The following is a 72089-nucleotide window of genomic DNA, read 5'->3' on the forward strand; positions in this document are numbered from 1 at the left end:
AATCAAGAAACTTGGCACACAATAAGGAGGCAGCAATCTAATGATTTTATGAAGACAAAACAGCAAGAAAAAAGGAGGCAAAACAGTGGCACAAAATGAACAAGACAGCAGCAAACAAATTGACACAACTAAGAAGTAAATCACACCAACATGCTAGGCATACATGAAGAGTAAGATCAAATTAATGCTGGAAATAATTTGGCAAACCTCAAACCTATATATTCTGTAATTGAAGTAAACTAGAGGCTCAAAATGAAGCTAGCAAACACACCAACAATGAAGATAGCTCACGGCCAGACCAGCACAAACAATGCAAAACAATTTTGAATTTTTTTTGTGGTGCATGCAGTTTAGGAGATTGGCTAGTCTCGACCAAGTAAAATTGAGGTGCTTAGGTGTGTTTGCACAAAGTTAATATTTGATTGGTTTAAGACCTCTACTAATGCAGAATATATAAGCAAAGTTTACACACGTAAATCCTATGATGATCAAACTCATTTCAGCATACAAACATGGAGATGTAAAAAACTCTTAGCTAAGCAATTTCAGAAAAATACTCTAGAAAACTCCTAAAGAGGACAAACATATGACTCAATTCAAAGTTAACAAGCAAGAAAAGACACATACAATCCAGCCAAGACAAGAAATTAAAGTTGGAACAACAAGCAAAAAGGAATAAGGACACCTACTTGTTGAAGACTTCCAATAGCATTGTTGCTGTTTGAAGAAATGTCAGCATGGATAAGGCTCTGGACAGCCACGGGACTCACCTCCAAACTGTGATATGACGTGTTGATTCCTTGCTTAAGAGTGTTGAGAGGTCTTAGCACCGTCCAATTATCAAATCCAGCCACCACAAGTACCAAACAGCAAGCAAACAATGCAAACAGATTAGAAGTCACTCAAACAATAAGCACTGGACTGACATAGGGGAGTAAAAAATTTACTGGGAACAGCACAAAACGAATTTGAACAAAGTAAAAACTATAAGTGCAAATAGACATCCAGACGAAACTTTGAAACAAAATTGCACAAAAAACGGACTAGCAATGAAGCTAAACTAAATCATACAAGTTGATTGTATTTTCACGCAGAGCTGGGCGAGACAGAAAATGGCTCAGCGAAATTTGAACATATCTAAGCTATTCTACTCTAGCATGCAATTCCTAAGAGATCAAAAACCTAAGGCTCATGATACCACATGATGGGGAAGTGCATACCTAGAGAGAATATACTAAATGACATTTAAGAGAATGGGAAAGAAATTAAAAATGGAAGAGATTAAGGAAGAGGAAACTTATGATTTGAAGATGCGCCACTTGAAGGAAGCTCCAAGATAAGTATCAAAGAAGGACCGCCACTTGCTTGAGCAAGATAAGGTCTGCTCAAAATAGGGACTTTGGAAACAGAATACTATCTCAAAGAAGATTGCAAAAGTGCAAATCAACTCAAAATTCAATTGATTCAAGGTAAGGTACAAAAAGGAGACCCCTAAGCCTTCTTATATAACCTTTGGAGTGAGCTAGGATGCAAGATCTAAGAGATGTGGGACTTATGAGTGTGGAGGTCATCCAGCAGCTGCTGTAGTTCCTCTAGGGACTTTTGAGTCCCACATTGCTCAATTCTCTCCACTACAAAGGGTTTATAAGGCAACTAGTTCTCCTATAGTTCAAAACATGAAAACTACCTATGCTACCTAATGCTACATGCCTAGGATGCCCATTTCCTCTTCTTTTATTTTTAAGACCAAGCCATAGAGAGTCCCACATTGCTTGCTCTTAAAGAGAAAGAAGAGTTTATAAGCGTTTATTCACAAGAACTAAGAGAAAGAAATCAAAGAGGCAAATACACGCCTATGAAACCTCTTCTACTATTTTTTATGCTTGTTGTCACTTTGAAAGCTCTTCATTGTTGCCCCATTTATGATCATATCAGAGGCAAGTGACGATATGGACGCCCATATGGTTGATCCAGTCCCAGCTGCTACCTCTGCTAATTCTGGTCCTTCTCCCATGCCTTCTACTTCATCCCTGACTATGGAGGAGCATTTTGCAAACCTGTCCAAACAACTGGAGGATATGCGTCTCTTTCAACATACTCACTTTGACCAAATATATGAGTGGCAAAAAAATCATGAAGAATTTGTGATCCACCAGTTCAATGATCTTGATACTCACATTGGAAACATTGAAAATCACTTTAATCTCCAACCTCCAGAGAGACCACCAAGTCCTGAATTTTAGATTTAGGATTTTATGTTAGTGTGTTTCATGTTTGTTTGTTTTTGAATTCATAGGATGTTTTATCATGTTCATGTCCTTCTTTATGTGCCCTTGTAATCTTTCATTTTTTCATGAATAAAATGATCTATTATTTTAGTACATACACTGTTTAAATTGAGGGGGAGCTCATATTAAGGGGGAACATTATAACTCTTTTTGCATATGATCAAAAAGGGGGAGAAATATGTGCAGTTACTACTAACTCCTATACTCTTTTCTGTTTTATGCACATTAACTGTTTGATAAATTTTCTCTAAGAAAATTGTTTTTCTAAAACGGACCATCTTATTACAAGTTTGACAGAACACGCTTTCTGTTTTCTATATTTTATTCCGTTGTGTGACTCTATAGCGATACCGATTGTTCCGACAATTGGTATCAGAGCTTGCTTTGATATTCTTTCAAACTTTTGCGAAAATGGCCGATCATCAAAATCAAGTATATGTTGAGGGTTCATCCATCAACAGACCAACTCTTTTTACTGGTGATAATTATGCCTTCTGGAAAGTCAGAATGGAAATTTTTATGGGGTCTATTGACAGAGGCATCTGGGAAGCTGTGCTAAATTTCTTCCACCACTATTGCTGACGAGGTCGTTCTCCGCCTCACGTAAGCACTAGAGCAACGTGACCAGGAAATCACTAATTTCAGAGCAGAGTTTACAAACTTTAAGGCCCTAGTCATAAGAGTGTTGCCTGATACTTCACAGGATGAATTCAATATCGCTCCGACCTAGCCACGACCCTCCTCACCACCCGCTGTCCCTCAGCAGCCCACATCAGTCTAACCCTCATCAGTCCAACCCACACCAGTCCAGCCATCTATAGAGGAGCAGGATGATGAAGATCACTCTGATGATAACTATGTACATTATTAGTTTCATTTTGTTATTAGGTGTTATAGAAACATTTGGATATTACAACATTTGGAGTTTAGATCATTTGGATGTTAGATCAATTGGATGATTTGGATGTTAGAACATCATTATGTTACATTGTTTTATGTTTTAAATATAAATACATGTTCTATGGATTAATGGATGTTCTATGGATTTTGATCAATGATTGCATCATTGAGATGCACATTATGCAGGTCTATATGTGCTTGAAAACTGTTATGCAGGTCTATTTGTGTTGTGAACAGTTTGAAATACAATTGTGCCTTAGATTTGCCTCCAACTTACCGAAGGCTTTTTCCCTTCGGTAACTACCCACGTTAGGTAATTACCGAAGGCTTCCGCCCTTCAGTAATTACCGAAGGCTTTCGCTCTTCGAAAATTACTGAAGGCTTTTGGCCCTCGGTAATTACCGAAGGGCAGAAGCCCTCTATAAATGTTAGCGACAAGGGATTTACCGAGGGCTCTTTGGTCGTCGATAAGCCGTTTGTAATTACCTTTTACCGACGGTTTTGGGCTGTTTTCTTGGCCTCGTGGCCTTCGGTAATGCCCTTCTTTTTTGTAGTGAGTGTAGAAGCCCAATGCTACAAGGTAAGACCTAAAAACATCTGCATTTGGACCAGATGCTACACCGATGACCACATCAACAATGATAAGTGTCCTCACACCTGCATTTCTTCAAAGTAAAAGTTGTCTCAACCTGGTCACTCCTTTGGTGGGTCTAGAAGTGGGATCTTCAATCCCCTGATAAATGTGGTGGCCTAGTCATATATCTGTCAAAAGAAATAACATCAAAGATTAGTAAAAGACTTATACAATAAAACATGTTATTTAACAAACAAAATCCATAAATTTTAAACACATATGAAATTCATACATAATGATATGGATATTTTTAAACAAATATGAAATTCATACATAATGATATGGATTAATAATATGTATATTCCCTCATGATCTATTTGAATTGCATGTAAATCGTCAACTAGAGTTTTAAATGGTTGGTTGTAATACGAAGATTAGTTAGATTCTTTGTTAACTTTAATTTGTTTTTTTCCTTGAATTAGTTAGATTGAAGATGTAGTTAATGTTATTGAGATTCTCCTTCGGATGTGACAATTAATATTGTATCACCGTGATGGTTCTACATTACAGTCTACGAAATTCTTAAAATAATTATACTAAATAAATGTTGGGAAATCTCACAATATACGCACTTTGATATTTTCCTAAAATTGAGTCTTGTTATTCATTATAATTGAAGGGCTTTAAATAGCCATAACACTTACAATATTACGAGAAATAAAAATAAAATATCAATTATCTTAAAAATAAAATCTGCTTAATCTATCATAAAATAATATTATACCTAGATAAACCGAAAATCAGAACTACGTGTCCCTATTTTATCTCTATCAAATCAAACTAAATATTACTATACCCAAAAACTAATAAAATAAGATTTAAACAAAATTATTAATAAAACCCTAAAAGTTAAGTTTATCCCAACAAACTCCCCCATAAACTTAAATTCTTCCTTCCTTCGTTCGATTTTCCATGTGCATCATCCTACTTCGGGTTTGCATCTTCTCTCCAAGATTTTTAGCTTTAATTCATACAACCGGTTCTTCTTCGCTTTTACCTGGGTTGTTAGACCATCATGCTTATCCTTTAAATATAGTACCTGATTTTTCATAAATATTGAATTACCTTTTTCAATTATTTGACCCATGCTTAAAATATTGCTCTTCAACTCCGAAACATAATAAACATCCCTAATCTCTCCAACTCGTCCATTAATCTGAATATGTCGAATTGTTCCACGCCCTTTCATGGCCACCTTGGAGTCATCTCCAAAAGACACAAATTTGGCCTCCACCTTGGTGAGTTCATAAAAAAAAAGTTCTTGTTCCCACACATATGATTGCTTGCTCCAGTATCTAGATACCATACTGAGTTGGTAGAAATCTCATCATCCTTCATCTCTTCTTCATCTTCTTCCCTATTTTTATCTAGTTCAATAACGCTAGATGCATTCTCTTCCTTTTTAGGAGCCATCTTCTTCAACTCCTCAAGCTCAACCCTCTATTTATTCATAATTTCATTAGCTTCATCCAGAAGCCTCCCCATCCGCTGAATCTCTTCATCTTTTTGTTTGAGTTCCTTTTCCACATTTGTCTTACCTTTTATCGAGATCACTTCATCCAATATTGAGACAGAATTTTCCATGTCCACTGTATCCGAGCTCTTTGTCAGCAATAATTCTTCTACATCTTCTTCTGCATCTTCAGTAACGAGATTCGTCTCCCCCTTTGTCTCGGTCTTGCAATACTTTGCAATATGACCAAACTTGCCACAGTTGTAGCACTTTGTTGACCTACACTCGTTTGCAAAGTGGTCGTACTTGCCACACTTAAAACACTCCACTCTTGACTGATCTTCTCGACCTTTTCCTTGTCCTCGATCATGCCAATTTTGCTGACCGATTTGATCTTCATTATCATTACCTCGGCCACGTCCACCTCGTCCTCTGCCACCAAGACCTCGGCTTTGAGTAATCCGAGTTTTATTCGAGTCAAACTGTACATGTAGTGCTTGGTCGTCGGGTTCAACTTGATCATCCCAACTCCTTCTCCTTTGTTCGTGGGCTTCTAATGACCCAACAAGTTCATCCACTGTGAGAAACGAAAAGTCCTTCGATTCTTCGATGGCGCACACAATACTTTCGAAATCTTTTGTAAGAGATCTCAAAATTTTTCCCATAACCCGGTTAGATGGCATTTGTTCTCCATTCCTACCGAGTTGGTTGGCCACCTTCTCCACCCGAGTTATGTACTCGGTTATATGCTCTTTGGGTTCCATCTTCAATTGTTCAAACTCTCCTTTGAGAGCTTATATTCGGACTTGTCTAACGCGGTTGTCACCTTTATATGCAACCTCCAATATCTCCCAAGCTTCCTTTGTTGATTTGGCATTCGCTATCTTTTCAAATCCCGACTCATCTACTGCATTGTAGATGAAATATAATGCTGACCCATCTCTTGCACGAGTTTTCTTCGATGTTGTCATCTGTGCCACCATCTGATGTTTGTCCGTATCAGGTTCAACGTACCCGTCTTCCACCTTATCCCAAATGTCTTGGGATCTCAATAATGCCTTCATCTGTAGGCACCAATTGTCATAATTGGTTTTTCTTGTCAATTGTGGCACACTCATACCATTAACAACCTTTGTCATGTCTCAAAAAATCAAGCACTCACTTTTTCTCTCACGATGTTTGACTCTTTCCTCTCTCTTTTTCTCTCTCTCTCGGTACTCAAAGCATAAAGCTCTGATACCACTGTTGGAAAAATCTCACAATATACGCACTCTGATATTTTCCTGAAATTGAGTATTGTTATTCATTATAATTGAAGGGCTTTAAATAGCCATAACACTTACAATATTACAAGGAATACAAATAAAATATCAACTATCTTAAAAATAAAATCTCTTTAATCTATCATAAAATAATATTGTATCTAGATAAACCCAAAATCATAACTACATGTCCCAATTTTATCTCTATCAAATCAAACTAAATATTACTATACCCAAAAACTAATAAAATAAAATTTAAACAAAATTATTAATAAAACCCTAAAATTTAAGTTATCCCAACAATAAATACTGTGTAATATAAACAACGAGTTTCAACTACGTTAATTCATCATTTGAGTATTGTTTGGAGATCAAATTAATATTACATTCATAATTGAAATCACACTTTCACACTTTTTCTGCTTACATCACATGAAATGTAGCATTACATTCAGAGGTTAAGAACACGTGTATTTACAAACCATCAATAAGCGTTTCTCTTATTCTCCTTTAATCTTTCCCATCATATAACACTCTTCAATTTTGTTTGGACCCGTGAAACAAAAATATTCATAAATTTCTATCTGAGGTTGGACCTCAAGAAATTTGGGAAATAATATAAAGAAATGGGAAAATCCCACGCTGACAACTTTGACAGAAAAATTGTCCCCATTTCCAAATAATGTCCCAAATCATCATCCTGTCATTCATAAACAAAAGGCTTCTGTTAGAAATTAGAATCAATTTCATGGCAAAGATTATCCAGCACTCATTCATATATATAAAGATAATCTCCGTTTTCATGTATGTTTTTTGACAGAAAAATTGTGAAACGGTACTCAATATGTGTATCACTAAAAAAATGAAAAAAGTGGAGGATCTAATTATATATACGATACCTTTGGTATACTTCCTTGATTTGATTTTGAGAATCTCATTTCAAAACTTTATGTCTGCATCTTCCTCGTCTTCACCGTTGTGTATGCTGCTGCCCATTTCTCCAAACTCTAAATATTCAGAGACAACTAAAACTATTATTTTCTTACTGATTAAAATTCCATAACTTTGATCAGAAACTCTATCAATCTCCGCTTTATATAGATGAAAAAAAAAAGGAGATGAGTAATTTAAGGAAAGAGGATTAATAATAATTTTTATAGTAATTCCTGTTTCAAAAATATTTAAAATAAGAAAAGTAATAAATAAATGCATTTGATTAATAAATAATGTCATTAATGTAATAAATTAATGTATGTGATATATTATTTATGTAATATCATTCAATACGTTACACGAAGTTAAAATATATAAATCAATGAAACATAAATAACCGTAATTTATTTATTTATTTATATGCGTAAAATATTAATATATGTATAAATTTTGTTTATTATATAATGGTCTATTAAAACATAAACAGTCTATTAATATTAAGTTTAGGAATAAGGACTGTCAGAACCATTAAAAACGCACCTAAAAATCCTCTGAACGAACGCCAGGTGTCAAGCGGAGGGGATCCTGAAATCAGATAATGGAATGCAGGTGTCAGCATATGAGCGGACATTCATTTTAAGCAAAATTGAGTTTTGGAAAGTTTACGTCACACTCTATGCATGCACCTTCTTCTCCAAACTCTGAAATTTTCATTTCTCCTTCTTCTCTCTAAAAAGCTCTCCCTTCTCTCTACGAAATGTCACTCTTTCTCTTCTCTGATCTTCGTTCAGGCACTGTAGAAGCACTTCCAGCGTCAAGAGCTTCAGTTTGAACCGATCGGTTTCGAGTTCTGAACTGGTAAGTTCTTTTTGTCCTTAGTCGTTCGTTATCTGGTACATCAAAACCAAGTTTTGGTTGCATGATTTCATCTTGTCTGAGCCATTGTTGGTCTTCTGTTATTTGGTTAGTTTGAAGAATTTTTGAACGTGAGGGTAGAAGGAATTGTAGTCAGGCGAGCCTTAATTTTGCCTTTAGGAACGTTCGTTCACGCTCAGAGGTAAGGGAAGCTTATTTAATTTAATTTGTATGTTTCCTGTGCTACATGAACGCTCGTTGAGTTGCTAAATTAAAGTGAAGCATGATTGTTGAGATATTTGACTATATGAAATATGATGGTTGCTATGTTCTGATGTATGAAGTAAATGAAATTTACTATGATATGAATGTATGAAATTATGAAGATATATGATGAGAATTGAAATGAGATAAATGATTTCTAAGTATAAAATTTCCCCTATAAAAGTGTATGTTCATCACTGAATGGTCCTTGACCGTTCGGTTTTCTAGTGAACTTGGTTAGAATTAGATTCCTTCATTTGGGAAGAATCCTAGTTGAGGACGAGCGCCTTCGTGTTGTAATACTATGTTTGAGTGTTCGGCCAAGCATAGTTGTATCTAAGTATTCTGTGATAAACTTAAATATATATATATATATATATATATATATATGTGTGTGTGTGTGTATTTGTATATTTTAGTTATTCTTAAACACTACTCAAATAATATCTGATTATATTTATCAAACCTATTCTCTATAATTTAATTAGTAGCACTTGGTCTTATACCAAGTGTTCGTTCTAAGCAAGTGTTTGGTCTTACACCATGCACTCGTTCTAGTTCCTTAAGCCAACTTCATAATAAGAGCGTTCGTTCAAGCCCAATAGGGTCGCTCACTATAGTGTTCAGTCTTTGACTGGCATTCAGATTGTTATTGGTGTTTAGCTACTTCAAAGGCTAAGTATATTTATTAACGTTCGGTTTCATCATGTAAATTTTATAAGTATTATTCTTTGAAGTGTCTGTATTCATTGGTTTCGGCCTAGAGTTTTAGCAATTGACATCATCTTTAAAGTATTCATTTTGATCTTCCAAGAGTCAGTTCATTTAATTGACTCACTTTGTAAGTAACACTCGTTCTAGTAGTTCTTGTCATATATGATCTTACTCGGTTTCTTTCTCAACCCGATGGTAATTCTCTTTGATATTAATCCGTTCTAGAACTAGAGACCTCTCGGTCTCGCTCCAAGTGTTGGTCTCGTTCTGAGTTTAGTGGTTGAACGTTCGGTATTTAGTACCCTTAGTGATCCTTGTACAACTGGTTAACTTGAGATGATTGATTATGAAAGATGAAGAGAATGTGATATGGATAAAATGTGTTGAGTTATGGACGAGCGTTCCGGGGAGGAATGACTCATGTTTGAATATTGGAATTGGTAAAGTATGAATGTGGTCATGCTAAGCTGGCGGTTCATCTTGATGTTCCGTGAGTACTCGTCCTCACGTAGAGGAGGGTATGTCATGTGTGGGAACGATAGGAGGTCCTAGTCCTTAGGGTTACTTTGGACAGATAAGACTAACCTCGGGTGGTAGCTGTTGAGGGTATCCCAGTTACTACATCACCTGGGTGCATGAACATCGTAGCTACACAGATTTCATATATTCCGAACAGTCAGTCTAGTATTAGGCTTTATATGAAAAGTATGATGAATTATATTTTGTCTGTGTTTGATTATGTGATATGTATGTTTATACATGAATTAAATTACATAAGCTTACCCTGTGTTTCCAGTCTTGTCTTGTTTTGTACGTTCGTCTTGTCATTGCAATGATCATCCGTGTGGATGTGAGCAGAAGGAGACGAGCATTCGGTGGAAGAAGAGAACCTGATCAAGGTAGAAGTGAAGACCGAACAGTAGGACGTTCGGTTAGTAGTCTAGTTATAGTAAGGTGGTCGTTCGATCACCTTCCCTTTTTGTTAAGTATGACCGTTCGGTATTTTCTTCTGTAAATCGTTCGGTCAGGTTTGCTTATCCTGTATAGTTTAAATTTTTAACTCTTTCTATAAAGTCGTTCGGCCATGAGCGTACGCTCTAACTTTAGTGTAAGACTGATCTGGATTATTATTTAATGTGATTATTCTATTATATAGTTTTAGACTGTATTTTTGGAATATTACAAGGACAAAATTGTTATAAAAGATTGTTAAGTAAATACTTAAAGTAATATTCTAGTTTAACAAGGGACTTTATAATTATTAAAATCTAGAATATGATTGTAAATAGTTATAAAATAGGGTATGCTTTCATTTGTAGAAAAGGAAAAAACTATATGTACTGCCTTAGAAATTTTGTTTTCTCGCTCTATCAAGACAGATTACAAAAGCATGCAGTTAGGCACCATTATTATATTTTAGAACTCTCTTCAATTTGGTATTAGAGTCGACCCATACTTATTCATATCTAATTTTGAAATTTAAGTTTTTTTTACTGATATCAAAATACGTATATAGTGAAACTTAAAATTGGTGTTTCCAAGTTCACGATGAAACTCATTTTAAAAAATTTCATTATTATTATTTTCTTTGGATTTGATATAGAAAGGTTCAAATTTTGGTAGTTTTTTCAAATGAGATAAATGAATAAGGAATTTACCAAAGTGAGCTCTCTTTAGTAGATTGTTCATGAGAAATTTAAAATGTTTTGTGTTTATGTTTATCATGCAAGTACTCATCGATCCTAAGGAAGATTAATTTTTGGTCGGATTACGTACATACATGTGATGGTAAACTATGAGATTTTTCATCCTCATGATAAATCAATCCAACGATTGTTAGACATGTTTTATTTTCAATGTTTGATCATTACAATAAGATACTCCTAATTAATGTTATTATCCCAAGACTTAATATTAGTGGTGCATTAGGTACTTTGAGATAGGTTATGCCATTATTTTAACATATATTAATTATTGAGTTTTGTTTATGATGTAAGCACTATTACATTTTTTATTTTATTCTCAATTTAGTTATTATGGTTTCAATCTCTGCTAATTTTTATTCAGTTTTGGTTCTTAAAAGAAAAAATATTACAGACTAGAAAGAAAACATGAAAATTGTTTTTGGCTACATGACTTTGACCTTACGTTAATGACTTAGAAATTCACTTCTATTACGAACTCTAGGACCTCTTAACGGTGTCTCCTCCACTCAGGATTTTTTCTCCAACATTGATCAATAACATTCATTTTCAAACCATTTATCCTTGATTGATTTGCAAAAGTAAGTTTTGGAAGGAGAAAGAAAATCAAAAGAGGCAAAAACAAGTATTGAGTTTTAAGAAAGGCCATTGTGAAGAATACTTGTTCTTAAGCAAAATCAAGATAAGATAGATAGAAGAAAAAGAGAAGGGTGGTTTTATAGTATCTCTTCTTTTTGTATGAAGTTGTGGTGTAAGAAAGTATTATATATGAGCAAAACTTGTTATTGTGTTAGTTTAAGTTATTTTTTCAAGCTATGATAAAGCGGGATACTTCACCAAAAGAAGCTATGAATAGAAATAAGTGAGTAGAAATGTTTAAGTAGTTTTACATATTAACCTCTTACCTAAATATATGCATTAACTATAAAAGCCAATCTACAAAATTTTAATAATATTGTTTTCCATGGCTGAAACACTACAAAAAAAAAGGGCATTACCGAAGGCCCAAATCCCTCGGAAACAGCCAAAAGCCGTCGGAAAAAGACATTTACAGACGGCCTACCGACGGCCATCGAGCCGTCGGTAAATCTCTTGTCGCTAACAATTACCGACGGCTTTTGGCCTTCGGTAATTACCGAGGGCCAAAAGCCTTCGGTAATTACCGAGGGCCACAAGCCTTCGGTAATTACCGAGGGTCAAAAGCCTTCGGTAATTACCGAGGGCCACAAGCCTTCGGTAATTACCGAGGGCCAAAAGCCTTCGGTAATGACATGAGATGGGTATTTACCGAGGGGCAAAAGCCTTCGGTAAGTGGCACGAAAAAATAACAATTTACTCTATTTTTTATGAAACCAACCATGCAAACAGACCAGAATAACAGTTTCAAGCACAAACAGACCTAGATAACAGTTTTCAAGTATATACAGATCTGCATAATGTGCATCTCAAAGATGCAATCAGTAATCAATATCCATAGAACATCCATTAAGAAATAGAACATGCATTAATCCATATAACATGTAATTTATAGTTAAAACATAAAACCATATTGACGTCCTAACATCCAAAGTCATCTAGTTTTATAACATCGAAATGATCTAAATTCCAATTGTTTGTAATATCCAACAGTTTCTATAAGAAGTAAAAACTAGGTCAAACTAATAATGTACATAGTCTTCATCAGAATGATCTTCATCATCCTGCTCTTGTATTGATGGCTGGACTGGTGTGGGTTGGACTGATGAGGGTTGGACTGATGAGGGTTGCTGGACTGATGTGGGCTGCTGAGGGGCAACGGGTGATGACGAGGAGGGTCGTGGCTGTGTCGAAGGGATATGTTGTACGTCCTGTGAGGTCTCAGGCAACACTCTCATGACCAGGGCCTTAAAGTTTGTAAACTCTGCTCTGAGATCAGTGAGCTCCTGGTCACGTTGCTCTAGTGCTTGTGTGAGGCGGACAACAACCTCCTCAGGAGCAGTGGTGGAAGAAGAAGGTTGGTGCTTCAGAGTACCTCCTCTCGATGCCCTTCCGAGATCTTTCATCAACGAACTGATTAGTGCCCTTCCGAACAGCTAATAATCTTATATTTCATGATCATTATTTCTACACGTACTCCAAAAGACCTATATTTGCAACATATAATAATCTTATACAACAGCTTAAGATTGTTTGCATAAATTTTTCTACACGTACTCAGCAAAATCAGAAAAATTAAATAAAATATGCTTCCTAATAAATTATAATTAATTGATACATGAAATTTATAACAAAGATTGAATTAGTTTCTCTAAAATAATATTTTTATTTTACACATAAACTTGTAATAACTTATGGCACTTATATTTATACACTCACTTGATAATAATGGATTGAACTCGATAATGCCCCCAAGAAGATAAATTGACCAACTTTAATTAACAGCCACACATTTTCCAAATGCACAAAACAATATACCCCACATATATATAGTTGACTTATATCATGCTATAATCGAACTTTTAAAACAGATTATTATTATTAATAATTTACTCATTGAAAACTGGAGCTTCCAAAACGTATAAGCATAAGTATTTATGCAAGGGAAAAGAGAGAATAATTTGTCCCATAAATAGTAAAATTTGAAAAAAATTATCAATACATAACTAATCAGTATTAGTTATAATTTAAGCAAAAGTATTAAACTATAAAATAAAATATAAAAAAAATCAACCAAGAACTCCAAAAAAAATTTAACTTGAAGGTTGCTAAAACATCATTTGCAAAATGTTTCCTCCTCTTCATCCAAATTCATAAAAACATGTAAAGGTTTTCAGTAACTCACATTCCCACCCTGTTCAATCGATTGAGTAATCAAATTATGATGGCAATTCAAATTTGGAGTTTAAATATTCCCCAAATTATATCATAAATTTGTATTCAATTTTCAAGTCTAGCACATGAACTCAAAACATTATATGAAAATATATATCACTCCTAGCCATATATTATTAAGGCAGACACTAATACAAAGCATCACGAGCATCTTCCAAAAGCTGTCTGCATTAAAGATGCAAATTTACTATGAAGTTTGTATATCAGCAGCCATAATAATCAAGAATGACCACTAAAATATTTCTATCCTGTGTCTGAAGCTGACTCAAAAGTAGTAGTTGTGGGCTAGACTTTTTTTGGTGCTCAAAAATTCAATTATATGCTATGTCCTTATTCATCGTTTGAATCAATGTCCCTTGTCCATGCCAGATGCACTCCCATAGCTTTCTCTCTGTCATGCAGAATATTGACAATTCTGTACTCCTCCAAGTATTGGCAATTGTATCACGAATCAGTATATTACCATAAACCCAGTAGAGAGATAAGGCCAGAAGCATCACAAAATGGACACAAAGTAGTATATGTAGTGAGAAAAATAATTGAACACCCCTAGTATAGCTACCAATATGTCTGTACGTACACTACATCTACATCGATCCCTGTTTGATTTTAGATCAATAATTGGTGAAGTAAGACATTATAAAAGCAACTGTCTAGAAGTTTTGGTAGTAAGACCAATAAATAAGGTCTCTGGTTGATTCTGGGCCATAATTTTTTACTGCCTTAACATGTTATTTATATAGAGGTGCTAGGTTAGATAATTAGGTTGTAGAATCACATGCAGAATGGCGATAAAGTAGGAAAGGAGGTTTGGCGTCCGGGATATATAGAAAAGGTGTTTGATTTTACATATTATAATTTTTGTTATGGGAACATCATGAACAAGTGGATCATATCAGACCCATCACATATTATACTCGTTTCAATTTCATGATCATTATTTCTTCCTTTCTGTTCTCTGATTGGGCTGAAACGTTTACTATAAACTAAACAAACACAGAATAACAGTTAGTAAAATCATATCAGAACACATAATGCAGTTAAAGGGTTCTCTTGGACCGAGAATTGAATAAGTGTTCAGTGGTCCTGGACTGACCCTAGATGATTGTGCTCTTCGTAGGCCCTTCTAACCAAACCTTATCCCGCCTCATCCTTTATTGGTTTTCAAAAATTTTATCATACTCATTCATTTTCTGGAACCTTTACTTTTTCCAAGAACAAGGTTTGTAAAGCTTTTCATTTCAATTTAAAGTCTGCAGTGGTTGATTGTTTTTGAAGAATAGAAGAGAAGCATTATTCAAAATGCTAACAAGATGTTTTTCGAGGTTTGAGTGTGGTAGAACTTAGCATGCATATACATGTGCTGGACCACATGAATTATAGCATTGAAAATGGATAGAGGGAAAAGAAAAGCAGTGTGTAACTGAGAAAAATGATTAGGAGATTATATATATGTATCTAGCTAGCATCAGAGCAGACCGTACCTCTTATCACAATTCGCAACCTTTGTATGGAAGAGGATTGGTAGCATCACGTGGGCTATCCAAGCCTAACTTATCTAAACCACGTTCTCCATTTATTCTTTTACCTAATTCTTTCATTTTGCATACCTCTCTTCTGTTCCAAACATTATTTGCTATAACTAACAATAATAACAGCATACATGAGGTTAAAACAAGTAAAATGGTGACTGTCAAAAGCATTTGGATTTTGTTTGATTGCTTGCTATACTTATAACTCCTTGCTTGTAATCTATATAGCAGTAAATAGGAGGCTATATAGATAATAGAGGGCACTCCAACAGAGGGCACTCCAACAGAGGAATGTAACTAGGAGGCTATATCTTTTAGTACTTATAACTTCTTTTACTACTTATAACTTCTTTTAGTAAATAGGAGGCTATATCTTTTAGTACTTATAACTTCTTGGAATGTAACTTCCTTAATAACCCTCCAACAGAGGCCACTCCAACATCTCTTGTATGAAAATTCTCTAGAGGGGGAAAAACAGACATAGAGATTCTGCTGCTCCAGACTTGTCTGTAAATCTCAACAAGTCATATTACATAACACTGAAGATAAAGCAGCAACAATGTTGGCACTACCTAAAGTAGACAGACATAGAGATTCTGCTACTCCAAACTTCCATCTCCATTATGAAAACAATAACTGTACTGATGACATGCACCAGTTGCCACCTGATCATGATGCTGAATCTGCAAAGAAATTGGCTACTGCTGCTACTCCACATTGTGGTTCATCAAATGTGGTAGAAGTGCTAGTTGAATGTAATGTTGGGAACCTCAGTATCAATAGAAGTGTTTCAGGAAGCAACAATGGAAGCAATGGCCAAAATGGGGGCAGCACAGCAGTTAATGCTGGAGGAACAAACATGGAAAGCAACAATGGACTCCCTGGGAATAGTGGCAGTGGCGATGCTAGTGGAAGTAGAAGTGCCAACAGAGTAGATCAAAACAAGACTTCTCAAAGGGAAGCAGCCTTAACTAAATTTCGCCAAAAGAGAAGAGAAAGAAAGGAGAGGTGCTTTCATAAAAAGGTAACAGTCTATAGAGTACATAAGTAAGTGATTTAATATATATTGCTATGATGTTGTAGAAACTGGAAATTATATGTTTTAGACTATATATACTTCTTTTTCCCAGTGGTTGACCTCTATAAACATAATTCTCGAGAAAATTTCAACAAAAGAAATTGAATATAACAATGGGAAAATTCCTAAAACCCCTTTTTGCCTAACTATTTCTCACCATCCCACCCCTCAAATATATCCAACCTTCTGGTGGTGATACTATAGTCTTTCCTATCTCTATTCTCTCTATCCAGCTGTTCTTGCCATAAACAATATTCTTGAGCGTTTCTGTGCTGTGACATGTAAAGACAGTGGCACTCCCTTCAAGTGACAGTCATGTCCAGAACTAGCAAGATGTTGTCATGAGTGGCACTCCCTTCAAGTGCCAATGTAAGTTTCTCATTTTCTCATTTCATCGTTACAACCATTTCACTGAATTAATCCTTCTTTTATTGAACTTTTGAGGAAAGTTCTGTCACTCACAGTTTAACTTTTACATTAATTGAAACTTAGGAATAATGTTTAATTGTATTCCTCGTTTTCTTTGATTTTCCTATACTACGGTTAAAGGTTATTTAAACTTTCTAACTGGAATGCCAATACCTTGCCCCTCATTCCAATTACAAATCAATCTTTCTCAATCAAACAAGCACATACACTGATGCCACAACAAAGTCATACAGATTTAAAACCATTCTAACTGATAACCAATTTATAAACGAACAACTTACCTCAACCGAGATAGCCTTGACAGCAACGCCCCACAACGACCACTCCAACGCAGCCCTCAACCAAGTTCCTTCAACCGTATACTAAGAAGTTAATGAAAAGTAGATGAAGGCAACAACACTATCTAAGCTTTACCAAAATGAACATGACAGTGTCAATGAAGTTCTATGGAACTTACCTCCGACAAAGTCCCTCAACCTCCACACCACCACCCCTCAACGAAAGAACTAACCTAGGACGAACCCTAGCCCCGGACTCCCGAAAACCACCACGCACCGTGAACCAACACCGATGGACGCACCACTGACCACCGTGACCAACCACCGCCGGTTACACACCGATAAAGTGACAGACCGTGAACCAACGAAGGCAACCGTGTGAAGAGAGGGAGGATACGCACAACACGACGAGGCTGATGAAAATGATTTTGGGGCACGACGAACCTAATTTCTGACTTAACTTAATGAGGTCCTTACCGACGGCTTATAAGCCTTCGGTAATTACCTCTGTACCGAGGGCCTTAAGGCCTTCGGTAAAATGCCGTCTGTAAATCCCAATTTTCCAGTAGTGAAATTTAATTTAAAATTTATTAAATACTGATTTAAATTTAATATCACAGTGTATTGAATATCAATGTCATAAATGGATATTGTAATTAGCATTAACTATTAGAGTTACAACTACAATAGAAACTATAAATTTTAAAAATAAAAGTTTTAGAGTCATCGTCATAATTTATTTTGCACAACTATAGAAACACCATAAAGATAAAGATTGGCCAATGCGTTCCTTGCAAAATTTCGAGCAACTTTCATACATAAAGTGTCTCAATCCGGGTTTCCTATCAAGTTATAAGCATTTCAAGTTTTATGGTATAAAAGTGTTACATGAAAATTTGTTTCAGTGATACACACTTTAACCATTTTAACCACAGATATATCATTATAAGATTTTAGATCAATGTACCTCTCACTAAATTCAAGCTTCTTGTTAGAACTGAAAGAGCTACAATAGTTCCAACAAAAAAAAATAACATTATAGTAGCATAAAGCTCATATTGGAAAATTCGAAACTTAAAAAAGGTTATTATACAAGTAAGCAATCAACACGGATGGGAAATGATGGCATACCTCCTAGCAATAGCCAAGCACAGTCAAGTTGTGGTCATCTGTAGAAGATGAGTCTGGACTTTCTCTCTCTCTTTCTCTCTCTCTTGGGTCATCTTGGGCCATCATGGAGCTTCTAGTAGAGTAGGAATAATTTAGGCCTTGTATTTTAGACAAAGTAGCTAGGATTAATTTGGACTTTGTATTAGGAGCCAAGTGTAGGATTTAATTTAGGCCTTATATTTTGGGCCAAGTAGTATAGGTTTTTTTGACCACTTGAGCCAATAAAGATCAAGGCCCAATGTTGACCAAAAGTGGATGTCTATGAGCTTAGGTTGACCATGTGGTCAAAGTTTTACCTATTTTTATGGACAAGGGTGAGTGGGATGTCCAAGTAAGAGTGGTCATGTGTCATGCTCACATTGGAGAGGTTTTCTCATACCACGTGGTCATATATGTCACTCTAAGACTGAACAGGATTCTTCATGGGTAATGACCACATGTCCTCCTCCTATTAGAAAAAAATTTTACTTTTGTCTCTGATGGAAGACCATCTAAGACGCACATTGGACCTCTTACTAGAGTCATGGCAAAGAGGATTCAAGAGGAAGAAAGATCACCTACCGTTTTGCTTTTATGGAAGGTAATTTACATTGATTCTTTTTCCCATAATTAAAAGCACATTTTTCCTTGCTTTGTAGGATTAATAAAAAGCAGCTGCCAATATAAAAACTTGGGGGAAAAGCTTGCTGCCCAAACTATCAAACAAAGGTGTTTTACATGTGTGCTGCTGGCCAAAACCACCAAAACAGAATTTGGCGCTTTCCATTTTCAAACTTGCTGCCCAAGAATTCACATGAGCTATGTGAGCTGCTGCCCAAACCAAAATTGGCGCCATTCATTTTAGTTTAATTGTCATTTCATTTTGAATGTCATTTCAGATCTGAGGCTCTTATTTCCCTATAAATAAGAGACCTCTTTCACCATGTAAAGGACTTTTGAGCTTAGTAAATTGCTGCTGAATTTAATTTCCAGCCCTATTGCTCTTGAGTCATTTGTTCTCTCTACTTTCTCTTCCCTTTCCTCTAGCTTCCTTCCATTTTAGGAAGGCCTTCTGAGCTGTGAGATTCCCCCACATACCATTCCACTCAAACACACCAACCATCAAACAATCTCACTCAATTTCCGCTGCATTCACACTGCTGATTTCAATCTGCTGCACCAATACTGTTCTGGATTTTTTTGAAGCTTTGTCTGCAAGGTCCAGGTCATTCTAAGCATGGCTAAGCTTCCATCAAGTGGTATCAGAGCCTTGGTTGTCCACGCAAACTAGAGCTAAGTTTCTCTTCCATTTTCTGCTTCCAATGGTGATCTAATTTTTGTTTCAGTTTTCCAAATCAGTGTGTTCTGTTTCCAGAGATGTTGTTTTTCATTTATGTTTTGTTGTGTATTACTTTTCCAGTAGTTCATTTTGAGTTTCCTTTATGTGTTGATGTTGTCCTTTCATTTTAAACGGTGAATTTTCTTTGTTTGAGTCATTTCCAGCTTTAATTTTCAATTTCAGTGTTGTCTTGGTCATGTGCAAGTGAATATTGCAGTTTTAATTTTTGTCACTGCTTTGGTATTCTTTTCTGCTGGTTTAATTCGTGTTGCTTGAGTTCAAGTGCTAGATAAACTATATATCAACCAATAAAGGCAATGAGAATTTTTTCTAGCCTTGGTGATACAAGCTAAAGCACTAGAAATCCATTTTGATTTCAAATCTGTGTTGAACTCTGCTGCAAAATTTCAATTCTGTTTTTAAATCATGAATCTGTTTTCCAATTGATTTTTTTTTATTCTAGTGCTTTATACAAATTTGGTTGATGATATTGAATGATGCTAAAAGTGTAGCAAACCATTACAAGCAATGAAATGCAATTTGCATAGCTTGGTTGCTCACAATTAATAACATTCCACTGTTGCAGTTTTTAATCCAAGCTTTTCACCGTGCTAAGTTTCTTTGAATTGTCTAATCTGAGTTTGGTCATGCTAAGCACATTAAATCTAGCTTAGATCTGTGTTTTTACACTTCTTAGAGTCATTTCCTTTGCTGTCCAGTTTTTGAATCCATGAAAAACTAAAGGTGGTTGGTTAATTGATGGCTTTTGTTGCATAATTTGGCCATAGCAAGGGTGATTTTCGAATCCTGCTATTTCTGTGCTTTTGGAAAGCTTGAGCAAGTCTAAATGGATGATTAAAAGTTGCTAATACTGTTCATTTGGATACTTGAACCATCAAAATTGAAGTTATATGCAGATTGGATACTTAAACCATCAATTTTGAGTTAAAATTGGAAGTGGACCAGTGAATTTGAGTAGTAAGCGTTAATTCAGTTGTTTAAGAGTTTAAACATGTTTAATATCATGAATAAAAGTTGTTTGAACATTCATCCAAGCTGCTGAAACACTGCTACTCATTTTGGGTTCCAAAACCACCATTTTAGTTCATATTTTTTTGTACAGATTTTGATTTTTTTCCAGCAACTGTTTTGGTAATTCTGGTTTAAATTACATTGCTGGATTGTGAAAAAGCTGGTTCAATGTTTAAAAATGAAAATACATGATCAAAAGAAGAAGAATCAAGTGTTAAAAAGTTGTTAGAACCAACCAATCCAGATTACAAGTCTTGAAAAACAAAGCTGAAACTCAGTGAGGCATTTTATCAAACACTTTTGAAAATTATCAAACAGTTTGTATTGGAAGAATTTCTGAACTGTGCTTGTGTTTTTCTTGATTTATTCATCCATTATAGTGCCTTTGATAAGTTCCTTTTGTGTACATTTCATTGGTGTGCTATTCCAAATTGCTGTGTCTATTTTTTTGGCATCCTAAGTTTCAGAACAGCAGCATAGTTTGGTGCAAACAGCAGCATAGTTTGGTGCAGATTTTTTAAACTGATTGGTGTGATTTAGCTGAGTTTTGGAGTGTATGTGCAAGCTGATTGGGGCATCCAGCACCAGAATCCTTCTCCTACTTTGGTAGCCTCCTAGGAAGTGGTTTGAGCATTGAAAGTGGAGTAAGAAGGAAGACTCAACAACAGCCAAACACCACTGTCCAGCAGCTGAAAAACTCTGTTACAACAGCATTTCAAACCTGGAAAAAGAGCAACTCACACCTTCATTTTGAGTAGTTTTCTACAGCAGCAAGAAGACAAAGCTCACATTACTTCTAGGCCTCATTTCAAGTTTATTTACACCAAATATCACGGAATTTGCTGTTTGAAATTGTATTTTTTTTCTTTGCTGTTTTTTAGCCAAGTGACTTGGAAAAATGCTCTTGAAGCAATTCCAAGTTCACAATTGAACATTGTAATAGTCCAATTTTTTTTTCTTAGTGTGGAAGTGTGTTAAGGGGCTCCAAGTGTCACTTGCACTTTCACTTAGGGCCGTCTAACATTTACATTCTTGCATCTTTATTGCTTTCTTTAATTTCTTGCTTAATCTTTTTGTTTGTTTTTTTTAAGTCTCCGTGGTATATAGGATTGCATAGCATTTAGTCAACCTTTCTTTGGTTTTAGGTTCATTTCATAACATTTGAAAAGAATTTGAAGAATTTCTACTTAGAAACTAAGGTAAAAGATAACTCTAAGGAAACTCTTGCTAAGGAAGAACTTGGTTTCTAAGCTTGTCCATTTGTGACTCACCTCTTCTTCCTGGGAGCTACTTAGAAACATCTTTTGCCTCTAGAATCTCTTTAGAAATTTTTCACCAAAAACAAAGAAAGCTTGTTTTCACACATTACTTGTCAAATATTTTGAAAACTTTGTGAAAACCTTATCCTTTGACAAGAATGAGTCAATCAAGTGTGCAAGGAAGTTTGAAACCCCATAGTGAGAGTTCTTTAAGGGAGGAATTTGAGCAAAAATTTGAACAAAGGGATAGAGAGATTAGTGAGCTCAAAGACATGATTAGTCAATTTTCGACTAATCAAGACAAAAAGAAAGAGAGATCTTCCCATAAGAGAAGAGAAGAATCATCATCTTCTCATAGTGAGCTTGAGCAATATAGTAGTCACCACAATGATGACCACTACCAAATGCCTCCTAGAAGACATCATAGAGTTAGAAAGCACCATCCAAGAGAGCCCAAAATTGATCTTCCTTCCTTTCATGGAAAGGATGATGTGGAAGAGTACCTAGAATGGGAAATGAAAGTTGAACAAATGTTTGAGTGCCACCAAATAGATGATGAAAGGAGAGTCACCATGGCTTCTCTAAGCTTTCAAGGCTATGCCTTAATTTGGTGGACAGCCTTGGTCAAGGATTATAGGCTAAGACACTTACCCCCCATCAGATATTGGAATGAGTTGAGAACCGCCTTGAGAAGAAGACATGTACCAGCCTATTATGATAGGGAATTAATGGATAAGCTCCACAAACTCCAACAAATAAACATGAGTGTTGAAGAGTATAGGTAGAAAATGGAGTTGCTTATGTTGAAAGCTGGAATAAGAGAGGAACCAAGGATAACAATTGCTAGGTTCCAAAGTGGACTCAACTATGACATAAGAGATAGGGTTGAACTTATACCCTACAATGATCTCAATGAATTAGTCCAACTTTGTGTGAGGGTGGAGCAACAACTCAAGAGGAAAAGCTCCACTAAGAAAGATTACCCTCATAGTTCCAACCATAAGAAAGATTACCCTCATAGTTCCAACCATAAGAAAGAATACAAGAGAGAGGGTAGTCTAATCAAGCCAAGATATGAAGAAGTTAGAGAGAGAGAGAGGGGAAAAGAAAAAGTCAAAGAACCTTCAAGAGATCATAAGAGTAAGGAGACTAAGTGCTTTACATGTGGGGAAAAAGGGCACTATGCATCTGAGTGCCGCAATAGAAGGTCAACTTACATCCTTGAGCATGAGAGTGAAAGTGAGGGTTCTTCATATAGTGAGTCTGAAACATCAACTTTTGAAGAAGAAGAAGCTTTACCTTGTGATGGTGACTTACTTATGGTAAGGAGACTCCTGGAAAGTAAACATGTAGAATTAGAACAATCACAAAGAGAGAACCTATTCCACACAAGATGCAAAGTTTTAGAAAAGACATGTTCAATGATTGTGGATAGTGGTTCTTGTTGTAACTGTTGTAGTTCTAGAATGGTAGAGAAGCTTGGCTTAACCATTATTCCTCATCCTAAACCTTACAAACTTCAATGGATCAAAGAGGATGATGGAATAGTAGTTAAAGAACAAGTAAGAGTATCCATTATCATTGGCAAATATGAAGATCAAATTGTTTGTGATATAGTACCAATGGAAGCTGGGCACATATTACTTGGAAGACCTTGGCAATATGATAAGCAAGCTTTACATGATGGAGTCACCAATAAAATCACCATTCAACACAAGGGAAAGAAAATTATCTTGTGTCCTCTTACACCTTCACAAGTAAGAGAGGATCAAATAATTCTTAAAAAGAAGTTGGATGGAGAAAAGAAAAGTAGGAAAGAAGGAAAGGAGAAAACCCTAAACCATGCCTCAAATAAGGAAGTTGTCCAACCTCAAACTTTTAACATTTCTAAAAATCTTTTTCTTGGACAACCTCATTTTCTTCTCTATTGCAAACAGGCACTTGTTTCAATAAATCATGAACTTGGTTCTCTACCAAAGGGGTTGCAAAAACTTTTAAAAGAATTTGATGATGTATTTCCTAAAGAGGTACCAAGTGGATTACCACCTTTAAGAGGAATAGAACATCAAATAGATTTAGTGCCTGGGGCCAGCCTTCCTAATAGGCCAGCCTATAGGACCAATCCCATGGAAACAAAAGAAATAGAAAAACAAGTCAATGAATTGTTGAATAAAGGGTGCATCCAAAAGAGTTTAAGTCCTTGTGTTGTGCCTGTGTTGTTGGTTCCTAAGAAGGATGGATCTTGGAGGATGTGTACAGATTGTAGGGCCATCAACAATATAACTGTCAAATATAGGTACCCCATTCCTAGATTAGATGACATGTTGGATGAATTACATGGAGCAAACATTTTTACCAAAATTGATCTCAAAAGCGGATATCATCAAATAAGAATTCAAGAGGGAGATGAATGGAAAACTGCTTTTAAGACCAAGTTTGGTTTGTATGAATGGTTAGTCATGTCCTTTGGCTTGACCCATGCTCCAAGTACATTCATTAGATTAATGAACCATGTTCTTAGAGAATGCATAGGGAGATTTGTAGTGGTCTACTTTGATGATATCCTAATCTATAGTCAAGGCCTTCAAGAACATCTTAACCATGTCAGAAAAGTCTTGCTTCTTCTTAGAGAATATCATCTCTTTGCCGACTTTGACAAATGTACTTTTTGTCAAGAAAGTGTGATTTTCCTTGGATTCAAAGTTGGAAAAGAAGGTGTACATGTTGATCCATAGAAGATCAAGGCTATACAAGAATGGCCAACTCCCAAAAATGTAGGAGAGGTGAGAAGTTTTCATGGATTAGCAAGTTTTTATAGAAGATTTGTGAAAGACTTCTCCACCATAGTCGCTCCTTTAAATGAGCTAGTCAAGAAAGACAAACCTTTTCTTTGGGGTGATAAGCAAGAGTTGTCTTTTGAGACTTTGAAGCACAAGTTAACACATGCACCTATTCTAGTTTTACCTGATTTTTCCAAAGCCTTTGAACAAGAATGTGATGCATCTGGGGTAGGTATAGGAGCTGTTCTAATACAAGGAGGACACCCCATAACTTATTTTAATGAAAAACTTAGAGGGGAAACTTTGAACTATCCTACCTATGACAAAGAATTGTATGCCCTCATTAGAGCTTTAAAAACTTGGGAGCATTATTTGGTAACTAGAGAATTCATAATACATACTGATCATGAATCTCTCAAGTACATTAAAGGGCAAGCAAAGCTAAACAAAAGGCATGCAAAGTGCGTGGAATATCTTGAGCAATTTCCCTATGTCATCAAACACAAAAAGGGGAGTACTAATGTTGTTGCGGATGCTTTATCTAGAAGACATGCATTGTTAATAACCCTAGGATCTCAAATATTAGGATTTGATGACATAAAAGATTTATATGAAAATGATGAAACATTTGCATCTACTTATTCATCATGTCTTAAGAAGCCTTTTAATGGATTCTATCTTTCTGAGGGGTATCTTTTTAATAAAGGAAAACTTTGTATACCCCAAGGATCCATTAGAAAACTTCTTATCAAAGAGAGTCATGGAGGAGGTCTCATGGGTCATCATGGAGTTGATAAAACTCTAAATATTTTGAAAAGTAAATTTTATTGGCCACACATGAGAATAGATGTTCAAAGGCATTGTTCTAAATGTATAGCTTGTTTACAAGCTAAGTCCAAAATTATGCCTCATGGACTCTATACACCTCTTCCTATAGCTAATACCCCTTAGGAAGACCTTGGCATGGACTTTGTCTTAGGATTGCCAAGAACTCAAAGGCGGTATGATTCTATATTTGTGGTAGTAGATCGTTTTAGTAAAATGGCTCATTTTATACCTTGCCACAAAGTAGATGATGCTAGCTATATCTCTAGACTCTTCTTTAAAGAAATAGTGAGATTGCATGGCTTACCCAAAACTATAGTGTCGGATAGAGATGTGAAGTTTCTAAGCCATTTTTGGAAAACTTTATGGGAAAAGCTTGGAACTAAACTTCTATTTTCTACTACATGTCACCCACAAACTGATGGGCAAACTGAAGTAGTAAATAGATCTTTATCTACACTATTAAGGGTAATATTAAGAGGTAATAACAAATCTTGGGATGAACATCTACCTCACATTGAATTTGCTTATAATATAGTAGTCCACAAAACTACTAATCTTTCTCCTTTTGAGGTTGTTTATGGCTTTAGCCCTATCACACCTCTTGATTTACTACCTCTTCAAGAATCATCTTCTTTTTTTCATAAAGAAGGTAATTCTAAAGTAGAGTTCATCAAGAAGTTACATGAGAAGGTCAAAATCCAAATTGAAAAACAAACTCAAAAATATGCAGAATACAACAACAAAGGGAGAAAGAAAATAGTTTTTGAAGAAGGAGACCTAGTTTGGCTTCATTTGAGAAAGGAAAGATTTCCCTCTCAAAGGAAATCTAAACTTAGTCCAAGAGGAGATGGTCCATTCAAGGTGGTCAAAAGAATAAATGATAATGCATACATCTTAGATCCCCCTGAAAGTTATGGTGTCCGTCATACTTTTAACATCTGCGATTTAATTCCTTTCACAGGGAATGATCAACAGGGTGAATCAGATCTGAGGACAGATCCATTTCAAGAGGGAGGGTCTGATGGAAGACCATTTAAGACGCACATTGGACCTCTTACTAGAGCCATGACAAAGAGGATTCAAGAGGAAGAAGGATCACCTACCATTTTGCTTTTATGGAAGGTAATTTACATTGATTCTTTTTCCCATAATTAAAAGCACATTTTTCCTTGCTTTGTAGGATTAATAAAAAGCAGCTGCCAATATGAAAACTTGGGGGAAAAGCTTGCTGCCCAAACTATCAAACAAAGGTGTTTTACATGTGTGCTGCTGGCCAAAACCACCAAAACAGAATTTGGCGCTTTCCATTTTCAAACTTACTGCCCAAGAATTCACATGAGCTGTGTAAGCTGCTGCCCAAACCAAAATTGGCGCCATTCAATTCAGTTCAATTGTCATTTCATTTTGAATGTCATTTCAGATCTGAGGCTCTTATTTCCATATAAATAAGAGACCTCTTTCACCATGTAAAGGACTTTTGAGCTTAGTAAATTGCTGCTGAATTTAATTTCCAGCCCTATTGCTCTTGAGTCATTTGTTCTCTCTACTTTCTCTTCCCTTTCCTCTAGCTTCCTTCCATTGTAGGAAGGCCTTCTGAGCTGTGAGGTTCCCCCACATACTCATTCCACTCAAACACACCAACCATCAAACAATCTCACTCAATTTTCGCTGCATTCACACTACTGATTTCAATCTGCTGCACCAATATTGTTCTGGATTTTTTTGAAGCTTTGTCTGCAAGGTCCAGGTCATTCTAAGCATGGCTAAGCTTTCATCAGTCTCCAAGTTAGGTCAAGGTAGTGTTTTTAGGGTTCTACTTCTACATTTTGGAGACACCCATAGCCTATAAATAGAGTTGCTTTCCACCCTTGTATTCCCACTTTGAGAATAATAATAAAATGCTGCCCAAATGTTGAGCCATTATATCAATCTCTAAAGTCAAGACTAGAGCATTCTATGTTGCCTCATCTAGCCACCTTCTTCTAGAGTTGGCCTAATCTCTCTTAAGATACCATTAAACACCATCCCATCATCACCAAATCACCAAAATCATGAGTCTTACCCTTATCCTCCATTGCTTCCGCACCTTCATCCTCATCATACCATTTCTTCTAGTTTTGGCCTAACCTAGCTTAAGGAGGTTGTTATCACTTTCCTAATGTTGTTACAATTCCAGCAAGTGCAGAAGACAATATTGAGACCAAGATGGTTGATCTTACCAGCTACATAGTGGAATCTTCTACTAATGTCTCAAATAAACATTTCACACACCAGCAAGTTCACACGTCATAAATCTGGAAACCATATAGCATGTTCACACACCAGTTCAAGAAAACCTGAATAAAATAAAATCAAATATGTGATAAAATCAAGCAAAACCAAAACGTAAGCCCATCATAAAACCCCAGATAAATCAGAGAAATAAACCAATAGACATTGTATTCATTTACTTGATTAATTAATTTTTCGCAAAGGGTTTATGCTTTCCATTTGTGCTTCTTGGTCTAGTTCATGAAAGTCGTTCGTTAAGCTTGTTCGTGAAGGGTCATCCTCAAGCTGGTTCAGGAATGGGTCTGCTTTTAGTTCGTAAGGACCTAGTTCAAAAAGAGCCTGGTCTGGTTAGTGAAGTGGCCTACTACGACTCTAATGGTTGGTAAATAATGAGGGGAGGGCAACTTTCGTGGTTAGTGAAAGGTGAGAGGGCGACTCTGGTAGTTTTTGTCAATGTATTTTGTAAAAATGCACATTAAAATTAGTCATTATTTTCCATTTTTTTAGTAGTAAAAATATCGTAACTATGAGAAATATATATATATATATATATATATATATATATATATATTTTGTTGAATGGTTATGAAATACATGAATATACATTCATGTCCTACCAAAATTGAGTTTGATACATTAAAACTCTCACATTGAATGTCATGATTAAAAAGAAACTTGATGGAAATAGAGACGAGAAAAAAACACATTGTCATTCTATTAAAATGTCATGATACTTATCAATAATATCAAGATTTAAAAGATGAGTTATTCTTCCTACACCTCACTGCCTTCATCCTGCACTCTCAATTTTACCTTTTTACCCTTTATTAACAAAAAGTTAAAAATTAATACCGCATTTCGAAGTGCGTTTTAATTAATTTTTTTCTAACCGCACTTCGAAGTGCGTTTCCTATAATTAATTGTTTCTTTCCTAACCGCACTTCGAAGTGCGTTTCCTATTTTAATTAATTGTTTCTTTCCTAACCGCACTTCGAAGCGCGTTTCCTATCTATTTAATTGTTTCTTAACCGCACTTCGAAGTGCGTTTCCTATTTTAATTAATTGTTTCCTAACCGCACTTCGAAGTGCGTTTTAATTAATTGTTGCACTTTAAATCCAAAATAATATTTAACATTACATATAATAATTATTATTTAATTCAATAAACAATTTAATAATTATTTCAATTTCATAAAAAATTAAAAAACTTAAATAAAATTAAATACATAATAAATAATATATTAAGAAAATAATAATATGTTGAAAAATAACAAATTCAACAAAATTTAACAAACAAATAAAATAATTCAAAATATATTAAAACAAAACATTTTATTTAACAACTAACATAAAAAATTAAATTTATTATACTAACCTAATAAAAATAAAACCTAATAAAATAAATATATACTAACCTAATAAAAAAATTAAAAAACTAAACCCTAAAAATCTAACGCACTTCGAAGTGCGGTTTGTCTCAGCCGCAGATCGAAATGCGGTGGGTTTGTGCTTTTCGCTTTTGGAGGTGCAGGAGGAAGTTGCCGCAGTTCGAAATGCGGTGTGCAGGAGGAAATTGCCGCAGTTCGAAATGCGATTTCTCTGTGAAGGGTATCATTGGAATTAAAATATGTTTTGGAGGTGCAGGAGGAAGACCGTGAAGTGCAGGGAGAATCACTCTTAAAAGATTGGTTGTCGACAAACTAGATGCAAAAGACTTGATGCAAATAGTAGAAAATGTAAAAAAACCATTTTTTATAACATATAATTAAAATTAAATGTATTACATATATTAAACAAGGTATATAATTAATATTAACTGTTGAGTTTGTCTTAACTTAAGAAATAATGTTTTAGTTTTTATATATTGGGTTTGTATATCATATTGACTTTATTATTTCTAAATTAAAATTGGGTTTGTTAAATTACGGTATGGCCTCCTATTGGAGACCTACTCGATACTCGAAATGTACAAAACAATCAAAAGTATCGATCCAAACATTTAAGGTATCAACCTTGGACCAGTTGGAGAACTTGAAGATACAACAAAGTCTTATCATTCAACCTACAACAACAAGGACTAGGAGGAGCGTGAATCATCAAGGTGACTATGGGAAGAATAACACACTAACACTAACAATGTAGCACATTATGCCTCCACAATCATCACAAGAAACCTTCGACATGTGTAACTCATGAGAAGATGGTGGGTTTCTACTTAGTCATCCGTTATAACTCAACAATTAATCCTTGTGATCGAAGCTTGCCTTGGTTCGAGACATTATCCCTCCATCTTGGGACATTTATACTCTTTTAGTCAAGAATCAAAGTAATCTCATCATCCCACAATCATAAATAATTATTTTTTTTATATTACCTAAAATTCACAGTCACAAATTTAATGAAATAATTTCTTTTGTTAAAAAAATTATTTTTAAAAAAAATAACTGCCAAACGATTAATTTCATAAAAATAATAGTGCTTTATAAAACACTTATATTATTTAATTTAAATATACTTTCATTGTTATCTTATATTGAAAGACAATGTTATTATATACACATTAGAGATAAATAAATTTACATTATAGTTTACAATATAAACACATCACACAACCGTCATTTTAGAATATGTTATACAATATAGTTTATTTTTTTAAAATTTATTTTTAATTATTTTATCTTCAAAAAATAAAATAATGAAATTTATGAATCATAAAAGTTTCATAAATTAGTTTTTCGTTTAATTTTTTAAAATATAAAAATAAACTGTCTTCTTACAAAAGTTTTAACTTTTGAATATTTTATGAAATATAGGTTGTTCTATTTAAATTAAATATATTTTCAGTATGAAAACTTTGTTTGTTTGAAATTATATTATAAAATAAATTATTTTAATAGGAAAGATCTTAGATTTTGAGACATTTTAGATGAGATTTTCAAAAGAATAATTTAGGAAAAGGTCTTTTCAAAATCTCAATATACTTATTTCAGCTTATACTTTAATAATAAAATAAAATCATTTTAATGCATTTAAAATTAGATTAACATTTTAATACATTTTGATAGTGTACGTGTATTTTATTAAATATTGGTAGTTATTATATTTAAAATTGTTTGTTTTATAAATAATATACGATTTAGGTTGAACAATATTTTTATAAACATATTCTTAAATATTCTGTCATGTTAACTAAATTATTTAATGTGGACATTTTTATGTTATAGGTATACGTTATGAGGATTTTTAAATTTGATTTTGTAGCTATAATTGAGTTATATAAGTATATTTTATATGGATAATAATTTTGATTTGGAAGTTATATTCAAAGTTCATTATTAAATTTAAAGTTACTTTGGTTGCAGGATAAGTATGTTTGTTAGTGACTAACTTAAGCTCACTTATGTCTTGTTCACTATAGATTTGAGGAAGAGTGATTGAATGGATTTGAGAGAATTTGAAGGTAAATTTTTTGTTGTTTATTTAAATGAATTTTGGAGATAAGTGAGAGTAAATTTAGAAATAAAGTTTATGAGAATTAGTGTTTAGAATTTGATTGATGTGTCTCTCACTTGTCTCCAAAATTCACTCAAATAAACAACAAAAAATTTACCTTCAAATCCTCTCAAATTCATTCAATCACTCTCCGAAATTTATTCAAATGAAAAATGGCTCAAGATTTAAGGATGAGTACACCGATGTAAAGTGACTGATTCTAGTTCGACTAATGTAGGAATGTTTGTTTAAAAATCAACTAATACATAAAGTGTTGTAGAAGCTGACAATTAAGAATAAAGATCACGAACAAAATACTTCCTGAGGCGTGTAGATCACTGTCCTTAAGGACTTATCCGCGGTGTATTGCGCAAGCCCCTCAGGATACAACAAGAACTTCTCAGAAATTTCTGAGGATCTCAGAACTAGCAAGCACTACTACAAATTTATTCATTACCGAAGGATTATTACCGAAGGCCTCTTACCCCTCGGTAAAAATGACAATACCGAAGGATTTCCCGACGGTCATTAAAGTTGGTCATTACCGAAGGCTTTTGCCCTTCGGTAATACACACACGATTTACCGAAGGCTTTTGGCCCTCGGTATATGCATTCACTTGACAAAATCTGAATTTGGGATTTCCCTCGTCCATTTTCCAAATGCTTTTTGGGAAAGCTTCTCCCAAATTTTCACTCCCGTCCCCGCGCCACCGCCACTCTTCCTGGGATTTCCCTCTTCCATTCACCGGAACCGGACGTCCATGCACCACCGTCGAAAACGGCAACGCAGACGCCGTCGCCTACTTGCTCGACGCCGGCGCGGACGCTACCGCGACGGCAGAGTCTCTCATGCCACCCGCAATCAGGTCGGGGAGCCTCGACGTGGTGAAGCTTCTGGAAGCTTCTGGTTGCGAAATCGTGGAGTCAGTTCTGCACGAGGCCGCAGCAACGGATCGAATCGACGTGATGGAGTTTTTGCTGGAGCATTGCGACGAGAAGTTGGAGGTGGATTCGGTGGACTCGGAGGGGAGAACTCCGATTCACGTGGCGGCGAGGGAGGGGCACGTGAGGGTTATCGAGTTCTGCGTCTCGATGGGAGGAAACCCTAATCGCGTGGACTGTAAGGGGAGGACCCCGCTCCATTACGCGGCGTGGAAGGGACACGTGAAGGCCGTGGAGTGTTTGTTAGAATGCTCAGACGTGAAGTGCGTGAAGGACAGGGAGGGGAGAACGGCGTTTTGTGTTGCGGCGGAGAGTGAAGAGTCCAACACGCGCAGGCGTTTGGTGGATTTGCTGGGGTTGGGCGACGCGCTGATGCGTGCGGTGAGGGTTGACGATGTTCAGGGCGTGAAGAGGTGTTTGGGGGAAGGGGCGAGTGTGAACGGGAGGGACCAGAACGGGTGGACCCCACTGCATTGGGCTGCATTCAAGGGTCGAATAAAGAGCGTGAAGGTGCTGCTTGAACACGGTGGTGAGGTTGATACTGTGGATGATGCTGGCTACACTCCCCTGCATTGTGCTGCTGAGGCAGGGCATTTGCAACTTGCCCTCTTCTTGATCACTCATGGTGCTTCTCAATCACAGCTCAAATCCTTTCCCTATCTTGCAGCTCACCCTCTTCACTTTTTCGACTCTTTCCAAAATCAGGTTTCTCTTCCTTCTAAATCTAACACACTCATGTATCACTGAATCCAAATCTCTGTTTTGTGTATATATTATGTGTAGTGTGGAATCTTCCTTGGTGATTGCTTGGTTGATGAACCGTCCCCAAGACCACGACCACCAGGACCACGCCGTCTTCCTCTGCCGCATCTGACTGCGAAGACACTCCTTCCCCGCATGGCAGTCCCCAGATCTGCCATCTTCACCACAGGTAAACACTTAGCTGATCTCTTGGTTATCAAATTCTTTGAGAAATATAGATAACGACATTTAAATCTTGGTCTTTCTATGCTTAATTTGTGTTGATTGTGATTGAAGTAGATTAAGATGTGATGAAATTTTTTCTGAATTATTGGGTTGTTTGATGTGAATTAATTATGAAGGTGATAACCCTCAGACCGTGAAGAGAAGTATGAGGCAGTGGGCTCAGGTTGTTGGATGTGCAGTGCGTCAAAGAAGCTGCGTGTGATTGATATAAATAGGCCTTCGGTAATTACCGAAGGCTTTTGACCCTCGGTAATTACCGAAGGCTTTACGCCCTCGGTAATTACCGAAGGTCAAAAGCCTTCGGTAATTGTTAGCGACAAGGGATTTACCGAGGGCTGATTGGCCGTCGATAAGCCGTCTGTAAATGGCATTTTCCGAGGGCTTTTGGCATTTTCCGAGGGCTTTTGGCCTTCGGTAATACCCTTTTTTTTTGTAGTGAAGGAACTCTAAATAGAGTATAAGAATAACCCAGAATAATTTTAGAAGAGAAAAAGAGCTAGAGAATGAAACTCAGAAAAAAAAAATAAGAAAGAATGAAATTTTGTGTGTCTTGGAATGGAGGAAGGCCACTCTATTTATAGAGTGGGAAATCAACAAAGATTGGCCTAAGGCCCAACGCCAATGGGAAAAATCCCGTGCCTTCCGAAAGTGGCTTTAACCATGCAACAACAATTTAAACGTTGCACATTAAAAAATATAACATTGGCAACCGCATCATACGAAACTTGCGGAACGTATCAACTTTAAATTATATTTTGCAATATTATATTAATAAATTATATCAATCCCCCACATATTGCAAAAGATAAGAAACAATGATTTGAAAGAAAGAAAGAGAAAAATCCTGGGTTTTATAAGATGTAATGCATCAGAGCTGGTATAGCAAGCTATATGAACCAGTCCTAGATCAAGAAACTTAACACACAGTATATTTGGTATAGCAAGCTATATGAACCAAAGATACTTGAGTGTGTTAGAGGTTTATCAATCACAGTACACCCCCACAATCCTTGCTGTTATCGCTGTGATGCGCTTACTAGGCCATGCGCGTGCTCGGTATTCATGAGTGCTCTAGAGATCATGCCAAGATCTCATGCAAGCGGCCCCACTTGACACTCATATAGGTGATTTCATCAAGTGTATGCTGCAATTCATACACCACCCGTAAGGGATATGAAGATCATTAAAAACTTTGTTTAATTACAAAGTTTAACCTCTCAATAATGCAGTCTCTAGCACTTTCACACACACACACCATAGGGATGGACATATTTGATTTAAAATCAAATTAGTGCTATCAGAACTAACAAATGACTTGTTTTTACCCATATGAACCTTATTCATGGGATCTCCAATCATAAAGGTTGGGTTACCATCACTTGTTTGTTTGCTAGTGGCTTAAGTCTCATTCCCCTCGATGTTTCTAAGATCATATTTCTTCCCAAGGGTTTTGTTAGAGGATCTGCTAGATTCCGTTCTGACTTCACATAGTCAATGGAAATAGTTCCACTCTTTAGCAGCTGCTTCACCAAATTATGTCTCAATTGAATATGTCTATTCTTTCCATTGTAATTCTTGTTTTTAGCTATAGCTATTGCCGATTGGCAATCACAGTGTATTGACACCGATGGGGTTGGTTTCATTCCTAGTGGAATGTTTCCTAAGAAGTTTTTCAACCACTCAGCCTCACTTCCAGTCATCTCAAGAGCGACAAACTCAGATTCCATTGTTGATCTTGCAATAATAGTTTGTCTGGAAGATCTCCATGTAATTGCACCACCCCCAAGTGTGAATACATAACCACTAGTGGATTTTGTCTCATCTGAATCAGAGATCTAGTTAGCATCACTATACCCTTCTAGTACAGCGGGAAATCCACTATATTCAATGGCATAATCCATTGAACCTCTTAAGTATCTCATAAGCCTGGAAAGTGCATCCCAATGTTCTTGATTTGGACACTGAGTGTACCTGCTTAGTCTACCTACTGCATAAGCAATATCGGGTCTAGAAAAGCTCATCAAGTGTAGTAAGCTCCCAATTATCTAGGCATACTGAGGCTGAGATAATGATTCTCCTCTATTTTTCACTAATTTAGAGTTAGCATCATAAGGGGTACTCACGGGTTTGAAATCATAATACCCAAACTTCTTAAGAAGTTTCTCAATGTATTGTTCTTGGGATAGTAATATACTATCTCCCTTCCTTATGATTCTAACACCTAAAATTACGTTGGCTTCACCCATGTCTTTCATTTCAAAGTTCGATCCTAGAAATAATTTAGTTCTAGTAACAATCTCATTGCATGTACCAAAAATTAACATGTCATCCACATACAAACATATAATGACACAATCACCATTTTCAAATTTAGAGTACACACATTTATCAGCATCATTAGGTGAAAAACCATCACATAACAATACATTATCTAGTTTTTCATGTCATTGTTTTGGTGCTTGTTTCAATCCATACAAAGATTTTAAAAGTTTACATACCTTATTCTCTTGACCAGGTACAACACACCCTTCAGGTTGAGTCATATAAATTTCCTCTTCTAAATCACCATTTAGAAAGGCAGTTTTAACATCCATCTGGTGTATCACTAGCTTATGGATTGCTGCTAAGGCTAACAGAACTCGAATAGAGGAAATCCTAGTCACAGGGGCAAAAGTATCAAAGTAATTAATCTATGTTGGGTTTTTGAGTAAAACCTTTTGCTACTAATCTTGCCTTATACTTCTCTATAGATCCATCAGGATGATACTTTTTCTTAAAGATCCACTTACAACCAATGGGTTTTGCTCCTTTAGGCAAATCCACTAAGGTCCAAGTATTATTTTTCTGAATTGATTCAATTTCAGTCTTAATGGCTTTATCCCACTGTTTTGCATCAGGAGCACTAATGGCTTCTACAAAGTTACTTGGATCATTATCAACTAGATAGGTATAGAAATCATTACCAAATGAAGTTTCCTTCCTTTGTCTTTTACTTCTTCTTAATTCCTCACACAAGGCATCACTATTATTATTATTTTCTATAGGTTGAGACGTCTCACTAACCTTTAAAGAAAAAAAAAAAATAAGAAAGAATGAAATTTTGTGTCTTGGAATGGAGGAAGGCCACTCTATTTATAGAGTGGAAAATCAACAAAGATTGGCCTAAGGCCCAACGCCAATGAGAAAAATCTCGTGCCTTCCGAAAGTGGCTTTGACCATGCAACAACAATTTAAACGTTGCACATTAAAAAATATAACGTTGACAACCGCATGATACGAATTTAAATTATATTTTACAATATTATATTAATAAATAATAACATAAATGGATAGAACACTCAAAGGTCGGTCCAAACATTTAAGATATCTACTTTGGACCGGTTAGATTTAATTAACATATCTTATAATATTAAAGATATTTTAGCAAAATATAAAAAGATTTATATTTTATTATTATCTATATCTTGGACGTGACTAAAATACTTATAAATAGAAACACATTAAAGGCTTAAACACTTCGAATTTCTGGCTTGAAGTATTATTAATTTTGAATCATATTATTCGGTCTTTGTATATTTTTTCTCCACGATAATAAGCTTTTTAAAGGAACAGTAGTGAAACAAAGTCTTGCTATCATTTGTTTGATTGAATCAATAAATCGAAGTATAAGAGGAAAACTCATATTATCTTGTAGAGTTTATGAAACAAACTGTTATGAAAATATAAATATAGTTTTTAATTATTATCAAACATAATGTAATTGAAGTTGGTCATACATTTAGTTTTAAAACATTAACGTTCTTTATATTGCAATCCAATTAAAATTTTAGAGATGATATTAGATTGAAAACTTAAAATTACACTTCAAAGGAGTAAAAGTAGAAATTACATTTAAATTATGACTTCTTTCTTCTTCTTACATGATAATTACTATGAAAAAAAAAAATAACATTACATTAAAAAGATAAAATGACGTTGTAAATTCAGAATCTCCTCTCGTCTTTCTTTTCACCAAATCATATCCTTTATATTGCGCAACCCATTTCTATTGATCTCATCACATTTTTCAAATAATATGAGGATTCATGGGCTGCGAGTACATTGAACATATTGCTCATCTGGATTCCTCATCCTTCCTACAAACATATTAAGCATGTTGAGATAATAATCAAATACTCTTAAATAACATGAAGGAATGTGTAGATATAACATTACATATCAAATAAGATCATACATTAATCAAGAATGATCTTACCCTTATATGTTGCACATCGAATTAAGAGAATTGTGGATGTGAAATTTGGGGCAACTGTAATAAAAGTTGTTGGTTAATAGAAAGTAGTTGTTTGTGATGTAATATGAAAGAAGAGAAGAAGAAAACCTAAATATAAAAGTGAAGTAAGAACTAACCATTTAATGGAGGAAGAACCCTTAACCTTTAATCGGAAGATTATCCCTCCGATCATAAAGGTTTCTCCTAATTTAAAAAAAGATATAGAAAAATCAGTATGTTAAACAAATTATAAGATGCAGCGTTGCTTTAAAGTTGGTTTTGTGTTGAGTGTGATTAACTATAAATCAGATACCTTTGGTATTTCCTTGATTTGATTTTGAGATTAGGATCTCATTCTTCAAAAAGTATACATTTTTCTCCTTCTCCTCTTCTTCATCTTTGCTTAGGCCGTTGCTGCCCATTTCATAACTTGCCTGACAGCTCTTTCAATCTCACCTATATATAGATGAAATAAGTAGGTTAAAAAGAATAAGTTATTTTAGTAATTTCTTTTAAAATGAATTATATTTTCATTAAATTATTAAATTTATTATTCAATAATCAATTATGTTTTTTTTTTATAAATTATATATATTCCTCTTAAATTTACATGGTTGGTTTTTTAATAAAAAATTGTTCTGTCTTGTTTATCATTTTCTAATATCAAGATAATATTTTTATTTCATACCTTTAATTTATACAAACAGAAAAAAATTATTTTTTTATTATTCTAATTTTATATTTTTCATAAGCAATTTAGTAAGATGTAGGATAACTTCATAACCACACTACTCAATTATTGAAAAAAAAATATAAGTAAAGAGCTAATTGAAAAAAAATAGAAAAATTCTAAATACTTTCATATATAAAATAAATTAATAAAACATTAATTGAAAATAGTTATATTTATGACATTTAAAACTTAATTAAGAATAAAATTAATACAAACATTAAATAAAGTTTATTTAATTTATCAACCGTAACATGTAGCAATTAGAAATTAATATTCTGCAGTTTAAAATACACGCGCAAGTTTATTTATTCAATGGATGCATTCATATCAAACTCAATAATATTAATTATTATATTAATTAAAAGTAACATATAATTAAGTTTAATATATATATATATATATATATATATATATATATATATATATATATATAGGTTTGCTAACTATAAGCTCTTTATCAGTTGGTACATTTTAACAATGTGTACCGAGTTTTAGTAGATAAAAATATTTCATATATTATGGATTTTATATTTTAAGGTCAATGATATTTAAATAATTGTCATTCTCAAAACTAAAAAAACAAAAAAAATCCTTAAACCCTTACTCACCCCTCTCTCATTCATCTTCCTTTTAATCATTTCTCTTTCATCTCTGTCACTCTAATTCTTCCTGTCATCCCTTTAGTAGTCCCAACAGAAAAAATCAGAAACACTCACCTAACCCTAATTCACCTTTCTCACTTATCCAATTTGTTTTTCTTTCATTTTCGTCCTCCTTCTCACCCACACACAATAACCCGCGACATCGCAATTTGTTGTTCTAGCTTTGTTAGTTCATTTGTTATCCACTTTAGCAACAAAATAATTGATGATGTTGATGTTGATTTTTGATTTGAGGGTTGTGTTATATTTTTTTCCCTTCTTATTGTTATTTAATTTTGTTTTTAAATTTTTGAATTAGTAGTTTATCTTTAGGGAGATTTGATATTTTGACTATTAAGTGGTTCGAAAATATTTTCTAGAAAAGAAAAAACCTTATGTGGAAAGGGAATTCAAGAAGGGGTAAGTCATTGTCCAGAAAATTGATTTATGAAGTCAGCTCTTAAAAATAATTCTAAAAACATATTTTCAGTTAAAAATAATATTTCGAAATATACTTTTCACCTTCCTGCATATAACGAACATCAAAACACAACAAAAAATGAAGCTCCTGCACATCATACTAAATGATTTAATAGAAACAAATTATTGAAGAGAGTTATGAATAGAGAAAATTGTTGTGGTTGACTCTATCCCTTATTCAGAAAAGAGACAATTGCTCGTTCTCTTTCGAATGTTTCATATTGATAAGCATATTTTCATTTCATTTATGTAAAAAGAATAAAAATATTCTAACAAATTACACATCTTCTATATTTGAGTAGATTGTAGAATATTGAGTAGTTTCTAAGAACAACTGCATTAATATACCAACTAATTAAAAATCAACCAGAAATTAGTAAACTAGTCATAATGAACCTTTTAGCTCTTAGTTGGACCGGAAAATTACTTTCCAAAGTAAATCATATAATGTAAGTTTATTTTAAAGAATTCATATCTCCAACTTGTTTGGTGAATATAAACATGATGTTGATCATTTTGATTTATCATTTGCTGCAGAAGCGAAATTAAAAGAAACAAAATGCACTGAATTTCAAATTGAATTTAAACTTAATAAATTTGTTACCATCATGCTCATAGTTTAACTTTTACTCCTTTCATTTCTATGTTTTTATCAACATTTGTATTAAGAAACTAAATGTTTTGCAACTATTATGGTTTGTTGCTAACGTCTTTTCGTGGGAGTTTCTCGTTTTTTTTTCTTTTAGTTTTGAAATTATTGAAATTATTCTAGACTTTAGTTTTTTACAAATTTAATAATCATCAGAAGGAAAAGATATAACACAACCCTCCAATCAAAATCAACATCAACATCATCAATTATTTTGTTATTAAAGTGGAATACAAATGAACGAACAAAGCAAGAGCAACAAATTAGGACGTTGCGGGTTGTTGTGTGTGGGTGAGAGAGAGAATGGAGATGAGAAAGAAACAAATTGGATAAGTGAGAAAGGTGAATTAGGATTAGGTGGTAGTTTCTGAATATTTTTAGTTGGAACTACTGTAGGGATGAGAAAGAGATGAAAGGGAAAGCCTTGAGAGGAATGAGAGAGAGGTGAGTAAGCGTTTGGATTTCTTGTTTTCTTTAGTTTGATAATGGAAATTATTCAATTACCCTTGATCGAAAAACATAGAATCCATAATATACGAGGGTATTTTTGTTTTCTAAAATCGGATATATTTTGTTAAAATGTACCCACTGATAAAAGAGCTTACCTATTTTATCAAACGCATATATATATATATATATATATATATATATATATATATAATGTATTCAATCCATGGATTAAATATTAAACGCACTTTTCATTACAATAAAATTAATGCGAACATTAAATAATATTTATGAGATGTTTGTAGTTCTTAACAATTAATATTCTACTGTTTACAATGAATACATTTATTGATTTAATGGATGCATTTATTACAATTTCAATAATCTTAATTATATTAATTAAATGTAATATATAATTTATTGCATATATATATGAGATAATGTATTTAATCCATGGAGTTGATATACACTCTTTATTACTATAAAATTAATACAAACATTAAATAAAATATTTACGACTATAACTTGTAGTAATTAATATTTTGCAGTTTACAATATACCCTTTATTTATTGATTTAAAGAGATTCATCGCAATTACAATAATATTAATGGTTATTTTAATTAAATTTAATATATATATATATATATATATATATATATATATATATATATATATATTATTTAATATAAACAAAAATGTGATTCAAACACGCAAAAATGATATTTATTAACTAATAATGTTATTTATGTTACATGAATACAACATGAAAATCCTAGTGCAGAATTGGTCTTTAAGGTCATCCTGTAGACGTCGGTCCACCAAATAATCAACGTAAATTATTGATCAATGACATTTTCGTAAATAAGTAGACATATAGACGTCCGTTAGGAGGGGCCCGTTGTCTACAATATTATAGACTTGGGGCCCCTCCTAGCAGATGTCTATATGGCTGAAAGGGTAGGTGAGAAGTATTTTTTCCGACGTCTACAGCTAGTTATATATACTACAAAACACGAACCCGCGAGGAGTTGCGCTCACTGTTCATCGTCTTTCTCGCGTTTTCTGTTTGAGACATTGCATTTCCAAGTGCGTTTCCTCTCTTTTGGACTGTTTAAATTTACTTTTACTCCGATTAAGTTACTCTTTGATGAAATATCTTCCATTTGAACCGATTAAAATTCGTTTTCGTTACGTTTTGGTGCAATTTCTGGCTTGTGCTAGGGCGACGCTTATGACTCTTTTTTGGCCGACGATCTTGGGCGTGAATTACTCCATTTTCCCTATATTACTCCATTTCCTGCATTGCTCTTTTAATCTGCTAAAAAGGTTAGCTTCTTTGTTGATAACTTTTTTGTATGCATGTTATTGGCTTTTGTGTATGCATGTTATTGGCTTTTGCGTATGCATGTTTTTGGCTTTTAGGTATGCATGCGTTATTGGCTTTTGAATATGCATGTGATAGTTGTGTTATTATAATTGTCATTTTAGATTTTAAGTATAAAATCATTGAGTGAAACTTAGTTCCCATTTGAAATTTAACACAAACGATTAATCTTTTAATCGTTTGAATTAAATTTTGAATTGTCCGATTGGACAATTTGGGAAAATTATTTTTCATAATTTGCTATAACATGTATGTTGGAGTTTATGGATAAGATTGATAAAATTCTGGTTTAGTATTTGTGTTGTTCTCTAGATGCATATTTGATTGTGGTCATCCTTGACTACTCTCATTTCGTATATTTTGGAGACCAATGCGAAATGTTGCCGAAATCTTATCAAATTTATGATGCAAACTTCGTTGCATGTGTCTTAGCAATTTATGAAAAATAATTTTTCTGAATGAGTAGGGCCTAACCTTGTGAGAGTTAAAAAACTGAAACTGATGAAGTATGTTACGAACATAGTATGAATCGAAGCTAGATGAATGAACGTCGCATCGGTGAAGAATATGAGAAGGGTGTTTCGGAGTTCTTGCATTATGTTGAACAAAATGCTAAGTCTGTGAACGAGACATATTTTTGTCCTTGTGTTCGTTGTCTTAATCAAATATGACAATACTTAGGCAATGTGCGTGACCATCTATTCATGTTCGGCATAATGAGAACTTATACCGTTTGGACTTGGCATGGAGAATTACTAGACCCGCCTACCACGTCACGAGGAACGAATTATGTGGAAGAATGGATGAGTGATCATTTAGAGGACATGATACGTGATGTCGGTGAAGATAATTTTGGAAGAGCTAATTTGTACGATTCTCTTATAAATGATTCAGAGCAACCGTTGTTCCCAGGATGCTCGAACTTTACACGTCTGTCTACAACTTTGAAGTTGTTTAGTTTAAAAGCAACGAACGGATGGACCTATAAAAGTTTCACAGAGTTATTGGAGTTGTTGAAGGAGATGCTTCCAGAAAATCTGATGGGAACATGACATCTTCCTCAGCTGCCTTGATCTTACAAAGAATTGCAAGTTCAAATTCTAAACATTGTTTGATTGTGTTATTATCATAGCATGTCTTCTAAGTAACTTAGTTTTTTTTTATGTGCAGGATGAGTTGGTTGAGCAGCAGACTCAAGGAACATTTGTTGTCCAAGGTAGGGACGACATTCTAACAACAACCATTGGAAAGCCCGAGCACCCAGAACGTGTACGTGGAGTTCCTAGGCCGATTGGTTTTCATGACTACTTTGGCCCTACACAGAAAAACACTCAATCAATGAGTCAGGAGACATTGAGGCAGATGAATCTTTAGTGTGAGGAAACACTCAACCAATGCACGAGATAATTGGAGCGACAATTCATGGAGCAGCTACAAGAACAAAAAGAACCACAAAGAGCGCTTGAAGAGAAGCTCATTCCATGACGCAGGGCACCATGGGGCCAGTTGAAGCTCCCACACCACCTCTTGTTAGCACTAGAGGATCATGCTCTGTTGTAGAACCTACTCAGTATAGCGATCAATATGAGTTGTTGGTTCATGGGGATCCCCCACACATTTTCGCTGTCGGACGAGTGCTTGAGGGAGGGCAGACTATTCATGGTGTTCCCATATTACCCCACCATGTGCGTGTGATGATTGACGAGGTTCGGGATCCCCAAGCTCAGGTGCTTGTACCCACTCCAAAAATTCATTTTGTGGGGAAGGCCATAGGATCATTTATAGTCTGACCTAGAGCATTGATCATGTCACACATTGCTACTCCACAGGTATAATGTCTTTGTTATTAGTATTTATATGTTAAATTTAAAAATATTTATTGATAACTTTGAAATTCTTATCTTCAGTTCACATGTCCTCAAAAGAAGTTGATTCATGATACAGTCATACATGAAGATGATGACATGGCTGAAGCGAAGGATGATCCTCTATCAAAGCTAATGACAAGATTACCCAGGTTGAAGAGAGCACCATTAGAACTATACTGGGATTTGAGAGTATTTGGTCTCCCCCCATGTGCTAGTATATATCACATTGACTGATGCATTAGAGGTAATTGGGGGAGACAAGATGTTGAATATTTTCATCATTGAATTGTGGTGCATGTAAGATAGTTAATTTTGTCTTCCATATTAGTGTTATTTGCATTCCTAGTTTTTAACAACTTAACTTTGTTGTTTTAGGTACATGGACACAATCGTTGTAAACCAAGGTCGGTCTTCCATGTACGAATTTGTTGAACCTCAGACCATTCATGGATGGATGAGTCAAAAAGAGACGTATACATTGTGCCATACATTGATGGGTAGGTGTTGTTATATGTAAAAGTTCATTAAAGTTTACTTAATTAGTTAACTAACTCTTTGTGATTCGTGATAGGTCGCACTCACAGCTGATGGTCATCATTCCCAAACAATGTAAAATTATATGGTTTTGTTCGATGCACAAGAAGATGAAAACTGACTTGAGAACCATGCTTCAAGGGTAAGTGTTTCTCCAAAAATGACTTTGAATTTGATGTTCACCTTAAACTTTTATGATAAATATAGTTATATTAATTTTACTTTGTGTTTTCAATCAAAATAGAGTTATTGTTAAATCTCGAGGTCAACTAGTTCAAATTTTGTATCCAAAGGTTGTAAGTCATTTATACTTCTAATTCATTTTCTATGTTATTGAATGATATAAATTCTTGACTATTTAGTTTGTCATTTTAGTGTAACCAGCAGCTAGATTCATGGGAATGTGGCTTTTATGTCATGTGTTGCATTAAGACCATCATTCGAGTTGTCATTACATACAGATGACTGGAATGAGGTAATGATGCATACCTTGGATACATTACAAATCAAATTCATCTTTAAACATATATGAAACCATAATGAATCTTTCTTCATCTTGCAGCGCTTCAAGAGTACATCTCCTATACCAGAGGACACAATTAGGCAGATAAGGCAGGAGTGGAGAACTTATCTTCTGCAAAGATGGAGCTAGGAACACTTATATTTCTTGTTGAACATTACTTTGGTTTAGTTTAAGTTTATATTTTGATAGTTTTGGTATTGGATTGGTTTTTACATTAAGTAGAACTTTCTTTATATGAAACGCATGTATATATATATATATATATATATATATATATATAGTATAGTATATTGTTCTGGGACAATATATATTATAGTATATTATTCTGGGACAATTTTTTGTTTTTCAGGAGTGATTTTATTGCAACAATAAATTAATTTTGAAAAAACAAATACCCAGTAGATGTCGGTTAATGCCATGCCCGACATCCAATGAGTTACAGTGAACAAAACGTTTCAAGGCCTATAGACGTCCATATGCCTACAGGTGACGTCTATATGCACATCTGTTATATCCAACATCTGACGTCTATATAGTTGTCTGATATACCCAGTCTGACGTCTGTATAGACTTCGGGTATACACTGCCCGACGTCTGATTAACGTCACCCACAAAGACGTCAGATATGGATCCGACGTTAAAAGGCCAAAATAACAGACATCTAAAGCCCTTTTTGCACTAATGGACTTTAAGTACACTAGTACAAAATAGATGTATAACGTCTAACGCTCAACGTCTTACAATCAAGTATCCAACATTAAAAATGACTGGTGGTAATATTGTAAAAAAAATCACACTATTGACATCAGTTGGTTAGAGAAACAGACGTTAATTGCCTTTTTGGAGTTTGTTAGTGAAAAAACATACGTCTTTTAGTGTTCAAATTCATAAAAATTAAGCGCAAAGATATTTTTAGAGACCCATTAGACGTAGGTTGGTTAAAAGAACAAACGTTAATTGCCTTTTTGAAGTGTGTTGGGTAAAGAACAACTGTTTTGAGTGTTCAAATTCATAAAAAGTTAAGCACGAAGATATTTTAAGAGACCCATTACACGTTTGTTGGTTAGAGGAACAAATGTTAATTGTCTTTTCAAAGTCTATTGGTGAAAGAACAAACGTCCTTAAGTGTTCAAATTCAAAAATAATTGAGCGCGAAGATATTTTAAGAGACTCATTAGATGTCTATTAGTAAGAGAATAGACGTTAATTTGAGCGTGAAGATATTTTAAGAGCGCGAGAAAGAACATTTGTTTCATTATTTTTGTGTGCACTTTCTTCATTGCAGGTCGAACGTCTCTAAGGAAGCTTTCGACGACCACCAAAGGTAATGTTTCTTCCATTTAACACAAATGTTCGTTGAGGCAAGACTTCATTTCTTTAAAATTTCCTCTATCTTCTCTCTAGATATTCTAACTTCTTACTCATCTATCGGAAGATCAGAGACCGCTTAAGGGTTCCTTGAGGCAAGACTTCATTTCTAACCGATTGATTTCAGCTATAGAGTAAGTTGATTTCTACATTCTCTAACTTTTGGTGTCTTTGCATGTAGGGGTTTTCTCTACACTTTTGGAGTCTAAGTCTTCTCTAAGACTCTTTGTTGATAAGTGGTACAGAGGGTATACTATGATCAAATTGTCATGAACTGTAGGAGCAAATAAAGATCTTGGAGCCATAGGAAAAATTTTAGAGTTTTTAGAACTGTTGGACCGTCAACCAGGTAAGGGAAGCTAGTGTATTTGGTTTGAGTTTTGTATACATATGATATTTGATGTTTGTATGATGATGTGATGATTTATTCGTGAAATTTAAATAAATTATGGAATTTGTTATGTTGGGTGCGTAAAAAGAATGGTGTGTTGAATTCAAAACTTATGCACGCTAGTGTGTAGTTGGTCTGTTGATGGGAAAAGTTGTTTATTGATGAGTTTTGAATGTAGATTTAGTGAATCTGAGTTGATGTATTTTTACAGAACTTTGGTTTGGAATAAATTAGAAGAAGGATGAGTTTTGGGAATAAATATGGATTTTTACAGATAAAATTTTAAAATCACGATTTTAGGGGAAAGTCTACAATTTTGGGTTATGTCTGGGGCCAAAATAAAAATCACATTACCCTATTGACAATATACTTGTTTTCTATAAAGGAGAACCCTGCAACATTTAAAATCTTTCATGCATGAATATGACACTTTCTTAGGCCAATGGATAAATCCGGCTAAAAGTCACGTTTACATAGTTGATGCTTTTGTTAGGCATCTCAAGATACTTTTATCTTATAACCAAAGATATCTTCCTTTTATGTATTTAGGTGTACAAATTTTTATAGGGATATCTTGGATTGATCAAATTTCATTAGAAAAATGGACTCAAACATACAACAATGGTAAGAGATATGACCACATGACAACAAACCTAGCCGAATGCATGAATTCAATTTCAAAAGCCCTACAATCTTTACAAATTTATGTTCAAGTAAAAATGACATTTGAAAGAACAATATCTTGATTTGTTGAACGAGTACCAAAGATCGAGCGAATATTATGAGTAGAACATAAATATCTGAAAGATATTACCATTGACAAAAAATTATCAATAATTTGCAATCTGTCATCTACAAAGGTTTTATCTTCTATATGTAATCTGTTAATTCCACGACTTCATCTTCAAAAATCACAATTCATCAGTGATTCCAAAAATTTCTTTAAAACAAAAATTGTCCATATGAAACACAACTTAGTCCTTCAGGTAATTTTTTTAAAAAAGAAATCCAAATATTTTTGACAAAAAACAAAAAAACTAAATTCCACGTAACCATATTTGACTATATACGTGAGGGATGCAGTCCCTTTCCACACCCATTCTCTCTGTCTTTGTTTGTTTAGGGTATAACTTGCTAGCTCTTTTTTGTAATGCATGCACACAATTTTCACCAATCATGCCCCATTCCATTTTCCATGTATTGTCGTTTCAAACACCCTTTTAACCTATTGTAGCATCCTTAATTATTTAATGAATTCGTATATAGTATAGGATTTCTATCAATCAATCTATGTTAGATCACCCTATCCACTTAGCATCCCAAAATCTCATCTTATATATCTCCTTTTCCAAAACAAGTTTCCCCGTAACCACTGTTCTTGTACTTGTTCCCTATACACACCTTTATCATAAATAAATTAAATATATGAATGAATAACTCGCAACTATATCATATACATCACATCAAAGTACTATACTTTATGCATCATGTTATGTTAAATCAATAAATTAAATGGAACATAAATTTATTTACTTAAGGTAAAGTTAAATTTAATTAGAGGTTACTAGAATACTCGTTAAAATCATTAGGTTTATACATAATATACTTAAGTGTCTCAATTCTTATATATATATATATATATATATATATATATATATATATATATATATATATATATATATATATATAGTGATCAACATGTGAAATGATTGATCAGAACACATTAAAACAAAGTTTATCATTTTTTATTTTCAAAACACCAACAAGACCACCTTCTATACTAATACTCTTATAATTGTGTCAATACATCATCTTATACAATAGATAAGTAATCTTTTACAACAATGCAAATACATGCAATTGGAAAAAATTAATTATATATAATTGCAGCATTTTTAATAAGGAATTTACTTCTTCTTTATATTATCATTTGATCATATTAGAGTTCAATACATTGAAGATTTCGATTTGCGTCCTCGTGGTATAGTACGGTCTTTTCTCCATTTGGTTTTCACTTTTCCCAGCTTTGCCAGTATTTGTGGTTCTTTATCTTTTTTGTTTTCAACATTTTCTCCATTTTTCTCTACTATTTGCCAGTATTCACCTATATATTGTATATTTCTAACCTAGACTGACAATGAAGAAAATAACTTGAACCTGCACAGTTTAAGCACAGAGACGAAATTCATCAATTGATAAATTTAGAGCATCAACTTCAGTGAAATTTGAAGCAACTGCAATCAAAGTTTTTAGTTAATATAAATTATTTGTCTACAATATTGATAGAAGTAAAAGTTGAAACTAACCACTTAAAAAACAACCTTCATCCATTTATGTTCATTCCGTTAGTCAAAAAGTTTTGTCCAAATTCAGAAAATATACAGTAAAATCAGTAGCATGATCATAGTGTCAGCTTAATATCAATGCAATTTTTTATGAAAACTAATTTATATTACTGTGAGCACAAAATAACAAAACAAAAAATATGCATACAAACAAATATTGGTGTTGAATAAGAGTAACTAGAACTCTACCTTTTGGTACTTCCCTAATTTGATTTTGAGATGAATATCCTCTTGGAAAAATATATGTTTTCGATGGTCTTTATTTTCTTCATTTTTGCTTAATTGTTTCTGTTCAGAACTCTGAGAATATCCTCTTTATATAGATGCAAAAAGAAACATATGAGATGAATAGCTCAAATAAAAGTTATTGATATTAATTATATATTTTAATAATTTTAATTTTTTTAAAGTGAGTCATTATTATTATTAAATTATCATTTCAGTTTCGTTTAGACTTCTATGAATCTCCGTTTCATAGTATTTATTATTAAGCATCATCTATTAATTCTTTTGATAAATTTAATTTATATTCATATGTTACTTTTTCATGGTTTTAATTTTAAGTATAACCTGTTCTTTTCAAACTTTTAATTGTGTAATTTGAAGATAATATATTAATATCATTCAGTTTATTACTATAAATTAAAATAAACATTAAATAATATATTTATTACATTTAGCAACTACAACTTGTAGCAATTAAGATTTATTCTTTTTGTAATACACATATTTAATATTTATTTTATGGAAGCAAATAATCATAGTATTAATGATCTTATTAATAAAATATGTGTGCGCGCGCAAGTCTCTCTGGATATGTGTGTGATTGTGTGTGCGCGTGCGTGTGTGTGCGTGTATAAGTGTGCTTGTGTGTTTGTGTATGTGTGGATGTGTGTGTGCGTGTGAGCATGTGTGCGGCTATGTGTATGTGTGGGTGCGCATGTGTGTGTGCGTCTGTGTGCGCGTGTGCATGTTCATACGTGTGTGTATTTGTGTGTGTGTGTGCGGGGTGTGTATGTCTATGTGTATATGTGTGTGGGTGTTTACATGCATGTGTGTGTGGGTAGGTGTGTGTGTGCGTGTTTACATGTGTGTGTGTGTTTAGTTTTAATGATAATTTGACACTTATTTTGTTTTAATTTTGTTAAATATATATGTTAATCATCCCAATTTTACTTGTTTTGTTGGTTTTGATGAAATTCACGAGTCAAAGTTTAATTATGAAGATAATAGAGAAATTCTAAGTATTTTACAACAAACTAACTTTAGTGTGACAGTAGTGTGAAATCTAAGGCTTGAGCCACACAAAGAAAACCTACCTTGGAAAGGAAACCTCAAGCCTTGAGTTGAGGCTTAAGCTATGAGGAATCCTTTATCCAAAAGTAATCTTAGGAAGCTCTAGCCTAAACAAACATAGCTTAAGTTATAGAGGAAACTTACCTTGGAAGGAAAGCCTTACAATTGGAGCCATGGAAGCCACTGCTGAAGCCACACTGTTAAAGTCTATATAAATAGGATTTCACCTTTGTTTTAGAGAGTTTTTGGGAGAGCTTTTGAGATACTCATTTAGAGAGAGACTTTAAAGAGTCTTCTCACACACTTCTTCTCTGTTTTAAAGAGCATCCTTGAAAGACTAGGAGATGAAGTTTCTTCCATGTATTAACTTCTTTCTATCCATTATGAGGAGCTAAATCTCTTAAGTTTCAAAGTAACATTTAAAGAACTTTGAACTCTCTTGTATTCAGTACTATTACTATTTATGAATGTTTGCTTTTGATCACACATTTGTGAATTTATTTATGTTTGGTTTTGGGAGAACTATCTCTCATCTTATTTGGGATTGAGTGGAAATTAGTTTCAAGTTGTGGTCCAATAAATTCTCCTATATGCTTTTAGATGCTAGGAATAGATCACATATAAACATCACATACAAACATCAAGTTGTGGTAACCATTAATAAGAAATTCCTCATTGAAACTCTTTTCCACAACTTTTCATTCATAAAGAACGTCCAAAACTTTGCTCGGAACCCTTAATTTTAGACTTTCCCCAACACTTAGTTCCTGTCAGACAAGTCATAACACTTTGCTCCATCTTATTATATCATTAGTGAACAATTAACATCACCTTTCCATTCTTCACAGGTTTGGTCAATCATTTATAATTCCTCTGTTTTTTACTCCCAATCTTCCTACCGAGGTGGACATAATGGGAAAAAAAGGTGGAATTTATCCATTATCACACTTAAGGGGTGTACGAAGAAATGATGAAGGTGCACAAACAATATTCCATTCTTTGGACCCGGTGGTTCCAAATTGTAGATCCATAAAGAAGTAAATTAAAAGATATAATCAAAATTGAACTTTTCCTGACGAGGGTATTAATCAAAGGGGAATCAACACTTTAAAATGCCACTTTTATGTTTTTCTCATCACCTTAAAATGACTCAATGAAACCTTTCTGGTTACAAGGTTATATTACGATGTATCATATCATACCATGGAGAAAGTAGATGGAGCCTCAGTTTCCAACTCAAGACTCTACGTACTTAATATTGCCATTTGGAAGTCCCACACGGTTCAGAATATTAGACAAAATAATCTATATAAATCTTCTGACAACATGATAGTTCGCCGAGCTGAGTAACGTAAGCTTATAACCTGAGTGGGGGCATCAAGGTGATTGAAGAAGGCTTTGGCTTGCTAAGCTGGACTGGAGGTTTGCATCTTGCTGGCTTGCCCACTCCAAGTCGGGAGTTGAACCATGGGGCCTTTGCGAAGGCAAGGGTTTCCTAGTTCCTAGATAAGAGGGTACCGCGTGAGGCTGGTTTCACAGAGCAGCGACAACCTCCGATTCTTGACAGTGGAGGGATAACAGACGGCTGTGCCTCCAGTCCCAATCGAGCTTGGTGAGCCTTGCTCTTGAACAATCATTTTTTTTATTAAGATGTCCAGTGTCATAAATCAATACCAGGCAACATAATTCTAATCTATACATATACATTTTTCTTTGGCAAAACATTGACACAATCCGCAAGATGGAACTAACAGAATACAAAATGGTGCATATTTGGTAATATGTAGGATAACTTCACCCAGCAGTAACAGTTTTCCCTCAGCAGCTCCCACTTGTATCACAATTTGAGGAGCATTTACAAAAATTGAGGGGTTCTGAGTCCACTTCACATCATCATCATCGTCTTCAGTGAGCCACAAACTCAGTGAAATGCAGGATTTGCATGACTGTATTGACAAGTTCCTTCAATTGCCATTGGAACAGAATGTTTTAGTGCGACAATGCCATGGCAAGTGGGTTGATGACTTACTGAAATCAAAGGATCAAAAAACTGAATTCAAAATCCCATTTCCATGCTCGTTCAAACAGCTTACCTCTACACCACACCCACTTATCCTACAATGCAAGGTTAAAGGCTTCCCATGAAACCTCCTCTTCCTCTTCAACCCTTAGCCACAAGCTAGGAGGGTTGCAAGATCTACATCAATGTGTAGAAAATCATGAATTAGACCTAATTCTTATAAATTTTTTTTATTTAATTAACAAATCTTATAATATTGAAGATATTTTAGCAAAATATTAAAAAAATTATATTTTACTATTATCTATGTCTCTTAGGCTCTTGTATATCTGTACTACTGCTAAAGATTGTCTTCTGAAATCAAAGGAAAGCTTGAGTGACTTAGTTGGAGAGTTTCCATGTGGGAGACACTAAAATAATTCAATTAGATTGACGTTAATGTCCTTTTTTACATTGTCACTATCATTAAATTGTGAATACTACTTAGATCTAATTAAATTTTTCAAACGAGTGAGAGAATTAAAAAAAAGAGATTTTAGCCAAAGAAAACATATAATTAAGGATGCTTTTTCTAACCTTTTCTAAATAAGACTGAAGCAATCTCAAAACATGCAACATGTTAACATGGCCCGTTTTAACTTTTACGCATTTTTCCTTATGTCTCATATCTTTAACTAACAATATCTAGTAATCACCTACCTTTAGTGAATGTTATATGAATTATAATTGGGAGAACTACCTTCAATCACTTGGATAAAATTTTAGAGATGATATTAGATTGAAAACTTAAAATTACACTTCAAAGGAGTAAAAGTAGAAATTACATTTAAATTATGACTTCTTTTTTCTTCTTACATGATAATTACTATGGAAAAAAAAAACATTACATTAAAAAGCTAAAATGACGTTGTAAATTCAGAATCTCCTCTCGTCTTTCTTTTCACCAAATCATATCTTGTGAATTGCGCAACCCATTTCTATTGATCTCATCACATTTTTCAAATAATATGAGGATTCATGGGCTGCGAGTACATTGAACATATTGCTCATCTGGATTCCTCATCCTTCCTACAAACATATTAAGCATGTTGAGATAATAATCAAATACTCTTAAATAACATGAAGGAATGTGTAGATATAACATTACATATCAAATAAGATCATACATTAATCAAGAATGATCTTACCCTTATATGTTGCACATCGAATTAAGAGAATTGTGGATGTGAAATTTGGGGCAACTGTAATAAAAGTTGTTGGTTAATAGAAAGTAGTTGTTTGTGATGTAATATGAAAGAAGAGAAGAAGAAAACCTAAATATAAAAGTGAAGTAAGAACTAACCATTTAATGGAGGAAGAACCCTTAACCTTTAATCGGAAGATTATCCCTCCGATCATAAAGGTTTCTCCTAATTTAAAAAAAGATATAGAAAAATCAGTATGTTAAACAAATTATAAGATGCAGCGTTGCTTTAAAGTTGGTTTTGTGTTGAGTGTGATTAACTATAAATCAGATACCTTTGGTATTTCCTTGATTTGATTTTGAGATTAGGATCTCATTCTTCAAAAAGTATACATTTTTCTCCTTCTCCTCTTCTTCATCTTTGCTTAGGCCGTTGCTGCCCATTTCATAACTTGCCTGACAGCTCTTTCAATCTCACCTATATATAGATGAAATAAGTAGGTTAAAAAGAATAAGTTATTTTAGTAATTTCTTTTAAAATGAATTATATTTTCATTAAATTATTAAATTTATTATTCAATAATCAATTATGTTTTTTTTTTATAAATTATATATATTCCTCTTAAATTTACATGGTTGGTTTTTTAATAAAAAATTGTTCTGTCTTGTTTATCATTTTCTAATATCAAGATAATATTTTTATTTCATACCTTTAATTTATACAAACAGAAAAAAATTATTTTTTTATTATTCTAATTTTATATTTTTCATAAGCAATTTAGTAAGATGTAGGATAACTTCATAACCACACTACTCAATTATTGAAAAAAAAATATAAGTAAAGAGCTAATTGAAAAAAAATAGAAAAATTCTAAATACTTTCATATATAAAATAAATTAATAAAACATTAATTGAAAATAGTTATATTTATGACATTTAAAACTTAATTAAGAATAAAATTAATACAAACATTAAATAAAGTTTATTTAATTTATCAACCGTAACATGTAGCAATTAGAAATTAATATTCTGCAGTTTAAAATACACGCGCAAGTTTATTTATTCAATGGATGCATTCATATCAAACTCAATAATATTAATTATTATATTAATTAAAAGTAACATATAATTAAGTTTAATATATATATATATATATATATATATATATATATATATATATATATATATAGGTTTGCTAACTATAAGCTCTTTATCAGTTGGTACATTTTAACAATGTGTACCGAGTTTTAGTAGATAAAAATATTTCATATATTATGGATTTTATATTTTAAGGTCAATGATATTTAAATAATTGTCATTCTCAAAACTAAAAAAACAAAAAAAATCCTTAAATCCTTACTCACCCCTCTCTCATTCATCTTCCTTTTAATCATTTCTCTTTCATCTCTGTCACTCTAATTCTTCCTGTCATCCCTTTAGTAGCCCCAACAGAAAAAATCAGAAACACTCACCTAACCCTAATTCACCTTTCTCACTTATCCAATTTGTTTTTCTTTCATTTTTGTCCTCCTTCTCACCCACACACAATAACCCGCGACATCGCAATTTGTTGTTCTAGCTTTGTTAGTTCATTTGTTTTCCACTTTAACAACAAAATAATTGATGATGTTGATGTTGATTTTTGATTTGAGGGTTGTGTTATATTTTTTTCCCTTCTTATTGTTATTTAATTTTGTTTTTAAATTTTTGAATTAGTAGTTTATCTTTAGGGAGATTTGATATTTTGACTATTAAGTGGTTCGAAAATATTTTCTAGAAAAGAAAAAACCTTATGTGGAAAGGGAATTCAAGAAGGGGTAAGTCATTGTCCAGAAAATTGATTTATGAAGTCAGCTCTTAAAAATAATTCTAAAAACATATTTTCCGTTAAAATTAATATTTCGAAATATACTTTTCACCTTCCTGCAGATAACGAACATCAAAACACAACAAAAAATGAAGCTCCTGCACATCATACTAAATGATTTAATAGAAACAAATTATTGAATAGAGTTATGAATAGAGAAAATTGTTGTGGTTGACTCTATCCCTTATTCAGAAAAGAGACAATTGCTCGTTCTCTTTCGAATGTTTCATATTGATAAGCATATTTTCATTTCATTTATGTAAAAAGAATAAAAATATTCTAACAAATTACACATCTTCTATATTTGAGTAGATTGTAGAATATTGAGTAGTTTCTAAGAACAATTGCATTAATATACCAACTAATTAAAAATCAACCAGAAATTAGTAAACTAGTCATAATGAACCTTTTAGCTCTTAGTTGGACCGGAAAATTACTTTCCAAAGTAAATCATATAATGTAAGTTTATTTTAAAGAATTCATATCTCCAAATTGTTTGGTGAATATAAACATGATGTTAATCATTTTGATTTATCATTTGCTGCAGAAGCGAAATTAAAAGAAACAAAATGCACTGAATTTCAAATTGAATTTAAACTTAATAAATTTGTTACCATCATGCTCATAGTTTAACTTTTACTCCTTTCATTTCTATGTTTTTATCAACATTTGTATTAAGAAACTAAATGTTTTGCAACTATTATGGTTTGTTGCTAACGTCTTTTCGTGGGAGTTTCTCGTTTTTTTTTCTTTTAGTTTTGAAATTATTGAAATTATTCTAGACTTTAGTTTTTTACAAATTTAATAATCATCAGAAAGAAAAGATATAACACAACCCTCCAATCAAAATCAACATCAACATCATCAATTATTTTGTTATTAAAGTGGAAAACAAACGAACGAACAAAGCAAGAGCAACAAATTAGGACGTTGCGAGTTGTTGTGTGTGGGTGAGAGAGAGAATGGAGATGAGAAAGAAACAAATTGGATAAGTGAGAAAGGTGAATTAGGATTAGGTGGTAGTTTCTGAATATTTTTAGTTGGAACTACTGTAGGGATGAGAAAGAGATGAAAGGGAAAGCCTTGAGAGGAATGAGAGAGAGAGAGGTGAGTAAGCGTTTGGATTTCTTGTTTTCTTTAGTTTGATAATGAAAATTATTTAATTACCCTTGATCAAAAAACATAGAATCCATAATATACGAGGGTATTTTTGTTTTTTAAAATCTGATATACTTTGTTAAAATGTACCCACTGATAAAAGAGCTTACCTATTTTATCAAACCCATATATATATATATATATATATATATATATATATATATATATATATATATATATATATATAATGTATTCAATCCATGGATTAAATATTAAACGCACTTTTCATTACAATAAAATTAATGCCAACTTTAAATAATATTTATGAGATGTTTGTAGTTCTTAACAATTAATATTCTACTGTTTACAATGAATACATTTATTGATTTAATGGGTGCATTTATTACAATTTCAATAATCTTAATTATATTAATTAAATGTAATATATAATTTATTGCATATATATATGAGATAATGTATTTAATCCATGGAGTTGATATACACTCTTTATTACTATAAAATTAATACAAACATTAAATAAAATATTTACGACTATAACTTGTAGTAATTAATATTTTGCAGTTTACAATATACCCTTTATTTATTGATTTAAAGAGATTCATCGCAATTACAATAATATTAATGGTTATTTTAATTAAATTTAATATATATATATATATATATATATATATATATATATATATATATATATTATTTAATATAAACAAAAATGTGATTCAAACACGCAAAAATGATATTTATTAACTAATAATGTTATTTATGTTACATGAATACAACATGAAAATCGTAGTGCAGAATTGGCCTTTAAGGTCATCCTGTAGACGTCGGTCCACCAAACAATCAACGTAAATTATTGATTAATGACATTTTCGTAAATAAGTAGACATATAGACGTCCTTTAGGAGGGGCCCGTTGTCTACAATATTATAGACGTTGGGGCCTCTCCTAGCAGATGTCTATATGGCTGAAAGGGTAGGTGAGAAATATTTTTTCCGACGTCTACAGCTAGTTATATATACTACAAAACACGAACCCGCGAGGAGTTGCGCTCACTGTTCATCGTCTTTCTCGCGTTTTCTGTTTGAGACATTGCATTTCCAAGTGCGTTTCCTCTCCTTTGCGCGAGGACTGCATTTCATAACTTGCCTGACAGCTCTTTCAATCTCACCTATATATAGATGAAATAAGTAGGTTAAAAAGAATAATTTATTTTAGTAATTTCTTTTAAAATGAATTATTATTTTCATTAAATTATTATTTATTATTGAATAATCAATTATGTTTTTTTTATAAATTATATATATTCCTCTTAAATTTACATGGTTGGTTTTTTAATAAAAAATTGTTCTGTCTTGTTTATCATTTTCTAATATCAAGATAATATTTTTATTTCATACCTTTAATTTATACAAACAGAAAAAATTTATTTTTTTATTATTCGAAATTTTATATTTTTCATAAATAATTTAGTAAGATGTAGGCTAAGTTCATAACCACATTACTCAATTATTGAAAAAAATATAAGTAAAGAGCTAATTGAAAAAAATATAAAAATTCTAAATACTTCATATATATAAAATAAATTAATAAAACACTAATTGAAAAGAGTTATATTTATGACAAATTTAAAACTTAATTAAGAATAAAATTAATACAAACATTAAATAAAGTTTATTTAATTTATCAACCGTAACATGTAGCAATTAGAAATTAATATTCTGCAGTTTAAAATACACGAGCAAGTTTATTTATTCAATGGGTGCATTCATATCAAACTCAATAATATTAATTATGATATTAATTAAAAGTAACGTATAATTAAGTTTAATATATATATATATATATATATATATATATATATATATATATATATATATATATATATGAGACAATGTATTCAATCCATGGAGTAAATATGAAACGCGGTTTTCATTACTATAAAATTAATACGAACATTAAATAATATTTATGAGATGTGTGTAGTCCTTAACAATTAATATTCTACTGCTTACAATGAATACATTTATTGATTTAATGGGTGCATTCATAACAATTTCAATGATATTAATTATTATATTAATTAAATGAAATATATAATTTAATACATTATATTTGTTAACTTATCTAACCTCTTAAAGTGTAATATATTTTAGTTGACAAAATATTCTCTATTCATAAAAAAAATATACTTTAAATATATGGATATTTTAAAATAAAAAATAAAAAAAATTAAAAATTATTCAAATCCTCTTAACCTTTAAACTTAGAATTCATAAGTCTATGTATAAAAAAAACTTAAAATTATTCATAAGTCTATATATATTAATAATTTTTATTTATAACTTAAAATAAAAAATAAAAAATAATTTAAATATCTTTAACTTAGAATTTATAATATATAGAGATATGTTTTGTTAATTTAAAATTTAATATATTTTAAAAGATTATCTAAGTTAGCAAAAGTGTATATATATATATATATATATATATATATATATATATATATATATATATATATATATATATATATATGTATATATATATATATATATATATATATATATATATATGTATATATATATAAGATAATGTATTTAGTCTATGGAGTTAGTATAAACATACAAACTATAACATGTAGCAATTAATATTATTTGGTTTACAATATACTCCTTGTTTAAAAGAGATTTATCACAATTACAATAGTACTGGCTTATTTTTGTCTTGGAATAATCGATTATTTATAATCGATTATGACTTACCATAATCGATTATTAGGAGTAATTATGAGAGTTTTCAAATAGATAAATGATTATGTTATTTAGATAATCGAATATCACATATTAAATAGTTGACAACATATTTTTGGAGGTATCTTTGAGTAAGATCTCTATATATTGGATTGAGATTCTTATTCTAAAAGACGAAATATGTGAATTTCGAAAAGCTTATTTGTTTTGTTGTGTGTTGTGATAAGTGTGCTCTAAGGTTTCTCTAATGTGGCTTTGAGAAGTTGGTGTGGGCATAGAGTGATAACTTTCACGGGAGTTGTTGTTGCTCTTGCTGAGTCAAAACCTTTCATCTTTTGTGAAGATTCAAAGGAGGTGGTCATCCTTCGTGAAACATTCGAAGGAGGTGTTCATCCCTTGTGGGTTTCAAGGGAAGTGAGTTTCATCTCTTGGAGTAACGAAAGAAGTGTTCTAACCTTAAACTTGTTTATTTTCTTTGTGATTGTAACAATTTGTTGGTTTTTGATAGTGGATAGTTAATTCTCATTTGAGATTAACAATTGGATGTAGGATACTTGTGATCTGAACCAATATAAATTCATTTGTGCAAATTTTCTCTCTACCTTACTCTCTTAGCTGTTTTAAATTATTGTTAATGAATTTAAATTACAAGAGAAAATATTTCAAGGCACGATTTACGATAAGAAACCAATTCACTCCCCTCTTGATTTGTTGTTCATGCTAACCATTCCGTTACACCGCCCTAACAATTGGTATCAAAGCTTGCTTTGATAGTAATTCAATGACGAGGCAACATTAAACCTTTGCTGAGGATACCTCTATCAATAGACCTCCATTCTTTACTAGAGAAAACTATGCTTTTTGGAAAGTTAGAATGCAAATTTTAATGGAATCAGTTGATCGTGAGATTTGGAAAACTGTCACAAATGGTCATTTTGTTCCTACTGTTTTTATTAACAATTTGTAGGAAACTAATGGAACACTAACGATAGAAGAAGATCACAACAGGATGTAAGGGCTCGTAACATAATATCATATGCTTTAACTGTTGATGAGTTTTACAGGATCTCTATTTGTAAGAATGCTCAAGAGATGTTGGAGATTATAAGGGTCACTTACGAAGGAATGAATGATGTTAGAAGGGCAAGAAGGAGTACTTTAATCCAAGAGTATTGGATGTTCCGAATAAAAAGAAGCCTCCAAACAAAACAGCTCATGCTGAAAGTAGTAAAAATAACTATAAAATTTAAAAGGTTATTAAAAATGTTCCTAAATATAATTATAATTATTACGATTATAATTATAAAAGTAATATTAAGTATGTTCCTAAATATAATAAAAAATATTATGATTATAATTATAAAAATAAAAAAAAATAAAGAAAAGTTTGGGTAGGAGAAAGAACTACTCATAGGAAACCAAATGTTGCTACTTGTTTTTATTGCATGAAAAAGGATCATACCTCAAACAAATGTAAAATTAAACATTATTGTGTTTCTTGTGGAAAATATACTTGGGTTATAAAATAATTTAAAAATATTTGTTTAGCTAACCCAACGGACCCATACAAAATTGTTGAGTACCAAAAATAACTTATTCTCTTTTTATTTTGAAGATAAGTTCAAAATTCACGAAGTCCATGTAGTATCTTGATAATGATTGTTCAAGGCACATGATAGGGGATAAAAAGAAATTTTCAAACTTCGAGAAGAAGGAACAAGGTTATGTCACATATGGTGACAACAACAAAGGAAAGATCCTTGGAATAGGAAACATACACTAGTAAAAAACGAGCTTTTTAACGCGCTATATAGGCTTTGGTTTCGCCAAAACCGAAGCGTATAAAAACACGGTGACATTTTTGTAATTAAGGCGACATTGTGTGCCTCGGTTCATTGAGAATCGATGCATAAACGGTATACTGCTTTGGTTAACAGGGCAACCGAGGCATAGGACGCTATGCCATCCACCTGCCCAGTTTGCAAATCAGACTTTTCGTCTGACAGCCTTTTTTGGAAGACGCTTCTAGCTTGGTTCCTTGGCAAACCGAGGCATAAACGCTTGTGCTAACCACCTGCCCAATCTTCCTACCCACGGTGCCCCGTTGTCCAATTCGTTTTCTTGCGCTATCTTGACAGAATGAACTGTTGTCCCTGCTGCCTCCATTTCTTTTGTGCGAAGGGCTCTCTACTTGGCAACTTCACGGTTCTTTCATTGTGTTTTTCTGTGTTTGATAATAATTGTTGTTAGGAGATTGCTATATTGACCATAGAAGTAGAACTAGCAATTGTATTGGTATTTGGTGATTAGGTTTATATGTATGTCATAATAATTTTTGAGATTGATATATTTGTGATTGAATTATCAATTTTATTGTTATTTGGTGATTAAGATGAATATGTGTTTGATGATTGGTTATAGGAGTAGCAATTTTATTGTCATTTGATAATTAGATTAATATAATGGTTAAATAAATTTCAATTGTATTGTATTGTTAATTGATGATTAGATTGATATGTATTTGATAATAATTATTTTGAGATTGATATATTGGTGATAGGATTATCAATTTTATTGTTATTTGGTGATTAAGATGAGTGTGTTAGACGAATACAATACGAGGACGACCCTCTTGGTGCGTTAGACGAGCTTTGTAACATCATTGCTGATGCGCCGATGATTGTACCATGGGATTCTACTAAATTTGGAAGACATACGGAGATCCCGTTGTACTTGCATCAGCAAGATGTTAAGGAGCTTGCGTCCGGGAGAGAAGAGATTAATATTTCTCTCGTTCAGTTGTGGGTGATGTAACTTTATGAGAAATTTTTTATATAAATTTGATTTATCAAGTTACTTATATAAATATTTCCCGTTGTCGTTTCTCTTGACTGCACTAGTGATAGGAAGTGTAGATACCATGATGATAGAGGATGTACTATTTATAGAAGGATTGAAGCATAATCTACTAAGTATTAGTCAACTATGTCACAAAGGTTTCAAGGTATTAGACATGCAAATATTTATTTATTTAATTAAGAAACTGCATCAAATAAAAATATTTCATGTTTAGTAGTAAAAGAAGAAAATTCATGGTTGTGACATAAGAGAGCTGTTCATATTCATATGCAACAATTGAATAAACTCATATCTAAAGACTTAGTAATTGGTCTACCAAAACTAAAATTTGTTAAGGACAAAATATGTGCTGCATGTCAAAAGGGTAAACAAATTAAATCATCTTTTAATTCGAAAAATATTGTTTCAAGTGAAAAACCCTTATAACTCTTGCATATGGATTTATTTGGTCCTTCAAGAATAAAAAGTTTTGGGAGAAATTATTATGCTTTAGTTATAGTTGATGACAATTCAAGATATACATGGACATTCTTTATTACTCTAAAAAGTGAAACTTTCAAAGTTTTCAAAAAGTTTTCAAAACAATTTAAAAATGAAAAAAATTTGAAAATAAAATCTATTCTTAGTGATCATGGAAGGGAATTTCAAAATGAATCCTTTGAAATATTTTGTGAAGAATTTGGTTCTCATAATTTTTCTGCAACTAGAACTCCACAACAAAATGAAGTTGTAGAAAGAAAGAATAGGTCTTTAGAAGAACTTGCAAGAACTTTATTAAATGAATCAAAGATTCCAAAACATTTTTGGGCTGTCACTGTGTGTACTATATGTTATGTTTTGAATAAAATGCTTATATTAGACCTATTTTAAAATGTACTCCTTATGAACTATTTAAAGGAAGAAAGCCAAATGTTTCTCATTTAAAAATATTTGGATGCAAATGTTGTGTTTTAAATAAGGGAAAATAAAATTAGGAAAATTTGATTCTAAATTTGATGGAGCTATATTTTTTGGTTATTTTGTAACAAGTAAAGCATATAGAGTTTTTAATCGGAGAATGTTTGAAATAGAGGAATTTATGCATGTTTTCTTTGATAAAATTGTGAAGCTTGAGGAAAAACCTTTTGAGTCAGATGAACCAGATGCAGGTGAAGAAGAAGACTTGCAAGAGACAACAAATGAAGAGACAAATAATCCTCAAATTGAAGATTTGGCTAAGATATGGCAACAACCTCGAGGATTATCATTAGACAATATTATTGGAGATGTCTAAAAAGGAGTAAATACTTGGATAGACTTAGCTAATTATTATGACTATGGATTTTGTTTCATAGTTAAAACCTAATAACATAAAGGAAGCTCTCCAAGATGACCAATGATGTATAACAATGTAAGAAGAACTCAACCAGTTTGAAAGGAATCAAGTGTGGGAGTTAATCCCTAGAGAAAACACTCATCAAGTAAATAGGAACTAAATGAGTGTTCAGAAACAAACTAGATGAAGATGGAAACATCACCAAGAACAAAGCTAGGCTTGTTGCACAAGGTTATAATCAAGAAGAAGGTATAAATTATGATGAAAGATATGCTCCAGTTTCCAAGTTAGAGGCAATAAGCCTACTTCTTACTTATCTATCTATTATGAAATTTAAAGGCTTAATACCATTGTTGGTCCCAATTTTTGTCAGCTTTGTTCGAAATGGTCCTAATTTTTTTAAAATGTTCAATGTAATCCTAACCATCGTAATTTATGTTCGATTTAGTCCTTTTGGCTAACGACGTTTAAATCGTTAACGACTAAATGTCTAGCTGAGCAATCAGTGACACATCACCCTTTGACACGTCATCATCATCTCCTAACTTCAGAAACCCTAATTTCCCCCTATAGAGAAACCCTAGCCACCACCTAACACTAACCTTTGCTGCCACGCTAACAGCCAGCCACCATATTCACACCTCCATCATCAGACATTTTGAAACCCTAACCAGATGGTCGCACCGCTAGTCCAAAGGCTCTGCCACAAGCATTGCGAAACCGAATCGCGAGTTCCTTGCGCCTTTGACCAACGTCGTCGTGAAGCTTCTTCATTCTCCACCAGCCAACATCAACCTGAAACACATAAGATCAAAACCCATATAACCAAAAATCTCCTTCAAACCAGAAGCGTGATTCGCACCGCAACGGTGAAGAGCCACCAACATCATCACCAACCTCTCGCGAGCAAAACCCAAATCGCAAAAATGCAAAGTCGAATTATGCAATCATCTTCAACCGTCACACCAGCGCCTCTCCGCAAGCTTCTCCGCCGCGCCTTCTTCATTCACCTGCAAGAGAAAAACCTAGAAGGAAACCAACTATCACGAAGTTCACGATATCCACCATGAAGGAGAAACCCTATTCTTGCGTGACGGCATTGGAGCAAGATTTTCCCCAATCTGTAGATGCAAATCTGAAACCCTAATTTTTCGGTGAAGAAAGGGGTTGCCACAGGTCAACCCCTCATTGGCGCAACCATCCTTTGTCAACTCTGGTCCTAGTCACGTCAGCCAATAACTGCCATGTAATTCAGTGATTGATGATGTGTCGTTAACGATTTAAACGTTGTTAGCCAAAATGATTAAATTGAACATAAATTACGATGTTTGGAACTACATTAAACATTTTAAAAAAATTAGGACCATTTCAAACAAAGCTGACAAAAATTGGGGCCAACAATGGTATTAAGCCAAATTTAAATTATATCAAATGAATGTTAAAAGTGCTTTCATAAATGGTTTTCTAAAAGAATATGTATTTGTTGAACAACCACCTGGTTTTAAGATCATAAATATCTATATCACATCTTTAAATTAAAGAAAGCTCCTAGATCTTGGTATGAAAGGCTTAGCAATTTTATGTTAAAAAATAGATTTAATTAAGGTAAAGCTGATTCCATTTTATTTATAAAAAGAATAGGAAAACATATTTTCCTTACCCAAGTATATGTTGATGATATTATATTTCGATTAACTAATAAATCTCTCTGTGAGGATTTTGTTAAGACTATCCAGGGTAAGTTTGAGATGTCAATTATGGGTGAGTTGACATTTTTTGTTGGTTTACAAATAAAGTAAACGAAATAGGGTACGTTTCTTTCCCAATCTAAAGTTTGAAATGCACAAAGCTAAGGCGACATCTACCCCTACGTCAACGTCTTGACAAGGATGAATCAGGTACGCTCGTAAACCAAACTCTGTAAGAGGCATGATAGGATCTTTATTATATCTTACTAATAGTAGACTAGATATCATGCAAAGTGTGGGTGTTTGTGCTAGATACCAAGCTAGTCCTAGAGAGTCTCATCTTATCGTAGTTAAGTATATCCTTTACCTTAAGGAAACTGTGTCTTTTGAGTTGTGGTATCCTTCTGAGTCTGGACCTAGTCTTATAGAATTTTCAGATGCAAATTATAAAGGTTGTAAGATAGATAGAAAAAACACTAATGATAGATGTCACCTCTCAGGCAGTTCCTTACTTTCCTAGCATTTTAAGAAACAAGCCTGTGTAGCCCTTTCTACCACTAAGGTTGAGTATATTGCTAGAGGTCAATGTTGTGCTCAAATTTTATGGATGAAACAATAATTAAAGGATTTTGATATATACCTTAACCATATACCTCTTAAGTGTGATAACACCAGTGCCATCAATATTACTAAGAATCCCATTATGTACTTTAGAACCAAACACATAGAGATTAGGCACTACTTTCTTAGAGACAATATCCAAAAGGGGGTTTGTGAGATATAATATGTAGATACCAAGCACCTATTAGCAAATAATTTCACTAAAGCATAGTCCAAAAATAGATTTTATGATCTTAGAAAGGACTTGGGGATCCTAGAAATTACTGGAGGGTATTGTTTGTTGCATTTTTCATGTTTTCAAAAATCACCACGCAAAAATCGATTATCCCTAGATGATAATCGATTATACCTCCCTTTAGAATATGTCATGGGTTGTGGAATAATCGATTATTTCAAGTTATGGGCTTTTGGTTTTTGAAGTGATAATCGATTATCTCTTAAAAATAATCGATTATAACGATTTCTGACTGTTAGAACTATAAAACTAGACGTTGTATATAGGGGTCCATTTGCTATATATAGGGGTCCATAATCGATTGTTTGGATATATTTTTTTCTTGTATGCTTACTTGATCATTTTGTGCAATCTTGCTTGTTCTTTTGCATTTTAGCTTCTCACCCCTTAGTTTTGCATTGCTCCTACTTTCTCCATATGGCTGATAGAAGAAAGTTACCAATAAGAAGGAGCTCTAGCTCCTCCTGCTCTACCAATCCAAGAAGTCGTGACAATAATCTTAGCGATGGATCTCCGATGAAGAAAAGCAGCGTGAGTTCACCTCGTTTTGGAAGGAAAGAAAGTTGATATCCCAAAAGTACAATGATCTCAACTGGTTTCACATATATGGGTTTCAGTTTCAGCCACTTATCTTCCACCAAGGCATTCAGCCCCTACTAGATGCAAGGTAAGTTCTACCGGATTTGGTTTGAGTTTTCTTCTTTAACTTAAAGGTACGAGATGCGGTCTACTCCATCAGAGTCAAAGGAGTAGATATTTGGATAACAGTGTCTCAGATTTAGTTGTGATGTTGACTCAAGGTATTGAAGGTGATAAACGGCGTTATGAGGCGAATGATGAGAAGACATAAAATCTAGAGTAGATCGAGTTGATGAACCGAAGAAGCAGCGGAAGAAGCAAAGAGATGAGGAACCCTAGGTTTTGGTGTCAAAGAGGGATAGTGACGAACAAAACCTAGATTCAAGGGTTTGTTCGGTGTAGTTTAGAGATATGGTGATTTATAACGATTTAAATACTGGAAAGGAAGGATTAATCAGTGGAAATGGATGGCATCAAGGTTTCAATCTTTGAAAATGAAGGAAAGGGCGAAAATGGAGAAAACAAATAGTGGATTGATCGAAAAGCTAATGGAAGAGGTTTTCCATGGCTTGGATTTGCAAAGTATGGAGAAGGAATAAGGATTTGGTGATGTGCGGGACCGAAATGGAGTTCTTCGAAGGAGATAAGAACTCTCGTGAGAGAAATGGCTGAGATAGGGTTTGGACACACGAATGAAGATGTGCTTCTACGAGAAGGAATTCTCAAGTGAGAAAATGTGAGAGAAGTCGTGGCTGATGACGTGCATGTGAGGCTGCTAAGCGTGTTGACACATGCGCATAAAGGCTGTAATGGCGAGGCGACATGTTCTTAGGTGGAGGAGTGAGAAAATGGATTTTGGAAAATGAAAGAAATGGAAATGTAAGTGGAAGATGGCTAGAGGAAATTGAGTTCTGGAGTTTTCTCTATAGAAAAATTAATTCATTATTCTTAAAAGTGTGTTACAAATGGTGTTGACATGTCTATTGTTGATAGGGGGAGCACTGGTTTAGCTGAACCCACAATCTCAGTAATATCTGAGTTTTTGATGATCACAACGCATAATTAATAACACATGTCTATTCTGTGTGCATTGTTCTATGCTTACATGTTATATGCGTATATGAGAACATGATTGTGTTGTTGTTGTGTTGTTCATTGCATTTCACTGTGTTATATATGTGATTTTATACATGAATACATGACACATGTTTTTGGTTGAGAAAAATCACAAGCACTAATGTTGAACTTTAATTGTGTGGCAAAACAACAGTTTGAAATCGATTACATTATAGGGTGAATCGATTACAACTTGTGTTTTTTGCACAAACTTTTTCAAGTGTGCTGTGAGAAGTTTTTCAAAGAGAAAAGTTTTCAAAGCTTTGCATAACACTGTTGCATAATCGATTGCATGCGATATATATTCGATTAAGTTTGTTACTGTTTTGAAATCTGTTAATGCTTGATATAACTGTCACAACGACTATATTTTTAAATGTGTTGACCAAACATTAAATGCTATTCGACTGCATTAATTGTGAATTCAATTAATTGCTTTGATTGCTATTATTTGTTATAATTGAATTGGTGTATTCGACTACATTAGTAGCAAAGTCGATTATGTTGCGTCTGATACAAGTTTGTCTATATATTGACGCGAATTTGATTTCTGTAAAGACTTTTGTGATTCTAACATTTTCACATTCTTTTGCAGAAAAGTGTAAAGTTTACAGAAAGAGAAAAAGCTCCAAGAAACTAGTTTGACCGTGGTGATCAACTAATTGTGATTTCTTGAAGAGCAAGATTGCTGAGTTTTCAAAGTCTGATCTATCTGCACATTTGGGTGGCTATTGCAAGATCAGGTTCTACAATCTGCTGAAGATTGGGTTGAGTTCCCTGTTGTGATTATGGGAAGAAGGACGTGCTGCGTTCTTGACTTTGAGGGTGCCTCAAAGGGGTTGGACTGTAGAAGAGGGGATTCTTGCTTTGTGTACTACCTATATTTTGATTAGAGGGTTAGAGAGGTGTTTTATATTTTTGACATAAGGTCTCTATAAAAACCTTGTTGTAAAAACCTTGATCATTATAGTGCATTGGCTTCCTGTGGTTGGAAGGACACTGCATGTAGGCTTGGTCGAACCAGTATAAAAGTCCCTCCTATCTACCACATGCCTAACACATTGTACATATGTTGTATAACAAATAAAAGAAATGCTAAAAGAATAATTGGGCTTGATCCCCATCTATCAGAAGGCTTCAACAAGATTTTGGCCTTCGGCTCCTTTTTGAAGAATCCTGAGGTTCATATTAACAGGTAGTAGTTTCTTGTGGATGGTCTCAAGAAGGATGAGAGGTTAATTCATTTCTTGATTGTGTGGCTGCTTTGTCCCTTTGCTTCTAATAAGGCGCAATGCTTAGAGGCAGATTTGATGATAATTTATGGGATAATCAATGAATTTATGATTCATTGGCCCAACCTTATCTGTGAAACTATGATGAAGGCTAAGAGTTTCACTCATTACCCTCTTCCTTATGCTCTTTTGGTATCCAGGATGTGCGAGTACAAGGGAGTTGATGTCTCTAATGAGGCCTTTCAGAGTATGCATAATAGGAGTCAGATAGAGAGCTCTTCCCTCCGTTAGATGGGATTCATCTTGCAAGGAAATACCTACGTCCATCATGATGATGTGGGGTACCTAGAGGATGAAGATCAAAACTAGTAGATGGATGGTATCGAAGATGAAGCGTGACCGTCTGCACCAGCTCTAACCAACTCCTCTTACTCTTTAGAGAGTCTGTCTTGGTAATTGTCCGATATGTCTCTTCTTCAAGCATTTAATGATGAAGAAGTATGTTCTCTCCTTATGAGTCTATACGATAGGGTCCATGCCATAGAAGACTTAGTTAACCCCCTAGTTAATGATGACAGCGACGAGTTCCAAATGTCCTTCATGCATCCCATTTGGGTTTTATTCTCTTCATGTCTTATGTATCATGTGTTTAATAAAAATGAATAATTTGCCTTATTTTTTTTATTGTCTTATTTTTTTATGGTTATATTCAGGGGGAGTTCTTATATTAAGGAGCAGTTATAAGATAATCATACATAACTTTTCTTTTAAAAATGATAAAAAAAGGGGGAGAAATATATTTAAAGAGGACTTAATTTATTTATCTCTTATCCATTAATCCTTTTTCCTAAAGTTATGTATGCATGACAAATTAGTACATGTTACAAAAGCCTTTAAATTAAAGGAGTTTTAATCATCATAAAAAAAAGGGAAGACCGTTAGCATAAAGGTGAAGCTTAAGAGTTATGACAATGTTTCAAAGTCCAGTCTCAAATTCTCAAGTTGCAAGATCTTCATGAGGAATTTTTTTTTGTTAAAGCTTTTTTAATTCATTAGTTTTATGTATAGGATTATTTATTCCTTATTACATGTATTGTGTATTAAAACGGTTTTCCAAAAACTAATTCTGTCTTGGAATAATCGATTACTAACATATGATAATCGATTATCCATAATTGATTAAGACTTATCATAATCGATTATAACGAGCAATTATGAGAGTTTTCAAGCACGTTTTTGACCGTTGTGCATACATTAAATGCATAATCAATTACGTCATTTAGATAATCGATTATCATGCATGAAATAACTGACAAGGAAATTTTGGAGGAATCGTTGAGTGAGATCTCTCTATATTGGATTGAGACTATCATTCTAAAAGACAAAATACGTGAATTTCGAAAATTTTATTTGTTTTGTCGTGTGCTGTGATAGGTATGTTATAGGGTTTGTGTAACCCTTGTACTTGTGGCTTTAAGAACTTGGTGTTGGCATAAAGCAAGAACTTTCACGGGAGTTGTGATTTAGTGTTGTTGTTGTTGCTGAGTAAAAGCCTGTCATCCTTTGTGAAGATTCAAAGGAGGTGGTCATGTTTCATGAAGCATTCGTGTTCATCCTTTTTGGTTCCAAGGGAAGTGAGTTTCATCTCTTAGGATAACAAGAGAAGTGTTTTAAAAAAATTTATTTTCTTTGTGATTGTAACAGTTTATTGGTTTGTGACAGTGGATCCTTAATTCTCATATGAGATTAGCAACTGGACGTAAGATCATTGTGATCTGAACCAATATAAAATCATTTGTGCAAATTTTCTCTCAGTTGCTTTAAATTATTGTTAAGGAATTTAAATTACAAGAGAAAATATTTAAAGACATGATTTACGATAAGAAACTAATTCACTCCTCTCTTGGTTTGTTGTTCACACTAATCATTCCGCTGCACCAGTCTGACAACCCATTGGCCTAAGAAAACAACATGTAAAAAAGATTTTAAATGTTGCAGGATACTAGTTTCTCCTCTAAAGAAAACAAATATATTATGAACATAGAGAGTATGAGAAGGAAATTGTATCCCTCGATGACCAATAATGGAAAGCATAAGTCTTTAGAAATAAGCTCTAAAATGCACTTTCTCAAAATCTCCTCGATAAAAAAAAAGCAAAAGAGATTATTCTCCTGTCTAATCACTCTACCACAAGTAAAGTAACCAGCCAAACCACCATTAACACGGATAAAAAGATAAGCAAATTGTAAAATATGAAGAATAAACATCAAAAATCCTTCACGAAACCAAAACAACCCAACACTTGAATTAAGAAATGCCTAACAAAATTTATTCTCATTATCATTTATCATACAATTAAAATAATAAAAAAATTGTTTAATTTTTTTTAATTATTTTATTAAAATTTACAAATTGTTAAAAATATTAGTTATTTTTTAATAACTTTTATGATCAATAATTAAATTATGTATTCTAGTTAAATTGATTTTAAATTATAATAATTTTTCACATAAAAAATGGATAGTCTGATTGTAGAATATAACAAAATAACTAATCTTAGACAATATTAAAAGTCAGAAGTTTAGCTTTCTTAAAAAAGTTATTAAATCAATATTGTTTTAGACAAAGTATTTAAATGTATGTATTATAAATTATCTCACATTCTCAATAGGATAGTAAATTAGTTTACTGACTTTAGAAATATCACAATGTAAAATTAGTTTACTGTAAAGAATCACATCATATGTCAAACTCTATGATAATTATTATTATTAGATGAAGATTTTACTTGTTATGTTGGTAAATCTTTTCCACTCTCTTCATTTTGTGAAAGAAAAGTATATCATGTTAATCTATCTAAACAATATACTCTATAGATATTACATTTTATTCAAGTAATAAACAATATAATTTTATTTGATATAAAACTATAATATATGGATAGAATATTACTTGCACTACCAAACAATCGTACTCAATTCAGGAGAATATGTACTTTGTGTTTTATGCATCGAAATATTTAGTTGTATTTTGTGACATTAATCCATAATTTTTAGCATATTATGATTTAGTTGGATAAACTTTATAGATAGTTTTTATACTAGAAGTCAGTTATCCATATAGGTCTAAATTATCAATCCTATCAACCTCTCCTCTTTGGGTAAGAGTCAGTTGGTTGTGAATAGAATATATATTTGCACTGAACATATGAATGGTCTTGTAATACTTCTCATAAATGAAAGCACCAAAACCATCTGGTGCAGGAATGATATTATTATATTTAGTCATGGAAGTCAATCTT

The 72089-nt window shown here is 33.3% G+C and overlaps 3 long non-coding RNA genes, 1 other non-coding gene and 2 pseudogenes across 4 annotated transcripts; 2 read left to right on the plus strand and 4 right to left on the minus strand.

Moving 5' to 3' along the window:
* Positions 1-5262: 5262 nt before the first annotated feature.
* LOC148199506 (uncharacterized) lies at positions 5263-6414 on the minus strand (annotated as a pseudogene).
* A 6077-nt stretch (positions 6415-12491) lies between these two features.
* On the minus strand, positions 12492-17735 carry LOC148199507 (uncharacterized). The gene is made up of 3 exons (XR_015785732.1): positions 17374-17735; positions 17198-17265; positions 12492-13129 (listed from the first exon to the last, which is right to left on the minus strand). It is a non-coding gene; the product is annotated as an uncharacterized LOC148199507 (long non-coding RNA).
* Positions 17736-32004: 14269 nt separating this feature from the next.
* LOC124848117 (protein VAPYRIN-LIKE pseudogene) lies at positions 32005-33057 on the plus strand (annotated as a pseudogene).
* A 4057-nt stretch (positions 33058-37114) lies between these two features.
* On the minus strand, positions 37115-37952 carry LOC148199508 (uncharacterized). The gene is made up of 4 exons (XR_015785685.1): positions 37860-37952; positions 37684-37750; positions 37529-37582; positions 37115-37409 (listed from the first exon to the last, which is right to left on the minus strand). It is a non-coding gene; the product is annotated as an uncharacterized LOC148199508 (long non-coding RNA).
* Positions 37953-51542: 13590 nt separating this feature from the next.
* On the plus strand, positions 51543-51847 carry LOC148199509 (signal recognition particle RNA). The gene has a single exon (XR_015786425.1).
* A 1294-nt stretch (positions 51848-53141) lies between these two features.
* LOC148199510 (uncharacterized) lies at positions 53142-53840 on the minus strand. Its single transcript, XR_015785735.1, has 4 exons — positions 53745-53840; positions 53569-53635; positions 53414-53467; positions 53142-53294 (listed from the first exon to the last, which is right to left on the minus strand). It is a non-coding gene; the product is annotated as an uncharacterized LOC148199510 (long non-coding RNA).
* Between the last annotated feature and the right edge of the window lie 18249 nt (positions 53841-72089).

This window comes from Vigna umbellata, chromosome 4, assembly GCF_029865625.1.
Source record: "Vigna umbellata cultivar VRB3 chromosome 4, Vumbellata_1.0, whole genome shotgun sequence".
Lineage (NCBI taxonomy): Eukaryota > Viridiplantae > Streptophyta > Magnoliopsida > Fabales > Fabaceae > Vigna > Vigna umbellata.